The following is a 72,089-nucleotide window of genomic DNA, read 5'->3' as shown; positions in this document are numbered from 1 at the left end:
GGGTTACTGTTATCTCTGTCGATGTCCTATTGGAGGAAACGCGTCAGCAAGGAGGCGTGCCGTCACTACGTCACCCGCGGTCTGTGCTGCAGCCGGACGTGAGTACCATAATCACATTTCCATGCTTTAGACCGATTTTATGCCTGCAAACTGCTTTATACATGTAAGTGCAATCTTTCTTTTAATAAATCCTGGTAAAGGTTAATGCACTATCAGTCCCCATTTGTTTTTATGTTCGAGCGGAGGATAATACCATCTTTGCTGGAATAATTGAGGGAGCCGTGCACCTTGTACAGATTAAGAGGGAATAGCGCCATCTACATAGTACCACAAGCGTAAAAGGTTTTTTCTATGGTAAGAGGACATTACCTTTACACAGTGATGTTATCACTATACTGAAGGTGGATTACATAATATAAGCGATTGGAAAAATTGGATACACCTAAGGCTCCTACCTTTTTTCCGCCGGGTAAGGAGGAAATTCACCTGGTGGAGGGACTTCACAATCTCTGTTCTTTTGTTTAGATTCCTTCACTTCTCTATCACAAATCATCACTTTGAAAGAAGATTTATGAAATTGGACTTTTATATTTTTATTTTTATTTATATCTAATTTGTGTTTAAATCTTGTTTTCACATAGTGTTCACCACTTGATATTGTTTAATATTGGAACATCATCTTTAATAATTTAATAATTTTATTTATTAATAATCACATTAGAAAAAATACTTATACTTAGGTTACTTTGGAGATATTATACTCGGCATATAAGACGACCCCCCATTTTTGGGGGATTTTTTTGAGGTTCAAAAGTAGTCTTATACGCCAGAAAATACAGTAATTGGATTTCAGTTCTTTCAATCATGGAGGCTCAGCATCACAACTGTGGGCATTACCTAGGACGGATCTGCATGCAAACATGGTGCTGCTTCCTATAGTGCTTGGGTGGTTTTCATACTTTAAAACAGATTTTCTTAAATGTATTAACATGGAGGATCTCATAAAATACATTTTCAGTGTCAGAGCACATCTGCTAATACCTACTTTTATCTACTGCTTATGGTACATTAGTGTAATGGTCAGTGGGAGATTACATTTGTGGTCAGTTGGAAGAATCCCCCACCCCACCCCTTACGGATACAGATCATTGGTGTCAGTGGTTACTTATCCATGATGCTGAAATTGCCCACTGCTCAAGGAACCCCTAGAAACCTCAGGAGAAAACTTATTTGAGAAAGACTACTTTAAACAGATGAAGATTATCTAAAGATAACAAATAAATGGCAGTAGTTAGTAGGCAAAATAAGAAGCTCACCACTCAGGCAGCTCTTGTGTCCTACCACCCCACTTTGTTCTAGTGATGCAGTCTTTATAAGCCTCATTTAGGTTTTCCTTGGAGTGTTAAAGGTCTTTGCACGCCACCCACTGTGATTCTATCCCTTGACTCCTACATCACTGCTGAGCTCTGTAATGATATATAGATCAGAGGAAGAAACCATGGTGAGGGACACAGCCATCCAATACTCATGGGAGTGTGAAACGCTGAGGAGGATTATAGATACATAAATAATAATAATTGGGGGATGGGGTGGTAGGACACAGAGGCCACCTGATGTGAGTTTACTTTTTCTGATTTTGCAGGGTAATGCTAGTTTTATATTATTAGGGACCTAACAGGGTCTCTCTAATTCCTGGATGATATGCTTTTAGCTACATCCCTGGTGTCATATTATTGACCAATAGAATATGCCAATCAAAACACAGCAGTATAATCACTTACACATCTGTCGTGATTAAATAAAAATAACAAGTAGAAATGCAGAATACAGTACAGATTATAAGAAATTTTTCACTATAGTAAACAAATTCTAATGAAGAGAAATCAAAACTGGGTCCCAAAATTATCCCAAAAGATGACTGTTACAAGTAATACGAAGTTGCATCCTAGTGCTTTCTTGACTTGTAAAGCGCTGATTATTAAAGCGGAGTTCTGGCCACATACACATTTTTTACCTAAAAATACCCCCTAATCCTAAACTAACCCCAATTACACTAACACTAACCCCACATTACAGTAGTGTACAGTAAATTAATATAGATAAAATCTTACCTTTAAAACTGATTGAAGAGCGCGGCCATCTCCGGTGTGGGCGTCTGAAGCCGCTGTGTCCCCCGCTGTGTCTTTCTTCCTGGTTTCAGCTACCCAGAATGCCGATCGCAATCTCGCGCAATCAGAGTAGTGGCCGGCCATTTGCAATGCATCCTGGGTTTGATGACGCTCATCTCCCAGGACGCAATGCAAAGGAGGAAGTGATTTGGGGGGTGGTGGCCGCACAAGTCGGAAAAGGAAGGAAGGTAAGTTAATTTTCATTAAAGACAAGGTAAGTGGAAAAAAATATATATTAACTATCCAATTCTTTTTCAGGTTTGTTTACTCCACCTGTTGCTGCAAAGGTTTTTTTTATGTGGAACTCCGCTTTAATCGGCTATACATAACTTACGAAATAACAAGGAGAGAGATCATATTTAAAATAATAGAATATTGTTCAATGGAATATGCCTTCAGATAGCAGCAATCTGAGCACATAGGTTTAATATTGATCGTGCCAATCCTAAAGTTTGCTCAATAGAAGATTATGGAAGATTGGGAAGGAAGGATTTTCCAGACACATAAAGTACTTAAAAACAATTTTATTCAAATTCCATAACATATAACATTGGGGAAGGGAAAACATATGATCACAAGACAAAAATTGAAAACATGTGTATAATAAAATTGACTAGGGCCACAAATGGCTGACCAGTCAACTGAGTAACATACAGCAGTTCTACTTGATATAGTCGTGCATAATTACAATACCATTAGTCATCAAATACGACTATAAATACGTAGCGGAGATGCTGTCAGAGGTCAATCCAATGGCAGGCACTATCCCATATACAATCAAATAATGGTGACAAAGAGTAGTGGTTCAATTGCTCAACATGTTTCGCCTCATATAGAGGCTTCGTCTGGAGCCTACTTGTGAATAGAATGGATAATTCTGTATATTTATTATGCAGGACAAACGTCACCGCAGAAAATTGATAATAAATAACGAAGGGACATTCATGGATGGGGAACCGCCTGATGGTGGCGGTTCCCCATCCGGAGCGGGCATCATGGATGCATAGGACAGAGCTGATATAAGGCTACCGATACACCATTACCTGCTGGTACATTTTGCTGGCTTCTCCCACTGAATGCATGGAGATATGCTTCCATAGTTTTAGTGTTTGGTGCCACCCAGGCTTTACTAACCCTGGGTCAGTCCTTCCTTTGTTATGATACCGAGCTCTGCACCTATCCATGAATGTCCCTTCGTTATTAATTATCAATTTTCTGCGGTGACGTTTGTCCTGCATAATAAATATACAGAATTATCCATTCTATTCACAAGTAGGCTCCAGACGAAGCCTCTATATGAGGCGAAACATGTTGAGCAATTGAGCCACTACTCTTTGTCACCATTATTTGATTGCATATGGGATAGTGCCTGCCATTGGATTGACCTCTGACAGCATCTCCGCTACGTATTTATAGTCGTATTTGATGACTAATGGTATTGTAATTATGCACGACTATATCAAGTAGAACTGCTGTATGTTACTCAGTTGACTGGTCAGCCATTTTTGGCCCTAGTCAATTTTATTATACACATGTTTTCAATTTTTGTCTTGTGGTCATCTGTTTTCCCTTCCCCAATGTTATATGTTATGGAATTTGAATAAAATTGTTTTTAAGTACTTTATGTGCCTGGAAAATCCTTCCTTCCCAATCATAATCTTCTAAAATAATAGAATATTCTCAACAAACAGATATGTTTTAGAACGCTTGTCACTATATCAACTCTAAAAGTGCTAATAGCCATAAGGGGATGGTTGGCCATAGAGACATGATTAAACCTCTTAGGAGGTAACAAAAGCAAATGGAAGATTTCTATAACTAGTGTTTCTCAACCAGGGTTTCATGGAAGCTTAGGGTTCCTCCAGGGGTTGTTAGAGGTTTCTTGAGCAATGAGCAATTTCTGTCTCTCAGATAAGTTTCCACTGACACCATTGACCTTTTGAGCAGTCTGTAAGAAGGTTATTATTCCCAAGGACCACAAGTATAAGGAGCATTCTTCCCACAGACTATCACACTAATGTATCATGAGGTGTAGATAAAAGTAATTTGCAATCCTGCAGCAGCTGCTCCTGGCCACCACTGGAGGGAGTTGAAGAGAAGACAAGTGATAGATTTTCTAAGGGACGAGTGAGCAATACATTGTTATTTCTGCTTTCCATGGTAGTGGATTGGAACAGCTGTTGCGGGAAATACTGTATACACTGCTGAAAAAAATTAAAGGAACACTTTTTAATCAGAGTACAGCATCAAATTAATTAAACTCCTGGGATATTGATCTGGTCAGTTAAGTAGCAGAGGGGGTTGTTAATCGGTTTCAGCTGCTTTGGTGTTAATGAAATTAGCAACAGGTGCAGTAGATGAGCAAAAATGAGACAACCCCCTAAACAGGAATGGAAGGCCACTGATATTTTTTTCCCCACACATGTTTTCTGACTGTTTTTACTAGTTTTGCATTTGGCTAGGGTCAGTGTCACTACTGGTAGCATGAGGCGATACCTGGACCCTATAGAGGTTACACAGGCAGTCTAAATCCTCCAGGATGGCACATCAATATGTGCCATTGCCAGGAGGTTTGCTGTGTCTCCCAGAACAGTCTCAAGAGCATGGAGATTCCAGAAGACAGGCAGTTACTCTAGGAGAGCTAAACGGGGCCGTAGAAATTCCTTAACCCATCAGCAGAACTGGTATCTGTTCCTTTATGCATGGAGGAGCAGGATGAGCACTGCCAGAACCCTACAAAATGACTTCCAGCAGGCCACTGGTGTGAATGTCTCTGAACAAACAATCAGAAAAAGTCTTCATGAGGGTGGCCTGAGGACCCAATGTTCTCTAGTGGACCCTGTGCTCACTGCCTGGTACCGTGGAGCTCAATTGGCATTCGCCATAAAACACCAGAATTGGCAGGCAGAACCGGTGCCCTGTGCTTTCCGCAGATGAGAGCAGGTTCACCCTGAGAACGTGACAGATGTGAAAGGGTCTGGAGAAGCAACAGAGAACGTTATGCTGCCTGTAACATCGTTCAGCACAACTGGTTTGGTGGTGAGTCAAAGATGATCTGGGGAGGCATATCCATGGAGGGACACACAGACCGCTACACGCTAGACAATGGCACCCTGACTGCCATTAGAAATCGGAATGAAATCCTTGGACCCATTGTCAAACCCTACACTGGTGCAGTGGGTCCTGGGTTACTCCTGGTGCACTACAAAGCCCGGCCTTATGTGGCAAGAGGATGCAGCCAGTTCCTGGAGAATGAAGGAATTGATACCATTGAATGGCCCCCACGCTTGCCTGACTTAAACCCAATAGAACACCTCTTGGACATTATGTTTCGGTCAATACGACGCCGCCAGGTTGCACCTCAATCCGTTCAGGAGCTCAGTGATGCCTTGGTCCAGATCTAAGAGAAAATACCCAAGGACACCATCCATCATCTCATTAGGAGCATACCCGACGTTGTCAGGCATTAATACAAGTATGTGGGGGCCATACAAACTATTAAGTACCCTTTTGAGCTGATGCAATGAAGTTTCAGCAAAATGGACTAACCTGCTGCATCATTTTTTCACTTTGATTTATGGGGTGTCTTTGAGTTCAGCCCTCTGTAGGTTGATAATTTTCATTTCCATCAAACGATGTGGCATCCTTTCATTCCTAACACATTACCCAGTCCATATCAGTATAGAAATTCAGCATGAGCTATTTCCCCATTGAGATCTGATGTGTTTTCAAAGTGTTTCTTTAATTCTTTTGAGCAGTGTATTATATATACTGTGTGTATATATACAGCGGGTAAAATAAGTATTGAACACATCACCGTTTTTATAGGTAAATATATTTTTAAAGGTGCTATTGACATGAAATGTCGGTAACAACCCCTGCAATCCATACATACAAAGAAACCAAAACAAATAAGTTCAGAAATTAAGTTATGTTTAATAAAATGGAATGACACAGGGAAAGGTATTGAACACGCTAACTGAAATGTATTTAATACTTCATACAAAATCCTTTGTTGATAATGACAGCTTCAAGATGCCTCCTGTATGGAGAAACTAGTCGCATGCATTGCTCAGGTGCAGTGCTGGGCATATAACTAAAAAGTAATTAGTTATAGTTACTAGTTACTTCTCTCAAAAAGTAACTGAGTTACATTAATAAAAAAGTAACTAATTACCGGGGAAAGTAACTATTGCGTTACTTTAAGGCTCCATTCACACTACCGCGACTTGTCAGGCGACTTGTCAGCCTGACAAGTCGCGGTCCCTAGCGGTCCATTGACAGGTACAGGACCCGTTCTAATAGGAGCAACACAAGTTGCTCCGAATTAGAAAAAGGGTCCTGTACTACTTCGGGGCGACCTGGAGGCGACTTGCATTGACTTCCATTATGTGAAGTCCGTGCAAGTCGCGCCAAAGTCGCAGTGCACGGGACTTCACAGGTCGCCCCCGAAGTTTCTAAAGAAAGAATCAAATATGTCAAATATCTTGTATGCCTCTTGTATGCGTGGTATTTGCTGAGTGGCACTGGTGGTACCTGAGTGGTATTTAAACAATAAAACAAATAGCAGCACCAATAATAAATAAATAGAGTCCCCAAACAGAGTCTCTGGAAAAAGTGAGATGGGAAAGGTCCTCCAATCACCAGTGTGTAGATATAAATTACTTCATTAATTACCACGTGACCAATCTGCTTACCAAAAGGACTGACCCTCCTTTTACAGAGCGGTCAAAGACAGCAGGATCAAATCTGATGCAAACAGCTGATGAAGATGTAAACGTGGGGCCTTCTCACAATTATAACACCTAAGAACAGAAAAAACTCAATGGTGCAGTATGCTGCTCACACTAAATTAATTTTATTTAAAGAATTGCACTTACATGGAAAGATGATAAAGGAGCATTTATGCAGAGTAAAAAATGTCAAATCCCGTGGTAAAAAGTAGTGAGCTGATCGTCCGACCGTCCGACAGATAGGTCCACCTTACGCGTATCGTCACAAAATGACATCGTCAGACGCCTTAGGGTTAGTGGTAAGTGTTAGGGTTGGAATGCTAACCCTAATAATTACCGCTAACCCTAACTCTAACATGCGACTTTGGACACTTAAAGGTTTCTGCACTAATTTGATAAGAGTTTGATGCTACTTAAGTGGCACAGAGTGTAAAGTTGCATCAAAGTCATATCACAGTTGAACTCCATGAACTGTCATACTTGCCTAGCATAAAAATGAAAAAAACAAAGCCGCTTATTAGGCCTCTTTCACACTTGAAAAAAACAACAGGTTTTTGCATGTTGAGCGTTTTTGAGCTTCGAGCTACAAACACTCTATAAGTGTGAACGGGGCCTAATACCTGTTTTTTTTTTTTTTAACAATGGGACTTATCCACTGCTACCTCAAGCCACACAATGGTGGCTTTGTGACACCTGCCAACTAGGCTGTATTGCAAGATTTAGGTGAGTGGTCAGAAAGGTGGTAAAACCACTGCTCAAATGCCTGTTTTTACCACTCCCAGCTGCCTGTGTGAAAAAGGCCATAGTGAAGCACACTATATGAAGCCAGTAAACTTTATAAATGAGTTGGCCTTGCGACTTCTGCATAGTCAGTAAGAATAAACGTGCTTGTGCAGTGTAGAACTAGTGGCTCTGATGTGATAGAGCAGGGATCTTCAAACTATGGACCTCCAGTTGTTCAAGAACTACAATTCCCATCATGCCTAGTCATGTCTGTGAATGTCAGGGTTTTGCAATGCCTCATGGGATGTGTAACAGCTGGAGGGCCGTAGTTTGAGGATCCCTGTGATAGAATGTAAACTGTAAACTTAAGCCAGCCAATCTTGGTTCAAACCATGTATGGGCAGGCTTATTGTACCCAAGTCGATCTATTGATTGACTTGGGTACAACCAGCATGTAAAATTTTTAGGATGTGATTATTGCCAGCAGCTATAGCCCTTAGCAATAATCACTGCCTTCTCCCAGCAGGGACTGCCCCCCCCCGACTGTGTTGATGGAGAAATCGGGCGATTGCAGTGTTTGCAGGAAAGAAAATCATATAATCTATGGCCTGCTTTACAGGTATAAAGGTTTTACCAACATTTCATTCAGGACAAGCCTCAAGAGATTCGCTTTCTTCAAACTGCATGGACACAGAGAGGTTGAACAGAATGCAAAAACAAAATTCTCCAAGATAACAGCATTTCCAAGTTGGGGAGGAGTGGAAGAACCCACAAGGTCACAGAAATGAGCCAGATAAGTAAAGAGTGATTTGAGGAATGAGCAGGATCATGCCACAGAGGTGGGAATAGATGTAAAAGCATCTAACAATTACTTATCCATACACTGCAATTATGATTGCCAACAAGCTCAAAACAGCTGTATGCAGTTTGGAATAAATAGCTCTATATTAGGCTGTATCTGCACTATAGAGCAGCAGATCAGGATGTAGCGTTCACCAGAGGGGTATAAAGAAATGAATGGCATTCGTTAAATGAGGAATACGGGGGGGGGGTACACAGGCTGCGTCTTCTCCCTCCACTCAGGTCTCAGATTATACTCAGCTCTGTGCTGTCTAATGTGTAACATCAGATCGCCTCCCACTGCCTCCAGGAGCTAAGAAATGCTAACTGGTGTACTTTAAACGGCTGTAGAAGAGAGATGGCTGCAGATAAACAATTACAACTTATGTAAGAGACTTTGTTTCATCTCTATGTATCACCTGAGGCCAGTCACTTCACTGGGTATAAGTGACTTATACCCAGTGAAGTGACTGGGGCCCCATAAAGCCTAGCTGACAGAGCCCCCTTTCACCAGATGAAAGTGACTGAGGACATAGATATATCAGTCCCTTTCTCTGCAGCCTCAGCTGCACAGATGAATGAATAGGAAATACTCTGAGGATTCCTGCTCATTCACAAACTGAAGCATAGCAAACACAGTTATGAATGAACACAGTGAGCGATTGGTACTGATCGCTCACGGTGTTCATTCAGGAGACGTGGTGGCCAGTAAATGACATATTTACTGGCCCCTTACCTCATTCTCTATCCTGAAACATCCCCCTGTGTGCCCACAGCAGCTGCCAGCGGGAGAGGAGGGAAGCCAGCAGCGCTGTGGGGGAAAGGGACACATGGGGGGGGGGGGGCGGACAGCAGACGGAAGGGGGTGCATATGCTAGGACCAATTCCCTTGCAGGGCAGCCAGAGGAAGGAAGAGGAGAAGTTGGAAGTGCTGCAGGGCAGGCAGAAGAGAATCGGTGTCTGCAATAAGACAGTACAGCCGGACCTCCTGCTTAACAGGTGCCTGGGCCCCCCTATTGAACAGTGGGGGCCCGAACCAAGTACAGGAAGGCTGGCTGTACTGCCTTATCAGCAGCCCTGGGTATATGTAAGGGTTTTCAACCACTATACAGTGTTATTACATTTTTGAAAGCACTTTCAGAAGTTGATTTACTCATATACCTTGTATGCAGCTTCTTTATCTGTTAATCCTTGCATGTTTCAGTTTAGGCTGCTGCCATAACCATTGCCCCAGGTTTTCTGTGTTAGGGTGGCTCCTTTCTTTTGTACTATTATATTGAATCACCCTTCCATGTTCAGATTAGAGATGTGTCTTTCTACACTGTGTGCATCAACAGAAACACACAGCCCCATAGCCTGATGGCAGGGCACTTCCCTGCTTCTCCCTCCTTCTTCTAGCCTCCCTTTCTCCAAGCCAACAGACTGACTGGAGACTGCACTGTCCACTGTTAACTCTTTCCTGTGAGGACCGAAAGTTTAAGAAAGCAGCACTGAGAGAGCAGGAGACAGAAGTATTAAAAGTTGTTCTGGGGTAAGAATTTAACAGTTTATTGAGAATGTTTATTTTATTGTGTTCAATGTGTCAACTAAAAAAATAAACCTTTGCTTGGTTTGTAAGAAATCATTATTATTTAGATAATGATGTTTACGTTTCGACGCGTTCTGCTGTCCTTCCATTATTTATTTGAAAACTCTTAGTCAAACTTTTATGGAACAAAACAAATGCCTCCATCCTTACCCAGTCTTCCTTCCAGGTTCATGCTCTCTGGCTGTGATGATGTCACTCCCGGGCATGCGCACTGGAATCATGGTTGTGGCACAGCCCTCGAATGGACGGCATACTCAAGTGTGCCATCCATTCGGACACATGCGCTGGTCACGCCGCCAGCCGCTACAAGTGTGCATATCTCCTAAACGGTGGACATTTTAGGAGATATTCACTGTACCTACCTGGAGCCTTATTACAGGCTTACCTGTGGGTACAAGACATAATGTGGACTTTACTGCCGCTTTTCAACTGAAGTACCTTTTTATCCCTTCTACTTGTGGGTTTGTAACAGGTTCTAATGATATAACCAGGGCCTCCCAGAAAGAAGGCTATACCCACTTTTAGAAAGGAGCATGCACAAGATCTGCCATGCATGCGCTGTATAAGTTCTGGCTCAGTTTCCTATTGAGCATAACAAACTGCACAAGATCTTGTGTGGTGTATACACAAGATCAGGAAAAGATGTCACCAGTGCACCATCACAAAATAAGGCATTGCTCTCAGTGTAGGAGTGAGATCTAATACAATATATAACCCGATTTTTTTGTAATATATGAACTAGGTCTGAACGGCTCTGCGGCCGTAGGCGATATTCATATCGCCGAGGTCACGATATTTTGCATAGCAAGGGGAAGGGACTCGGAGGAGGACTCACAGACTTCCGTTAGGCAGGGACTCGGAGGAGAACTCACACATCCATCCCACTGCAGGCTGCAGCCCGCCCCACACGTTCAGTGAGTCTCACTCTCCGCCCTAGTTTTCTCAATGGCACATTCAGGGAATCAATCACGCCGTGAGCAGCTGCACAGCTAACCAATCACGCGTGCCTGCACACCTGATTGGTTCACAGCTACTCACAGCGTGATTGGTTCCCTGAATGTGCCATTGAAAAAACTAGGGCGGAGAGTGAGACTCACTGAACGTGTGGGGCGGGCTGCAGTGCACGAGTGAGTAAGTGTATGCGGCTGTGCTGTGATCCTTTCCCGGCTCCTAGTCCACCGCTCCAGCCTCCTACCACCACTGTGAGAAAGACTGAATAATCCGATCAATTCCACACTGTCACTGAGACTGAGTAATTGATTTGAGAGTGCCATTATTAACCCTGACCTGCCCAGTGCCCTGTATCTGCAATGAAAAAATTTAGAAGGCTGCCTGCATGCTTCATGATTTCCATTCCCAGCATCCTTCCCAATCCCTTGTTGACTTTAGCCTGGATTGACGGGTCCCTCAATATCGCAATATATATAGTTGAAAAAAAAATATTGCAATATATTTTTTTCCCAATATCGTGCAGGCCTAATATGAACAATGATGTTATGCCGACTGAATAGATACCTAACATGTCATGAGTTAAAATTGCACACGCTTATGAAATGGTGCCAAACTTCGGGACTTTAAAAATGTTTACAGATTACCAAGTTTAGAGTTACAGAGGGGGTCCAGTGGTAGAATTATTGCTCTCGCTCTGTTTGGGGCAATACCTCACATGTGTAGTGCGAACACTGGGCGTGATCTTTTAGGCGTTCACCACTGCGCACGAACAAGTGGGGATGGGGGTGCTTTAAAACATTTATTATTACTATCACTTTTTTTTTTTTATCACAGTCCATTGAAAAAAATAATGTTTGATCACTTTTATTTCTATCAAAGAAATGTCAACATTACTTGTAATAGAAATCTGGCATGACAGGTCCTCTTTATGGAGAGATCTGGGGTTAATAAGACCCCACATCTCTCCTCTATGGAGGAAAGCATTAGATAAAAAAAAAAAAAAACAACCAATTGACCTAATGCTTTAAAAAAAAAATGGCCTTGTTTACATCGGATGTGAACCAGCAGTGACGTCATGTCGCTCAGGTCCTCCTGGACCATAGAGATAAGCGGAGGCCATGTTTCCTCTGTTCATCTTTGTGGCCAGCTGCCGACAGCGCTAGATCGGTTCTCAGGCTTCCGGATGAGCCAGGTAAGCCGGAGAACGACTAGTAAGTGGCAGGGACAGGGGAGGGGGGATGTCGAAAGTGACACGTCCCGCTGCTTCTAAAGGTGATCCAGTGGCTAACTAGACGCTCAGAACCCTTTTAGCAGAAAGAGTGGTGCCTGAGGAAAATTTTAATACCGGGGTTGTGGCATCTAGCTGCAGCTATAACCCCACTATTAAACGTCAAACTAATTACATATGTTCCCAGTTCGGCGGTTGGCAAGTGGATAAAAAAGCATGCCACCAGTGATATTTTTTTATGTAATGCCAGCATAGGTTTTACACTGGGGGAAAACAAACTATGAAGACAGCGGGAAATAGAAGACATAAATACAAGTAAATATTACAGTTTGTACGATTGTAAAATGAACATTGAAGGGTTGCGGTCACTTTTAACAAGGGAGCAGGTGGTAGGAGGAGGCCTACTTTAGGTAAGTAGTAATTTTATGGTGGTAATTTAGAAAACAATATACAGTATCTCACAAAAGTAAGTACATCCCTCACATTTTTGGAAATATTTTATTATATCTTTTCATGTGACAACACTGAAGAAATTACACTTTGGTACAATGTAAAGTAGTGAGTGTACAGCTTGTATAACAGCGTAAATTTGCTGTCCCCTCAAAAAAAACTCAACACACAGCATTAATCTCTAAACCGCTGGCAACAAAAATGAGTACACCCCTAAGTGAAAATGTCCAAATTGGGCCCAAAGTGTCAATATTTTGTATGGCCACCATTATTTTCCAGAACTGCACTAACCCTCTTGGACATGTAATTACCAGAGCGTCACAGGTTATCAATGTAGTCCTCTTCCACTCCTCCATGACGAGATCACGGAGCTGGTGGATGTTAGAGACCTTGCGCTCCTCCACCTTCCATTTTGAGGATGCTCCAAAGGGTTTAGGTCTGGAGACATGCTTGGCCAGTCCATCACCTTTACCCTCAGCTTCTTTAGCAAGGCAGTGGTCAGCTTGGAGGTGTGTTAGGGGTGGTTATCATGTTGGAATTCCCGCCCTTCGGCCCAGTCTCCGAAGGGAGGGGATCATGCTCTGCTTGAGTATGTCACAGTATATGTTGGCATTCATGGTTCCCTCAATGAACTGTAGCTCCCCAGTGCCAGCAGCACTCATGCAACCCCACACCATGACACTCCCACCACCATGCTTGACTGTAAGCAAGACACACTTGTCTTTGTACTCCTCACCTGGTTGCCGCCACACACCCTTGACACTATCTGAACCAAATACGTTTATTTTGGTCTCATAAGACCACAGGACATGGTTCCAGTAATCCATGTCCTTATTCTGCTTGTCTTCAGCAAACTGTTTGCGAGCTTTCTTGTGCATCATCTTTAGAAGAGGCTTCCTTCTGGGATGGCAGCCATGCAGACCAATTTGATGCAATGCGTGGGGTATGATCTGAGCACTGGCAGGCTGACCCCCCCGCCCCTTCAACCTCTGCAGCATTGCTGGCAGCACTCATATTTCCCAAAGACAACCTCTAGATATGACGCTGAGTACATGCATTCAACTTATTTGGTCGACCATGGGGAGGCCTGTTCTGAGTGGAACCTGTCCTGTTAAAGCACTGTATTGTCTTAGCCACCTTGCTGCAGCTCGGTTTCTGGGTCTTCTTATAGCCTAGGCCAGTGATGGCGAACCTTGGCACCCCAGATGTTTTGAAATTACATTTCCCATAATGCGCAACTACACTGCTGAGCGCATTAACATTATGGGAAATGTAGTTCCAAAACAGCTGGGGTGCCAAGGTTCACCATCACTGGCCTAGACCATCTTTTTGTAGAGCAACAATTCTTTTATTCAGATCCTTAGAGAGTTCTTTGCCATGAGGTGCCAATGTTGATCTTCCAGTGACCAGTATGAGAGAGTGAGAGCGATAACACCAAATTTAACACACCTGCTCCCCATTCACACCTGAGACCTTGTAACACTAACGAGTCACATGACACCAGGAGGGAAAATGGATAATTGGGGCCCATTTGGACATGTTCACTTAGGGGTGTACTCACTTTTGTTGCCAGCGGTTTAGACATTAATGGCTGTGTGTTTAATTATTTTGAGGGGACAGCAAATGTACACTGTTATACAAGCTGTACACTCACTACTTTACATTGTAGCAAAGTGTCATTTCTTCAGTGTTGTCACATGAAAAGATATAAAATATTTCACAAAAATGTGAGGGGTGTACTCACTTTTGTGAGATACTGTATATCTTTCTTTCATGTCATATAAATCTTATTTTCACAAATAAGACATTCAGGTCCTCTACAAGGTCATCTTTAAAAACATGATGTCCACATGACGCACTTCTTGTATCGTGTTGTACTTTATCGTTGAAGATTTATTCTTATTTGGTCATTTCTGTCCTTTCTCAGCAATGTATTGTTCAGCTTGACAGTTTCATTATTTGCAAAAACAAAAACTCCCACTACCTCAAACACCTAGCAGTGTTATCATTTACAACCTTGAGTAATGCTAGAATATACAAAATGCACTGCTGCCTGGGTTGGCCACCACTAACTTGTCAATACAAACAACTATTTTATATGGACTTTGATTATGTATGTTTTTATATTAGTCATAATAAAGAAAAAAAAGGGAACATGGTATGTATGTATATATATATATATACACACACACACAATCTCACAAAAGTGAGTACACCCCTCACATTTTTGTAAATATTTTATTATATCTTTTCATGTGACAACACTGAAGAAATTACACTTTGCTACAATGTAAAGTAGTGAGTGTACAGCTTGTATAACAGTGTAAATTTGCTGTCCCCTCAAAATAGCTCAGCACACAGCCATTAATGTCTAAACCGCTGGCAACAAAAGTGAGTACATCCCTAAGTGAAAATGTCCAAATTGGGCCCAAAGTGTCAATATTTTGTATGGCCACCATTATTTTCCAGAATTGCACTAACCCTCTTGGACATGTAATTACCAGAGCGTCACAGGTTATCAATGTAGTCCTCTTCCACTCCTCCATGACGAGATCACGGAGATGGTGGATGTTAGAGACCTTGCGCTCCTCCACCTTCCATTTTGAGGATGCTCCAAAGGGTTTAGGTCTGGAGACATGCTTGGCCAGTCCATCACCTTTACCCTCAGCTTCTTTAGCAAGGCAGTGGTCAGCTTGGAGGTGTGTTAGGGGTGGTTATCATGTTGGAATACCGCCCTTCGGCCCAGTCTCCGAAGGGAGGGGATCATGCTCTGCTTGAGTATGTCACAGTACATGTTGGCATTCATGGTTCCCTCAATGAACTGTAGCTCCCCAGTGCCAGCAGCACTCATGCAACCCCACACCATGACACTCCCACCACCATGCTTGACTGTAGGCAAGACACACTTGTCTTTGTAGTGAAAATGTCTAAATTGGGCCCAATTAGCCGTTTTCCCTCTCAGGTGACATGTGACTTGTTAATGTTACAAGGTCTCAGGTGTGAATGGGGAGCAGTTGTGTTAAATTTGGTGTTATCGTTCTCACCCTCTCATACTGGTCACTGGAAGTTCAAAATGGCACTTCCTGGCAAAGAATTCTCTGAGGATCTGAAAAAAGAATTGTTGCTCTACATAAAGATGGCCTAGGCCAGTGATTTCCCTGATTCATGAGGTAATTTAACCATCCAAGGAGGATTTGGCTATCTGCTGAGTACATCCTATTTGAGGAGTGGAGGGTTTTAGAAGGCTGCATTTTTTCCTTATGGAGATTCTGATCGCAATGGATTTTAGCGGCCCCATAACCGCTTGTCGCTGCACCCCCGCCATCCTTTGGTAAGAGTCAGTGTGTGTTGGCTGGGATTTCACTTCTGCTGTGTGCTGATTCACTTTGTGGTGACTACAGGCTGAACATTACATCAAACTTCCTGTATCATAATCGAGGCTGACGATTCAATTGCATTTTTTGTGATATGATTATGGACTTTTTGTCATCTTATGCCTGCATGATGTTTGGCTTTTTGTACAATTAGCGCTGCTCCATGTATTTTAACTGCCTTGCTAAAGAAGCTGAGGGTAAAGGTGATGGACTGGCCGAGCATGACTCCAGACTATTCCCTTATGAGCATCTGTGGGCCATCCTCAAAACGAAAGATGGAGGAGCGCAAGGTCTCAAACATCCACCAGCTCTGTGATATTGTCATAGAGGAGTAGAAGAGGAATCCAGTGGCAACCTGTAAAGCTCTGGCGAACTCCATGCCCAAGAGGGAAAATAATGGTGGCCACACAAAATGTTGACACTTTGGGCCCAATTAGGACATTTTCATTTAGGGGTGTACTCACTTTTGTTTCCAGCGGTTTAGACATTAATAGCTGTGACTTATTTTGATGGGACAGCAAATTTACACTGTAAGGCTCAATTCACACTTATGCGATGCGGGAAGGCTGCGAATTTGCAGCCTGTTCCCGCATCACAAACGCACCCCCGGCAGTTCACACTGCCATATGCGATACGCTGGGGGGGTCAATGTAATTTTAACGACACCCCCAGTTTGATCGCATATCGCAGTGCGATCTTGCAGTTCGCACAGGATCAGATCGCACAAGTGTGAACCGCTGTGCGATCCGATCCTGATGCGGCTGCAAAAAAGGGTCCTGTGCGTCTTTGCTGCGGGTGCGGTGCGAATTTAGCCATACAAAGTGTATGGCTAAACTCACACCGCACAGCCGATCGCATGTAATGAAGGAGCAGTGCGCTCCGACATTACATGCGATCGCCGCAGCCGCATCAGTGTGAACCGGCACTTGGGCCCCTTTCACATATACGGTCTGTTGGTCCATTTTCCATCCATTCGTTGACGGATGAAAAACGGACATCAATGCATCTCTATGTAAAAACGGATGACAAAGGTTGATCATCCGTTAACATCCGTTTTCATCCGCTTCCGTCAATGTCCGTTTTTTGGAACGGATGAAAGCCCCAATTTTCATCCGTCAAAAAAATGGATTGGATGAAAAACGGATGTAAACGGTCAAACGGTCCCTTTTTCATCCGTTTTTACATAGAGATCCATTGATGTCCGTTTTTCATCCGTCAACGAATGGCATTGGTAGTGGATGTAGAAAAAAATGGATGAAAAAAACGGATACATTTTGACGTGACTGAACTGAACGGGCCGTATGTGTGAAAGGGCCTTATACAAGCTGTACACTCACTACTTTACATTGTAGCAAAGTGTTATTCCTTCAGTGTCGTCATATAATAAAATATTTATAAAAAATGTGAGGGGTGTACTCACTTTTGTGAGATACTGTATGCAGCTGTCCCTGCAACCTAAAGTGGTTGTAAAGCCTTACATGGACACATTGAAGTGACTGGCCTGAGGTGATACACAGAGATGAAACAAATCCTCCTATGTAAGTTGTACCTGCTTATCTGCAGCCATCTCTTTCTACATCCCTTCAAAGTGCTGAATTTATAAAGCTTGTCTGAGAGTTCAGGGAAAAAAAGGGAGGTGAAGCTGAAGCTTCAAGAAAGCCCGAAAAAGACCAACCAAAAAGATGGCCGAGCTCAGTGAGGAGAGCTCTAAGAGCTGATAGGAGGGAAGGGCCACACCCCCCTTCACAGAGCACACAAGTCGCATCAACAATGTCAATCAGCTGGACTACCCTGTCACCATTTTTGAAAACTGCAGGAGGAATTAGATACCTGCCGCTACAATTCGCACCGATCCCAATTGCTGGTGTGAATGTAGCCTAAAGCCTCGTACACACGCAACGAATTTCCGCCGATCGGTCGTCCGTCTTTTGTCCATAGTGGTGTCTGTTGGTTGGAATGTGCTCTAGACTGTGCACGACAGAATTCTACTTCAGAAGTGATGTCATGTGTTGGATTGCTTTCTTTGTGTTCTTTCATCTCTGAGCATGCCCAGACTTGCTCATCAGATTTTTTTCCCCATCGAAATCTGTACTAATGAGACGAAAATCGGACAGGTTTTGACGGTCGACAAAAATTATATAACCTGCACACCAGGATTTTTTCTGCCGAAAAGTCGGAGTCGGTTGTCAGAAGCATCATACTAACAAGCCGAAAATCGGCAGATCGGTCTTCGTATGAAATTTCCCGGCCGAATTTCTACTCGTGTGTACAGGGCTTTAGGCTGGTCATACATTGTACAATTTTCCTTTTGATTTGCCAAAACTATATAATATGAAGTCAAACCTAACTCTTTCAATTTGTATGCAATCGGTCAGGCCCTTGCACTAGATAGTTGAAGGCAAATCGAAAAAGAAACCTGTATAATTTATGGCCAGCCTAATATTTCGATTTTATTCCCAAGCAGTAATAGAAGATGGGTGGTTGAGAACCCTATTATGGGTTGCCTAAAAATATTTACCAACCCTATCAAATTAAATGTACATCTATTATTGCTGACAACATAACATCAGAACACTTTGGCTTTCCATATCACACCATGGGACAAAGCAGTAGTCATTGTCTGAGGACGAGGGTTCCCCCTAGTGGTAAGGCTGCATACAGCTTTATAAAGACAGAAAAGCCTTAGTAATTCCCCAGCTATATTTGGCATAGCATTACCTGGTCTTTATAAAAGGATAATTAATCCAAGAAAGGCAATGTTTTTTTTGTTTCTGTCTCACAATCTCATTTTCAATCCCACATTCCTACCAATCCACTGAGTGTGATATTCCTACACAAATCTGGAAGTATTGCCTACAGACATGTTAAATCAGCATTCTGATGACTTAAGCCATTCATGCATGTAATGAAATAACTGGCTAACCTGACTCAGAATCAGTGTCTGGATCTTCAAAAGATTTATCCATACAATTGGATAGCCTAATCTTGAGGATCCAGACACTGGCACTCTATCCAAACTTTGTGTGGGGGAGATGTGACCAAAGGCAGATGGTATGCAGATCTACATGCAGATGTGGTCATTAAAGGGACAATGCAGTGTATTTTCAGTGACTGCATATTATAGCAGCATATATTTTAAATCATTTTTAGTGTCTTGCACATTTCTACATGCCTGCTCATCCTTCTTCTTTAGTACTGCACAGAATACATAGATTTGTAACTTAGAAGCAACTTCACTGTATGCACTCTGTTTCACTGCTTGACAAATGTAGACATAAAATATCAGGCACATTTGTGCCTAAGGAGATAGTCCCATAGGTCCCTATAGAGATCGACGGCATTGGAGTAGCCAGATTTCAGCTGCAGGATGTCAATATTGCAGGAGGCCACAGCTTTGCAACTGGAGTATATGTAAGCCCAATCAAAATTTCATACAAGCTTTACCATGTAAACGTAATTTTACCCATTTCAGCCCCGGAAGATTTTACCCCCTTCCTGACCCGGCCCTATTTTGCGATTCGGCACTGCATTATTTTAACGGACAATTGCGCGGTCGTGCAATGCTGTACCCAAACAAAATTTACGTCCTTTTTTTCCCCACATTTTGAAAAAAAAATAAAAATATTTTTCACATTCTGCTATATAACATTCCCAAAAAAAAAAAAAATTTGAAAATCAAAAAATGTTTTTAACATTTTAGGCCAATTTGTTTTCTGCTACATATTTTTGGTAAAAAAAAAAAAAAAAAAATCCCAATAAGCGTATTTTGATTGGTTTGCTTAAAAGTTATTGCGTCTACTAACTACGAGAAAGATTTGTCTTTTTTTTTTTTTACTAGAAATGGCGGCAATCTGATTTTTTGCGGGACTGTGAAATTGCGGCGGACAGATCGGACTTTTTGGGGGTACCAGTGACATTACTACAGTAATCAGTGCTAAAAATATGCACGGTTACTGTAATAATGCCATTGGCAGGGAAGGGGTTAACCCTGTGGGTGATCAAGGGGTTAAATGTGAGCCTAGGGGAGTGATTCTAACTCTGGGGGGGCGTGGCTTCTGAGATGACCAGAGAGACATGTGTTCCTATATAGCAGGATCACATGAGCTCCGTGATCATCCCAGGGAGAAGGATGGTCGGCTGTGTTTACAACAGCCGAACGATCTCTCTCAGCGAAGAACGATCGCGGGTGTCAGGCGGCAATCAGTGCCGCCTGACACATGCATCGGCTTTCCCGCTGAGGAGTGGGAGAGTGAGCGCTGTACATGTACGGCGATTTGCCTGGGAACGGCTGTCTGCCGCAGTACATCTGCAGCGGGCGATCGGAAAAAAGTTAAAACATAATTTTCTATTATTTTTAAATCTGCAGCTTTCAATAAAACAATATCTGGTAAATGGTCATAATTGTCCTTACACAAGCACAGTTATAGGGTGACAACACTAGCTCTAGGTTTCCTTGCTGTCCTCCTGTGTTGTCACCCGGTAATAGTACTTAAGTGTTGCATTCACAACTGCTGCTGGGGTTTCTGTTGCCCAATCTGGATTTGGGCACAAAATAAATGCCTAATTAAAACAAAGCTGCATTAATATGTGGCCTTAATAACTTCCTAGAGTTTACCTTTAAAGAGACCCTGCCACTGAAACATGTCCGGTAAAAAAGGAAAAACTGAATTTTTGTAAAATCTTACCGTAAAATTCCTTTCTCTGAGTCCTCCGACAGTCGCCGCCACTTCATAATCTTCACTAATGGGGTATTGACCTTTGCTCCGTAGGAGTAGCTAGGCAACAAGATTTGTTAATATAAAAGCTTTTAGCATATCAGGGGGCGGTCCCCTCAGTCAATACCTCCCTGCTTCCTGCATTCTCAACTCAGTTTCAGTAGCATAGCAGTAGAGTACATAAACAAACCCCAAAAGAGGGGCGGGGGCGGCGACTGACTCAGAGAAAGGAATTTTACGGTAAGATTTTACAAAAATTCCGTTTTCTCTTACGTCCGACAGTCGCCGCCACTTCATAATCTTCACTAATGGGGACGTCCCAGAGCAGTGTAGACATGAGGGGTGGGAAAAACGCAGCCGCGCCTAAAGCAACGCAGTACCCACAGTACCAACCTGCGAAGGAGTCTGGACAGCAGCTGAATCGGTGGAAAGGCATACATCAGGCGATACTGATGCCAGGGCGCCACTAACGCGTCTGAGGAGTCTGCCCGAAGATCGCGCGTCCTTGCTACAAACCTTTCCACCTTGTTGTTTAGACGAGACGCGAACAGGTCCACATCTGGGGAACCCCACTTCGCGCACAACATCTGAAAAACATCCGGGTGAAGGGACCATTCTCCCTGGTCCAGGGTCTGGCGACTCAGATAATCCGCCTGCCAGTTCTCCACTCCCGGAATGTGAACTGCAGATATCGCCGGGGACGTGCGTCTCGGCCCAAGACAGAATGTCTGCTACTTCTCGAGCCGCTCGGGCACTCCTGGTGCCCCCTTGGTGGTTGATGTAGGCCACCGCTGTGGCATTGTCCGTCTGCACCCGAACCGGACGGCCCTGAAGCCTGTCCGTCCAACGCAGAAGGCAGAGATTTATCGCTCGCAATTCCAAAATGTTGATCGGAAGGGAGGATTCCTCCCCCAACCAAGTTCCCTGGGCGGATAGAACGCCCAGAACACCACCCCAGCCCGACAGGCTGGCATCCGTGGTGATCACCGTCCACGACAAAGGACGAAAGGACTTGCCCCCCGACACCGCTGGGGACTGGAGCCACCATAAAAGACCCCTTCGGGTGAGGCGGCTCAACGAAATCCGCAGATCCAGAGATTGCGGACGCCCGTCCCACTTGGCCAGGATCTCCGCCTGAAGATCCCGTGTGTGAAACTGGGCGAAGGGAATCGCCTCGAAAGCCGAGACCATCAATCCCAGACACCTCATACATGCCCGGATGGACGAGCACTGAGTGTCCCTGAGGGACCTGACTTCGTCCTGAAGTGTCCGGAGCTTGTCTTCCGGCAGGAAGACCTTCGCTTGAACAGAGTCCAGGATCATCCCCAGGTAGGGAAGACGAACCGACGGACACAGCGTCGACTTTGGAAAATTTATCGTCCAACCGAACTCCTGTAGAGTCTGCATCGTGACGGACAGGTCGTTCACCAGGCCCTGACTGTTCGCAGACCGAATCAAAATAGTAATGATCCTCCGCAATGGCGAATCGAAGGTACCTCTGGTGACCCTCGAAAATGGGGATGTGAAGGTACGCATCCTTTAAGTCGATGGGAGGCCATGAATTCCCCCGGAACCAGGGCAGCCACCACCGAGCGCAGGGATTCCATGCGGAACTTGCGAACCCGCACAAAGCGGTTCAGAGCTTTCAAGTCCAGAATCGGACGTACCTTGCCCTCCTTTCTGGGCACAGTGAACAGATTGGAGTAGAACCCCCGAAATCTGTCCCGATGAGGCACCTTCAGATCCTGCAAGCGCTCCGGAGACAGTTGAAGATTTGAGGGAAAAAATCTGCTCGCCGGCCGAGAGAGAAACTCGATCTTGTAACCAGATCGAACGATTTCCTGAACCCATCTGTCCCGAATGCGGGCCAGCCAGGGTTGAAGAAAACCGAGCAAACGTCCCCCCACCCCAGAACCGGGTGAGGGTGCCCCTTCAGGCCGAATTGGTATGGGCAGCGGACCCGGACTGGCCGGACTTCTGCTTACCTGCCCACGGCTTCTTCTGGGAGCCTTGGCCCTTGAAGGGCTTGCCCTTGTATTGCGACCTAAAGGCACGAAAGGACCCCTGAGAGGGCCTAAACGAGGTATTCTTCTTACCGCGAACAAACTTATTCTTGTGAGATTGGGGCAAGAGAGTGCTCTTACCCCCAGAAATTCCCTTTATCAGCGTATCCAAAGACTCGCCAAAAAGGCGTGAACCCGCGTAGGGCAAATTAGCTAAAGTCTTGCGAGATGATTGGTCAACCGACCAACATTTCAGCCATATCAGGCGACGGTTCAATACCGCCAAACTTGAGAGGCGTGCAGCCAAAGGGACTAAATCCAAGTCCGCATCACACAAATACATGACACCCTGATGAATTTGATCCACCATAGCCAATGTTGTCGGCGGAGCAGAGTCAGCCACCAGGGTGTGCCTGAGCACCTGCGTCCAATCCGCAATAGCCTGGGCTGCCAAAATGGAAGCAAAAATAGGCTTCAGCATAGAACCGGCAACCGTATAAGCATGACGGGCAAGAGACTCCAATCTCCTGTCCGTAGGGTCCCGGAAAACCGGGGTATCTTCAGCAGGGATCGCAGTAGATTTATTCAACACCGCCACCGCGTGATCCACCTGAGGCACACACCAACGCTCATCAGTGGTGGGTGTAAATGGATAACGCAGCTTGAACTTACTTGGCACAGTAAAAGGCTTCTTTAAATTGCGCCATTGCCCATCAACAGCACGCTGAAATTCCGTAGGGCAGGGAAAAACCTGCGCTGTTTTACGCTTCCTTTGCGTCCCATAAGAGGACATCAAAGCAGGAGGACATGGTTCATCCTGCAAATGCAGTGTTTCTTTGATAGAAGCAACCAACTCATCCATGAGTGCAAGCTCTTCAGGCGAGCCAGGGGGAGAATTATCAACCCCTTCTACCTCAGCCTCACCCTCAGACCCCCCAAGGTCCAGAGATGAACGAGACCCTGAGAAGGGCACTCCAGCCATAGCAGCCCCATCGCCCTCTGAATCAGAGGAAATAGACAATCTGGGCCGTTTTGCGGATCGATCAGCCATTAGCATCTGCACCTGAGAAGCCAAGTTCGCCACAATAGCAGCCAGATCAGCCCCCTCGGGAGATGCAGTAGCCCCTTGGCCACCCACCAGGGTGGGAGGAAACTTGCAATCCTGAGAATCCATGCCCCAGCAATAATAGGAAAAAGGAGTACTGCCCCTTTAAGACCGCGGCGAGCGTAGCCCACCGCACACTACAATATGTACCGACCCCCACAGGGATAAGAACACTGAGCAGGGAAATACAGGATAAGGAAAGGTAAAAACCTGGAGAGACCACACAGGCTGCTGCCACCGATCGCTGTCCCAGAGCAAAAGGAAGTGATGAAATGACTGACTGCCCTATATAGCCTATGAAGGCTTCACAAACATGGCCGCTCGGCTGAGGCATTTTCGGGCAATGAGAAAATGGCGCCGACATGTGGCTGTACGATCGATCGCCGCCAAAATGGCGGCGTTTGGCGCCAAAACACCACGCCCTACCACACAGGGCCGGTTACCACAATTTTGCCGCAAAAAAATGGCGGACCGCAATAGCGGCCGCCGCACAGCATGTCTAAGCCCAGTCTGCCCACACAGTACACATAGCAGAGCGGGAGAGCCCCCCCCCCGCAGCCCACAGAAAGGCAGCTATTCCACACAGGACTCTGACAGGGAGTTCAGCACATACACAGACATGCAGGGTCACACAGTCACAGACTGACACCCAAAACAGACAGGTCCCCACATAGAATTGCACTTACCAGTCCGGATGGCGTGGGGAGCCTTCTCCAGCGACCAAACCGCTGTACTGAGGACAGGGAGTGTCACAGCCAGGACGCAGTGGAACTGCGGTGCGAAACCGCAAATGGCGTCCGGTGAGGTAGCCACCTCACAGGCAGCATCCCTGCAGCGAACAGGGATGGGTCGTTCAATATGCCAGGGAAACCTGACTGAACGCTCGATGGCAGGCTGGGGAACCCCTGGCCCTAAGCCCTGGGATCCAGGGGGGCCAGTCCGAGACCCAGCTCCGCATGATCATCTTCATCCGAAGAAACTAAACTAATGCTGAGAAAAAGAACAGCTAGTAAAAGAAAGAGAAAAATACTCAAAATAAAATCAAAAAGAGGATAGAAGGCTGAGACTGAGAGCCCCAGCACAGGATCAGCCAGCTACTCCTAAGCTAGGCATTAGAAACTGAGTTGAGAATGCAGGAAGCAGGGAGGTATTGACTGAGGGGACCGCCCCCTAGGGGTGTGATATGCTAAAAGCTTTTATATTAACAAATCTTGTTGCCTAGCTACTCCTACGGAGAAAAGGTCAATACCCCATTAGTGAAGATTATGAAGTGGCGGCAACTGTCAGAGGACGTAAGAGAAATCAAGTTTGTTTTTTTTTTTTTAACATTTAATTGCAGCATTTTTTCTGAACTTTCTAGGGAATAGACACTCCCTGCTTTTAAGTCACAATCCTCTCTTATACTGGGAGTAGAATTACTGTCTTTTTTAGCAGGTAAATAGCATGCCTAAAATTAGGGTTGCCCCAATACGAAGCATTTCCATGAGTACTTGTACTAATGTTCCAATACCTAAAACAAATACCTTTTCGTGCAGTGTGCTTTCAGCCCATACAAAATGAACAGGCTCAAATCGCACAGCAAAGAATCGTATACGAGTTTTGAACAGGAATGCAGTGCGATTCCTTTTTGATTCACATGTGGTTTCCTGCAGCACTCCTGTGTGAATCGAGGCTCGTCATAGGGACTTCAGCCTGGGTTTACAAAGGAGTGGGGCAGGAAACTGCATGCGTTTCAGACAGGAATGGCACTGCAATCCTGTTCAAATCACATGCAAATTCTTTGAAGTGCTATTTGAGGCCCATTCATTTTTTTATGGGCTTTAATTGCTCTGCACAATAAAAAGGTCTTAGTGAGTACCTGATAAAAAGTATTGGTGCTCATTCTTAATTAAAAAAAAAAGCTGCTATCGGTGCAACCCTACCTAAAATTCATTAAATACACATATAATCTTACTGTTGAAATAAATGATCTGGTGACGGAGCCGCCTGCATTTTGTTCTTATAGATGAGAACGGATTAGTTAAACGTAAATAATTTAATGAAAATGTGCTTATTATGTTTAAAAAAAAAATCTTGCTTTATATGTAGTTCTTAGTTCATATTTGTGCATGTGGGGCAGCCATATTTATTCATTACACCGCAGGATCTGCTACCTGCTTTTCATCTTTTCTTACTTATTGGGTCTGTGTTTGTGCCTAGAGACCATACCATCTTTGTTCATGCTGTGACATTAAAGTGGTTCTAAAGACAAACCATTTTTCTACCTCAACGCAATCCCTGTGTTAAAGGTAAAAAAAAAAAAAAAAAGCCCCACTACTTGTTTCCCCCTACCCCCCTCCCTAAACACTTACCTGAGTCTATTCATGATTCAGAGCTGTATCCCTCTGCAGCAGCAACTATCTTTCTGCTTTCAAAAGACAGACTTAGAGCAGCAGGAGCCATTGGTTTTTGTAGGGTCAATCAAATCCTGTGAGGAAGCATGGGGCATGGCAGGAGGGGCACTTTGCATTTTTTTTTTTTATTTAAAAAAGAAAAATCTTTAACACTGTGCCTTTATTGCTATTACAAGGGATGAACATAATCCACTTTGATACTGTATGCCAGTGATGGCGAACCTTGGTACCCCAGATGTTTTGGAACTACATTTCCCATGATACTCATGCACGCTGTAGTGTAGTTAAGCATCATGAGAAATGTAGTTCCAAAACATCTGGGGTGCCAAGGTTCGCCATCACTGCTGTAGGCTATGACAGGGCCTCTAAAGCATCTGATCAAAACTGACAAACTAAGATCAGTTTGATCAGATGCTTTACAAGTTGATATTGGCCTGTGGACAAACTGAAACTGGAAGTGACAAAATCCTTGTCACTTTAGGTTTCTGACATCACAGAGGTAAAGGCACAATGAAAGTTTCTCTTACTCTGTGTACAGCTTCAGATCCGACCACTCACATCATTAACAGACCCCTTGATGGGACTTGGAGCACCTGGTAAATTCGGCAGGAGGGAGGACCCACTTCTGCCATCTGTAAAAGTAAACAAGCGGTTGTAGTTACTTGGATCATTTTTACTTTGTAGGAAGTCGCTGGCCCTAAAAAATTCTCTCTCGATCACTGCTTCAGCGACAACAGAGATATCACCCATCCCGTCCGAGGATGTATACATGTACCAGACATGGGAGTAATGCCCCATACACACGTACGGATCGTCGTCATACAAACGTTCGTCTTTTCTCCCCGGGATGTCGGTGTCTGTTGAAAAGTGCAAAGACAGCACAAGAATTTTGTCCGCAGACTTCAGCTGACTGCAGAAGTGATGTCATGTAATGGTTAACTTTCCCTGTGTTTTTTATTTTCTGAGCATGCCCAGTCTTGCAAATCTGCGGTCTGTCGGCTGATTTCTATACTGACAGGCGAACAATCGTCCGTTCTGGTGTCCGCAGACAAAAATTTTCATGTTTGCAAGAAAGACTCTTGTCCGCGGATTGTGCGCAGACAGCTGTCGGAGGCACCATACTAACACGCGTACAATCGGCAGATCTTTCGTCCGCCGACGTTTGTATGACGACGATCCGTACGTGTGTACGGGGCTTTAGTCACACATGTCTTAACCTTCAAGTCTCAAGCAAGTCCCAAGTTACTGTGGCGAAAAGCAAGCAAGTCAAGTCAAGTCCCTGCTAGAAGTCAAGCAAGTCAAATCATTTATTTTGGTCAAGTCACAAATCAAGTCAAAATACTGATCTACCCCAATTTTCACCTTTAAATCAGTAAAAAGTCAGTGGTCAGGAAAGTTTTTGTTTCATTTTCAACATTAACAAAACTGCTTAGTGCTTTTTTCTTGGCATATTAACCGCTTGCCGACTGCGCACAGTATATTTACTGCGGCAGTCAGCCCCGGCCAGGCAGAGTGACATAGGTCTACGTCGCTAGCCTGTCACCGGGTTTTGAGCCAATAGCGGGCGAGCGAGCGCCCGCTGAGGCGCGCGCCCGCCTCGGCTCGTTCACAGTGGAGTCCGGGCGTGTGACCGGCGGACCCGATGTCCGCCGGTCACACTACGATTGTCGGTAGAGCGGGAGAAAGGCGGGCGGCTTATGTAAACAAGCCGCCTGTCAATCTCCCCTGTGTAAAAATGGAGATCAGACGGTTCTACTATGTAGAACCGTTGATCTCTGTTTTTACAATAGGAGACATGTCCCATCACAGTTAGAAACACGCCCCTAGGACACACTTAACCCCTCCCTCTCCAATACAGTTAACCCCTTCCCTGCCAGTGTCATTTTTACAGTAACAGTGCATATGTATAGCACTGATTACTGCAGTAATGTCACTGGTACCCCCAAAAGTGTCAAAAATGTCAGTCAAGGGTCCGATCTGTCCGCCGCAATGTCGCAGTACCGCAAAAAAAAAAAAAAAAAAAAACGCAGATCGCCACCATTACTCGTTAAAAAAAAAAAAAACACCAAAAATGACAGAAATCTTTCCCTTTGTTAGTAAACGCGATAACTTTTGCGCAAACCAATCAAAATACGCTTTTTGCAATTTTTTTTTACCAAACATATGTAGCATAAAACAAATAGGCCGAAAATGTTAAATTTATTTTTTTGGGGGGGAATTTCATATTAAAAAAAAAGTGAAAAATATTATTTGCAAAATTTACGCTCTTTTTTTGTTTATAGCGCATGATCAAAAAAATCGCACAGGTGATCAAATACCACCAAAAGAAAGCTCTGTTTGTGGGAAAAAAAGGACGTGAAATTCGTTTAGGTACAGAGTCGCACGACCGCGCAATTGTCCGTTAAAGTTACGCAGTAAAAAAAAAAAATGCAAAAAACCCCCTGGTCAGGAAGGGGGTAAAATCTTCCGGGGCTTAAGTGGTTAAAGAACCACTTTGAATGCCCAAACAGCTCAAAATCCTTCGTCTGGTCATGTTTTAACACCACAGTCACTAAAACCATGTTAAGTATTTCCATTGTTAAACAGCCAGTGTCCTAAAAATAGAACACACTGAGGTGTTTTAGGTGACTGTGGTGTCAGAAACATAACAGGCACATTAATTTTGCTTTAACACATGTTGAGAAAATGCAAATATTTAATAACTTAAAAAAGTAAAGTCATTTCGAGTCATATGTCTCAGGTCAAAGTCAAGTCTCAAGTCATGAATACCAAGTCAAAGTCAAGTCGAGTATTTTATTAATTTTAGTCAAGCAAGTCTCAAGTCCTCAAACTGGTGACTTAAGTCTAGTCATGTGACTCAAGTCCCCCACCTCTGATATGTACTGCGGATGAGAAACAGATAAAGACTCAGGATGCATGTGCTTCCCTTTATAATGGTAGGGGGGAAAAAAGTCAAGCTTTTATTGATATGCACTGGCCACTAGGCCCCTCGTTGAGTCCTATTTCAGTATTGATAATGACGGCGAGGATATAGAAATGACCAATCCCAATTTTACAAAGAAAAAAAAAAAACACACACGGTTTATTTATAGGAAAATTCACCGCAAAGCTCATTTTCAGCTCTAAAAATTCTTTGAAAAAAATAAATATTACGGTCTTTGAAAGAAGTTTGATTGAGGATCTTCCTTGTAGGTTCTCCAAAGGAAATAAAGAGCGTGATACTTTGACCTTCAGACCTAGAAATCCCATTCTGTGCAGAAGAGAGAGAATCCAATACTGAAGTGGCTACAAAAGGAATGTATTACAACCCAAACCAGTCATTAAGTCCTCCTCTGCGTGGATCCTTACGCTGGCGCTGTTTCTCATTCTCCAGGAATTCTAATTGGATTTCGTCAAATGAACCTGACTCAACAGTGTCTTTCTTCTCTGGAAAAAGATCTGGGAACTGGAAGGTCTGTCCTTGGCTCTGCAGAAATGGGAAAACGTGTCAGGTTCAGAGGTGTTCAAAATAGCCAAGATGTTCTCAACAAACTAATAATGCAATGTAATGGTATTACAACACAGCTTATGTCAGAAATTAAAACATGCCACTGACAATGGGTGCCAAGCGGCTGAGAACATGAAAACGACCAGAGTCACAGTAGTAATCCAGCCACACTGATGTCATGGTCTCACAGTATAGGCACCAAAAGGAAAAACAAAAGCAGCAGCACAGGCTGAGATGGTTAACATATCAGGATCACAGGCAGATCATAGGAAATATTAAAGCTCTGAATCAGACATTTCTAACTCAATCCAGGAAGAATGTCTGTAATAAACACACACACTGCATTACAATACAACCCTCGTTTTCAAAGCTCAGAACATTTGAGTCACCAAACATGTGTTGTTGACTCTTGGGAACAGATATGCAGCCTTTGGAGAGCTAACATCACAAAAATCATCACCAGACTCTGGAGAACAAGTAATAAAAAGAGGATAGCCCATGGCCAACCACCTCCTGGAATGACCATGGTCATGAAGTACGAAGAGCAGTTTAATGATCAATCAAGGCCTAAGGGCTCTTTCACACGGCCGCTCCGCTTGTCTGCAAATCATCCTATTTTTTTGCGGATGATTTGCGGACATAATGCAAGTCTATGGCATTGCGGATGTCAGCGGAATACCATCCGCTGACATCCGATTTTCTTCCTTTCAGTTCTGTTCCGTTTTTTGGAACGGAACAGAACCCTATTTTTGTTCCGTTCAAAAAACGGAAAGGAAGCAAAATCGGATGTCAGCGGTGTCATCCGCTGACATCCACAATCCCCATAGACTTACATTATGTCCGTATATCATCCGAAAACAGATGGGATGATATGCGGGCATACGGAGCGGATGACACAAATGTCATCCGCTCCGTGAAAAAAAAAAAAAAAAGTCCCACAGCGGACAAGAACAGCGGAGCGGCCATCTGAAAGAGCCCTAAAACGAAGGGGTTGATTTACTAAAACTGGAGAGTGCAAAATCTGGTGCAGCTGTGCATGGCAGCCAAATCAGCTTCTAACGTCAGCTTGTTCAATTAAGTTTTTTCAACAAAAAAAAAAAAACCTACAATACTAGAAGCTGATTGGTTTCTTTTCAGAGATGTACCTGACCTCAGTTTCTTAATTCTGTCCCCTAAGGAATTCCTCCTCCGAAGCAGGAAATGTTTTGCTTCCTGCTAGTTAGCCCTGCAGTGTTCTATCAGCTATAGCAGTGGTCCTCAACTCCGGTCCTCAGGGCCCACTAACAGGCCAGATTTTAAGAATTATCTTGGGGAGATGCAGACTAGAGTACTGCAATCACTGAGCAGCAAATTATATCACCTGGTATGTATTTCAGTTATCTTGCAAACCTGGCCTGTTAGTGGGCCCTGAGGGCCAGGGTTGATGACCACTGAGCTATAGGATATAGGTGACAACTGCTCTTCCCAATGATTTGTCTCTGGCGATTATTGACAGGCAATAAGGCCCCTTTCACACAAGAAGCAGCAACTGTAAACGGACATGTGTTCGTTTACACCCACCTACATCCAATCTGATCCACAAAAAAGACGGATCCTTCTGTCCAGCAGATGGGATCAGATGGCAGTTGGATGTAAACAGACAAGCAGTCCATTTACCTTGGGCCACCCTGCGTGAGCAGAGAAGGACCCGTCATTCACCTGCTCAGCGGGGGATCAGTGGAGAGATTCCCTGCTGAGCAAGCGGATTTTAGCGGCAGTCAGTCCCATGTGAAAGAGGCCTACAGCTTTGAGTAAGGTCCACCCTAACCGATACCCCAGACATTGATGAAGACTAAAGATGGTTTAGTTAAAAACTTTAAGATGAGGTTTCAACAGCTCTGAGGCAAACCCTTGATAACTATACTGAACCTAGCTTGCCTAGGTATCTATTAATCTAGTCGCAAGTATTGCAGTTCAGATCTAAGAAAATCTATACTGAGAGAATTATTTAAGCTGTTAATGTGGACCTCTCCTGCCTGGTTATTATGGTAATTCTCTGGCTTCAGTACTTGGAAGAGCTAACCAAATACCTTTGCTGCCGATTAAAAATCAGGTACCCATTGGCCTATAGGAGTCCAGTGCGGTCTTCCTACAGCTGATTTCTCTAACTGCTGTGGGTCCTTGGCACTGCAGATTTGGAAGCTGGCTGTGACTTCGAGGAATTACAGACCGCTCCCCATCACGCAGTGCGAGTAGTCCTAGCACCTCCTGGGAAATGTAACGTGTTCTAGGAAGCTGAAGATGGGGAGGGGAGGGGAGTGGAACAAGCAACATCATTCTCACCTAGGCAAGAACTGAAAAATTGAGATCCGGTACCAGTCAAAGAAAAAAAAAAAAAAAACACACACCTCAAAATTGTTAGGGGCTGGATGGCGAGAAGGATAAGCGACACTTCCACTCTTGAGTGAAGGTCTGTTTTAAGTCTGAATCCCAATAATGGCATTTCCATATGATATCAAACCCAAGTTACAGGGGTCTCAAGGTACTTGATATCCCATTAAAAGGAACGTGCAAGTTTTTTTTACAGTTGCAGATTTAAAAACCATTTGGCTACGGAAAGTTTCACGTTATAGGATATACTCTAACAGTATCTGTAAACTCCAACAAGAATCGTCACTTATTTGCTCCCTTCTGGGCTGGCAAATATGCCAGTGGAGGCATTTTGTTGCATCTGTTTTATAGGTGCAAAAAAAAAAAAAATACTTATTCTTGTCAGAAATCTAGTTTTCTGGGATCGGTCTGCATTTTATTAAAAATACTATATAGCCCTCTATGTTCTTATCTTGGACTACAATTCAATTAGTCCCTATGCTTAGGAGAAGACAGTGGCTGACATTGATTAGGGCTGATGACACTCAATCCATACAAATGCTGCGCCCACAACAGAAAATTAAGCGCTGAATGACTTTCTGGCAGACCAACTGGGTATTTTACTGTAGTTGCAAGCGTGCATGTATTTTAGAGATGTACTACATATGTGGTCTTTTTTTTTTTGCCTTGACAATAGCTTAAAAACGGGCATGGGATGTGAGAAGAGCAGGGAACTCAGGTGCAAAGATTCCTGATATATGAAGCTCCCTAGTAGTGATTGTAAAGTCTAATTTTTTTGTTTTTTTTAAAACAAACATGTTATACTTACCTGCTCTGTGCAGTTGGTTTTGCACAGAGTGGCCTGGATTCTCCTCTTCTCTGCTTCCTCTTCTGTGTTCCTGGCCCCTCCTTCCTATTGAGTGCCCCCACAGCAAGCAGCTTGCTACGGGGGCACCCGAGCAGAGTCACATCTCCGTGTCCATTCAGAGTCACAGCTCCGTGTGTCCATGGAGCTGCAATCCGACTCTGCCCCCTCTCTCTCCTGATTGGCTGACTGACAGCAGTGGGATCCAACCGCATTGCGCTACGGTCTCAGCCAATGAGGGGAATCCGGGGACAATCCTGCAACATTGCTGGATGAAGATGGGCTCAGGTAAGTATTAGGGGGGGCTGCTGCACACAGGTTTTTTTTTAATCTTAATGCTATAGGATAAAAAAAACCTTCTGCCTTTACAATTCCTTTAATCTCCAAGTTGCTATTCAAAACCAAAATGAAAAGTAATGGCTGGGTAAAAGTTTACACTAGAAATGCAGAAAGGTTTACACGGATGATGCGCGTGGTGTGAAATGGCTGTAGAGCTTGACATATGCCAGGGTTGTTTAGGACCAATCACCTGTGGGTTAACTTGAAAAGTTAATTTGGCCAGCTCCTCCTCTGGCCCTCCGTCCTGAGCTGTGCTGCCTCCCACTCTCTGCGGTTTACTGATGACAGCAGCAAAGAAGGCTGGGGGAGGGGTTGGGGAGTGAAGGACTGGCACCTAGAAGGTGGGGGGTTGCCAGCGCAGGGATTTGTTCTCAGTCTACCTGTCACATGCCCACAGTCAACCAGTTGCCAACCCCCAAACATGGCCAGACACCATAGTAGGTGTGCAGCAGGCATTAAGAATGGAAAATGCACCTCATTTCGAAGCGCGTGTCTAAAGAGCACAAGGCAGCCTTATTAAACTTCGTTTATTGAGTGGAAGCACCTCTTTAGTACGCAAACAAAAAACCGAGACATATTGGTAAAAAAAATAAAAATAAAGGACAGAACTTACCAGCTGAACATAGGCCACCTTGTAATCTGGCCGCTTCACTCGTTGATTCAGATGATTTCTTTTTCGGTTGCTGCCTAAAATTCCGGGCTTGCATTAGTTACTAAATAATAACTTAGTCTAATTTACATTTAGTCTGGCACGTCACTTACCAAACTGGATGCGAGTACGCACACTTGACACTGGTACATTGTATATACTCTGCAGATAGTTTTGGACATCAAACTTTGTCATTCTGTAGAGAGCAAATAACATGTTATGGTAGTAATACACTGTCATATTTCCTCAAAAACACAAAAGTACCACATTTAGGATTTTATAAGGAAGCAGGGGCTGAAATGATAACTATTTCCAGAGCAAGTCCAGGCAAGTGTTATTAATCTTGTGACACAATCCAGGGAAAACTGCAACAATTAAAGTCAGTTTAGAGTGCACATACCCGTCTCCCAAAATTCTGATTGCAGATGCCAAGCATGTGGCTACTGCCATGGCATTAGTCATGTGACCTCTGCCAATGAGTGACTTCAATCCTCCCCTTCAGAGATTACACAACCCATGCCACCGAATAAAGTTTCGCTTTAACAGCAGTTGAGGAGAGATTGCAAGATGAATTCCTTGGTTCTGTACATCTTTCCACTGTATGACGGTTTTTGCCTACATCCTGGTGAAAGATGTAGCCCACAGCAAGCTAGCTACCAAAAACTGAGCGATCGCAGAAGGCAACAACTCCAAGTCTACATCCCTTGAGCTCTCACTATAGAAAAGTGTGTACTTCTCTTTACCTGAAGTCAGGAAACGTTGCACCATTAGGGTAACAGAAAAAACAGACTTAATTCAAAACACAAGCCATCAACTCATTGCTGAAAGGCGCATGGCTAAAAGCCTGTGGCTGAAAGCTTGACACTGGACTCTGCTGGAGAGCCAAAGACAGATTTTGTTATGCATTTTTGTGGTTTTTATGTAAAAGAACGATCCTGTAAAAGAATTTGTTTTCTTGGTGTCTCTCAAAACAGAAATCCTAACAGTCTCCCTGAAGAAACCATTTCCTTGTGTATACAGTGACTAAAGAGATACAGGGTGGTACTCCATCTGGTGAGATATATATTGATATATATACCCAAGCGGATCACATTGAGTGTACTTGACATAAGCAGAGGTACTTCCATGTAGTAAAGTGGTTACAGCACATCGATGTACAGTATATGCATCTTTAAAAAAAAGCCCCATTCCTGAGGTGCTTAGTCAGTAAGGTCATGAGGAAAATACGGACACGTGTGAAATTAATAAAAATGGGGAGGTATGGCAGAGGAGAAGAAAGGGGTGTTTACTGGATGTTTCTGTGACTCTGGCAAGCTAACCATTATTTGCCAATGCGATCTAGAAGCCTGTAGACAAATTTAGCTTCGACGGACAGTTAACCACTTAAGCCCCGGAAGATTTTACCCCCATTCCGACCAGGGGGTTTTTTGCGATTCGGCACTGCGTGACTTTAACGGACAATTGCGCAGTCGTGCGACGCTGTACCTAAACTAATTTGACGTCCTTTTTTTCCCACAAACAGAGCTTTCTTTTGGTGGTATTTGATCACCTGTGCGATTTTTACTTTTTGCGCTATAAACAAAAAAAAAAAAAAAAAAAAAGTAAATTTTGCAAAAATAATATTTTTCAATTTTTTTTTATATGAAATTCCCCAAAAAAAAAAAATGTAAAAATCAAAATTTAACATTTTAGGCCAATTTGTTTTATGCTACATATGTTTGGTAAAAATCGCAAAAAGCGTATTTTGATTGGTTTGCTCAAAAGTTATTGCATTTACTAACTAAGGGAAAGATTTCTGTCATTTTTGGTGGGTTTTTTTTTTACCGCGTAATGGCGGCGATCTGCGATTTTTTTGCGGTACTGCAACATTGCGGCGGACAGATCGGACCCTTGACTGACATTTTTGACACTTTTGGGGCTACCAGTGACATTACTACAGTAATCAGTGCTATATATATGCACTGTTACTGCAAAATGACACTGGCAGGGAAGGAGGGGTTAAGTGTGTCCCTAGGGGTGTGATTCTTACTGTGATTGGACATGGCTACTGTTGTAGGAACAATGATCAACGGTCCTACATAGTAGAACCGTATGATCACTATTCCTACACAGGGGGCTTGTTTACATTATCCGCCTGCCTTTCTCCCTTCACGGCGGACGATCGCGAGTGACCGGCGGACATCGGGTCCGCCGGTCACACGCACGGACTTCCCCGCGAACGAATCACATGCAAATGACAGGCGAGTGACGTACCCATACGTCACTTTGCCTGGCCGGGGCTGACCGCCGCAGTATATGTACTTGCGGCGGTCGGCAAGTGGAAGTAAACCCTCCTATCAGTTTCGGCCAAGGAAGCTGCCATCTTGGCCTATGTTTATTATCCAACTGCCATGATGCTGCACGTGTGAACAGTTATCACACCAGCCATTGCATGGTTTGACAGTTTGGTTGAGAATACAAACAAATGTGACAGTTAGCAATCCCGGCACGCCGGAAATGAAACAGTTTTCTGAAACCATTAAATAAATGGACTTACTTCTGCTTTAAAGTGAAACTTTAGGCAAAAAATAAAGTACTGCTAGAGGACTTCAGGCTGGCCCATTTTGCAGGTATAGCTATGTAAAACATTAAAAATAAGTGCGGTATATTGTGTAAAATCCATCAATACGCTGTCTCACCCTGCTCTGCACATGCTTCGTTGCTTTCCATTTTAGGCATTTGTAGGCACTGCTGAGTTTGTAGAGACCGATCTGCTGACAGCCTTAAAACAGACTTAATCCCTCTTCTTCTTTACAGCCAAGACGCTGCTTCTGTTTAAACTGCAACTGCCATGGTGATGCCCATATGATCAGTTATGACACCAGCCATTTTGATGGTTTGACAGTTTGGTTTAGGACATAAGCAATTGTGACAGTAAGCAATTGTGACAGTTAGCAATTCCGGCATTCCAGGAATGTAACTGTTTTTTATGTGTTTAGTTCTGCTTTATGATTTACTGCTGTTCGGGGGCTCTGGGCTTCAGCAAAATGGCAGCCTCCAGCAAGAAGCAAATTGTTATGGGTAAAGTTCCGCTTTAAAGTGGTTCTAAAGTCCAAACTTTTTTTACCTTAAAGCGGTTGTAAACCCTATTAAAAAAAAAAAAAAAAAAAAACCTGCAAGACAAAGGCATAATGAGCTAGTATGCATCGCATACTAGCCCATTATGTTTAACTTACCTTAAAACGAAGCCCCGACACGGACCCCCGGACATTGATGCGGGCGCTGCCATGATCCCTCGTCGTCTCTTCCGGGTTCGGCGGCTCCGGCGCGCTGATTGGCCGAAAGAGACGGCTCCAGCGCGCTGATTGGCCGGAGCCGCGATGACGTAACTCCCGCGCATGCGCGCGGGAGTGATTTTTCCGGCAAGCTCCCGGCAAGTTAATTGAAGGTCCCCCCGGACCTTCAGAGCGCATGCGCCGCTCGCGCGAGCGGCTGCATGCACTGTAAATATCTCCTAAACCGTGCCGGTTTAGGAGATATTATTTGTACCTACAGGTAAGCCTTATTATAGGCTTACCTGTAGGTAAAAGTGTCAAAAAGAGGGATACAACCGCTTTAAGGCCCCTTTCACACCTGGCGGCCTAAAGCAGAACAAAAACCATCAATTTAACAGTTTCAAAAACCAGTTACATTCCTGGCATGCCGGAAATGCTAACAGTCACATTTCTTTGAACTCTCAACCAAACTGAGAAACCATGAAATGACTGGTGTCATAACTGATCACACGTGCAGCACCATGGCAGTTGCAGATCAAACAGAGGCTAAGATGGCAGCTTCCATGGCTGAAAAGGATAGGAGGGTTTAGTTCCAATTTAAAGTGGTTCTAAAGGCAGAACATTTTTACTCTAATGCATTCCCTGCATTAAGGTAAAAAATGTCTTTGTAATTGTATTGCCCCTCACCTAATTACTGTGAAATAAAAAAGACTTAGTACCAAAGAATAGGGAATGCAAAATAAAAAACAAAAAAAACTTAATGACACTAGCTGCAGTGCAACGTACGCTCATTGCAATACAACCAATAGTATAAAGAAATTCACCACGCTTGGTGTTATACACTATACCATAATCAAAACTAGCGATCGACCAATATTGTTTTTTTAATGCCGATATCTATATTTTGGTCATTGGATATTGGTATCGGCTGATATTTTCTGACATGTAAAAAAAAAATTTTTTTTTTCCACAGGTACTCCTTGTGGGGGGAAATTTGGCTGTTTTGAATGCTGTCAATTTTTTTAATTTGGCGCCGAGCACCTGGAAGTGATGTCATGACATCACTTCCTGGTTTTTTACATGGAGTCCCGATCAGAGCCGAATGCGTCACCTCAGCCGCACCGGTTGTCATTACGAGACAGCTGACCGCCGGCTATGGGCGCCAGTACCGGGGTGATGCTTCTAGCTGCAGGCACCACTCTGGTACAAGCACTTTCCCGAAATATCGGTAACCTCAGGGGCCAATTCCGATATATCGGGGAAAGTGCATATCAGCCACCGATATATCAGTGGTGCCGATAATCGGTTGATCCCTAATTAAAACAGTGCATTTAAGTCCACTACATAATCAACTTAATATCAATTCATACAAGTCCCACTGTGCTCTTCCTATTAAAGTGCTCGTGCTTTTATAGGCAAGAAAAAACAGTGCTCCGCTGCATTTGTGCTCAGGTGCCCCACATGGATGTACACTCAAGTTTGATCATCTATTTCTAGCGTGGTCTGTTGCGCTTTCAGGGGGAAAAAACCCTGGGTGAGGTCACTACTTGTGGGCACTGTGGTCTTTATTTCTCAGTTGTTAGTTGAAGGGAAGAATGAGAGAAGGAAGACTCATACCGAAAATATAATTTGTTGTAGATAAACAGTAAAAATTTTCCACTCACATGCCTTGGTGCCTATTTCCTGACACCCGGAGTGTACAGCATGTATTTTTGGGTTCCTGGCCAGTGTACACTAGATTCCACGAGCTGCGGTTCGGTGCCCGAGAATGACATAGGCGGAAGTTGTGTCGCAATGACAATGACACTTTTTTCCCCCTAAAAGCACAATAGACCACGCTAGAAACAGGTGGTCAAACTTAGTGGGGAGTGTACATCCATGTGGGGCACCCCGAGCACAAATGAAGTGGATGGGGCAGCAACTAATGATTATTTTCATAATCGATTAGTTGACCGATTATTGTTTCGATTAATCTGATAATAACCTTAAAAAAAAAAGGGTGGTGTATAATTTAGTTACCATATTTACTCGAGTACAAGCCGACCCAAATATAAGCCGAGACCCCTAATTTTACCACAAAAAAGAGGGAAAACTTATTGACTCGAGTATAAGCCTAGGGTGGGAAATGCAGCAGCTACTGGACCCAACTAGACCACTACAAGACCCAAAACAGGGGCTGCGGGCATGGTACAGGAGATGGCGCAGGTCATAGTATAGGCATTGCACAGGTCATGGTAAGGGCATGGCACAGGTGATGGTATAGGCATGGCACAGGTGATGGTATAGGCATGGTACAGGTGATGGTACAGGCATGGCACAGGTGATGGTACAGGCATGGCACAGTATGTACAGGCATGGCACAGTATGTACAGGCATGGCACAGTATGTACAGGCATGGCACAGTATGTACAGGCATGGCACAGTAGATGCAGTGCTGCAGGCATGGTACAGGAGAATGTCCTGTACCATGCCCCCAGCACTGCATGAGGAAAGGCAGGGGCTGCGGAGGAGTCTCACTTACCTGTTGGTGAGCCGCTTTCAATTTAAAAATCGCGCCGCCCGGCGCCGATACTACGTCACCGCAAATGCGCCGCCGATGCTCGGGAAAACCCAAACACGTTCGGCTATTCCCGGGCATGCCGCACATGCACAGTGACACATCGGTGCCATTTTTAAAACACAGTGAAGCCAGTGACTCGAGTATAAGCCGAGGGAGGCACTTTCAGCATGAAAAAACATGCTGAAAAACTCGGCTTATACTCGAGTATATACGGTAAAAGTTTTTGTTTTTTTTGTTTTTTTAAAAAGGAAATTTATTCTTAAATATATATATGCAGTGGTTAATATACCGCATTTATCGGCTTACAACACACACTTATTCCCCCTCAAAATCGGGTGCAAATAGTGTGTGTGTGTGTTATATGATAATATGTGCATAGGAAGTGAAATTATATTTGGCTGCTTCGGAGGTAAAGGGAGGGGGGGGGGCGAGCGCCATCAGATTACATAGAGCGAGGATCTCCTCTTTACTCGGCGGCCTCTGTAACTCGAAGTTCCGTCTCCTGGACCGGCATTGGACCAGTGTTCTGCCTATCATAGGAGGTGGGACTTCGTATTAAAGAGGCCACCGAGTAAACGGGAGATCCCCGCTCTGTGTAATCTGACGTGAGGCTGCAGATGGGCACTGATCAGGCTGCAACAATGAAGAGGCTGCAGATGGGCACTGATAAGACTGCATTAATGGGCACTGACCCTACATGTCCAATGAGGCATTGCTTCTTACACATTCACATGTTCTTACAGCTCAGTACACCAGCCATGTCAGTTGACAACTATTTTCATAATCGATTAATCAATTAGTTGTTTTGGCCCTAGAAGTGGAGCACTGTTTTTTCTTGCCTATAAAAACACAAGCAGTTATTAAGAAAAGCTTGAGTGGATTATGTAATGGACTTTAATGCACGTTTTTGACTATGGTACAGTGTATAACACCAAGCGCGGTGGATTCCTTTCTTTCCTCCGAATTACTTACCAGAGTCCTGAATCAACCCAGCATAAAGTCAATGATTACATGGCGCTCTCTGATGTTAGTGGGTGGCATACCATGAGGTAAAGAGGTAAAAATATAGAAAGTAAAAAATAGGTAGAAAAATATAAAAAAAGGATGAGGTGGAAGGGGGGAGGGGGCCCACGAGAAGCAGCTGCCAGCTGGAGCAAGGAGAGGCTCTGAGGAGAACAGAAAGAAAGCAGCACCAGCTTAGTGAAGCATAAGGTTTATTAATACAAAAAACACGTAGTAATTTACTCTTAGGTAAGTAAAGGCCGGTACGGTAGGTGAATAGGATCATCCATCTTCTTGTCCTGGATACCGTTGCAGAAAGGAGGGGTGCGGGTGACAGGCTGCCAGACAACAGCCTCCACGCACCACCGGCACCCCGCACCCCTCCTTTCTGCAACGGTATCCAGGACAAGAAGATGGATGATCCCATTCACCTACCATACCGGCCTTGACTTACCTAAGAGTAAATTACTACGTGTTTTTTGTATTAATAAACCTTATGCTTCACTTAGCTGGCACTGCTTTCTTTCTGCTGAATCAACCCAGCACTGTGCCCGTCTCCCAGGGCTTCTCTCGCATCTCTCTGCGTTTAGTACACTACGTAGAGGGCAGCAGGAGTCAGTGGGGTGGGGGGGGGGGGGGGGGGGTTGGGGCAAGCCACACTGTGTGTGTCTAAGAACACACACAGCCTGGCTTGGGAACGAGCCCGCACGTCTACCCCCACAGCAAGTGGCTTGCTATGGGGGGTAGAAACAGAAGAGGAGGAGCCAAGATCGCTGGCAGAGGAGGTTCAGGGCCGTTTCCGCAAAGCAGGTAAGTAGAACGTGTATTATTTTAGGTGAATAAATTAGCTATACAACCACTTTAATGCATTTCCTGCATTAATGTAAACACCACTCTACTATCTGCCCTACCCAGCCCCCCTCACCACTCCAGCTCTATCTCAGCTGCAGCACCACATGTTTCGCTTCCTGATCTCATAGGAGACACTAAGGGCAGCGGGAGCCATATAGCAGCCATAGGCATTAAGGGCAGCTGTTAGTTAAGCTCCTTTAGGGAGGGAGCAGGGGCATGACTTACTGGTGCTGTGTGTGTGTCTATAGATGCAGGAGCGCGCAAACATGGGTGCCTCCATAGCATCCAGCCTGCTAAGGAGGTAACCATGGAAGGGAGGAAGGGACAGCCCTGGCAGAAGACTGTCAGAGGAGAAAGGGGGCTGCCCTGCGCAATTTTGTTGCACAAAATAGCTAAGTATAAGCTCTATTTATTTTAACCCCCCAAAGACGTATCACTTTAAAGTAGTAAAAGTATGAGCTTTGTGTACTTTGCCTTATGTACATTTAATACAGCCTACACAAAGTGTATGTCAAGCCAAAACTGTTTTCCTGTTTTTGGATAGAGTGTGAAAGGGTTAAAATCCCCCATCAGGCTTGCTCTCCTGTTGACAACATTTTACCTTAAAGGAAGTGAGAGGAATTCACTATCTGCAACTGAGACAGAAATTAAAACGGGGGGGGGGGGATAGAAAACCAAGATTATATTGCACGGTCTGCAGCAGATTTTCCCTTACTGCCTGTCTATTGTCAGATGGACACAAATGTGAGGCAAAATTTCTCCTTGTCCCCACATCAAGTCTGTGGCCTGGTCACTTATCTTCTAAGCATGGGATTTTCCAAAGCATAGATATAAGAAGCTCACCATATTATTTGCTTAGTTTACTGCTATGCTTCTCATGTGCCACATCCATTGGAGGTCCATGCCCTCCTTGTCCTTTTGACAGAATAAAAACACTAACTTTTTTTGGAGGGATCTGGGGTCTGTAAGACCCCAAACCCCTCCTCTGCACTTAAAAGCATTCAAAATGCCAAGTTTGGCTGTATTTAATACTGTAATTTTTTAAAAATCTGGCGCCTTTAAGGCTCCAGTAACCGAAAGTGATGTCATGACATCGCTTCTGGGTTACTACATCGAAGACCCAACCAAAGCCGATTCAGACTTTTTTCGGCAAGCCAGGGACGTCCCCTCCCGCTGCTTGTAATAACAACCGAGCGGCTACTTAGCTGCATCGGTTGTTATTACAAGAAAGCCGACAATCTGCTCTAAAAAACGGTACCGGGGTGATGTCTAAGCTGCAGGCATCACTCCGGTACAACTACTTGAAGCAATATCGGCAAGTTTGTGGCCGATACTTAAAAAAAAAAGTGAATATCAGCCTCCGATAATCGGCCCCAACGATAAGAGCTTAGGCACTATGGTGTTATGATGTGTAATTTTTGACATGAAAATGTAATGTTTTATTGTGCCAGGAAACAACTGGCTGGCTTGACATGGTGATCTAATTTTGGAGCATACTGATATGAGGAAAGAGCAGACAGAGAGAGAGAAGCTCATCAGGGTGCTGCTTCTCTTTTCATGTTTCAGTCACAGCATGGGGAGGAGACCTGTAGGAGAAACAGCAATAGAGAAAGATCCGGTCCCTTTCCCTGCAAGACAGGACTGTGCTATGTGCCAGAGCTATGCAAATCACAGGAATAGATGGAAAGAAATGCAAATCCTTCGGGAAGATAAAATAGCCCTTGTGCATTACATCTGAATTTCTAGTCGTTTGCCTGTAATTTAGTTATATTATATGGCAGCATGTTTCCTAAACACCCCCTCATTTCCTAGACTGCAATCAAAGGCTTCATAATTCTATCAGATCCTCTCCACTGCAGATGGAGTCATATGGAACATCATCAGAGTAGATGTATATGCTTACTCAATAGGAATACGGAATTGCACGGTGTCTGGGGGCTGCTCTTTGCCAGGTCTGACCAGGGTCATGAAGAAGTTTGTTCGGAACACGCGTAGCTGTGGATTTCCAAGCTGATGAAGGGGATATCTAGAATGGCAGAAGAATAGATGCATTAAAGTTAGATAAACAAGCGGGTAAGTACATATACACAATTTAAAAACAACACCAAGTTCTTTGCAAGAAAAAAAAAAAGAAGAAAAAAAAAAAATCTGTTGACCCATTCATTTTAGTCATTATATACGTCACATACCTTTAGTTTATCTACTCTCTGCAGAAGTTGGTCCAGGCATCGCATCATCACGACAATGGAAGTTGGAATCCGCCAGTTGCCTGGACCGACACCTGGCTCAGTGAGCCACTGAGAGCCTGAGCCAGCCGCTCCCCGCCCCTCCACAGCCCAGCGCTCCAGTGAGCGAGGAGGCGGCAGAGCTGACAGTCAACAGCTCTCTACTTGGGGAGCTGTCAGAACAGAGAAATTGGCGGTGTTTGATCGCTTGGTTCTCAGTGTTAGAGGCGCCGGGGGACCGATGCTGCATCCACCTCAGTATGTATATGTAAATATAAAATAGCCATACATCTCTGTTAAAAAGCCTGTAACATTTTCCTCCTTTTGATATCCAAGTCAGATAGAAATGAAACTTGCAGTTCCATTTGTGCAGAGAAAGAAAACACCTGTCCTTATTTCTAATTCTCCAACCTTGGTTTTCTAACCATTGAAAGGGGTAGAAACTGGCTTTAAAAGTACGTTGCAAAATAAAGAGTGATGAAGAATCCCAGTGGCTTGTAAGTACATCCAGTCAGCTTTGAGGGATGCTTTGTAGCAGGAGACTATGGGGGAGATTTACTAAAACTGGAGAACTCAGAATCTGGTGTAGCTGTGCATGGTAGCCAATCAGCTTCTGACTTCAGTTTGTTTATTTAAGCTTTAACAATAAAACGTGGAAGCCGATTGGTTCATGAGCTGAACCAGATTTTGCTTGCTTCAATTTTAGTAAATCTCCCCCTAAGGCACCATCCCCCTTGGTGGGCTTGACCACGGCTAAATCCCAAAACACCCACAAATACCTGTGTGTAAAAGCCGGTTCACACTGCCATGACTTGTCAGGCGACTTGGTCGCCTGATAAGTAGCTCCAAATGCTGTGCAATGGAACAGTTCTAATCAAAGCGACTCAAGCCGCTTCGACTTAGAAAAAGGTTCCTGCACTATTTTTTGGCAAAGTCGGAGCGACTTGCATTGACTTCTATTATGAGAAGTCGTTTGCAAGCCGCGATGAAGTCGCTCTGCAAGGGCGACTTCAAAATCGCCCGAAGTCTGGCCGACTTTGAGTCGGATTAGTGTGAACCGGCTCTTAAAAAGCAGTTCTGATGGTACAGGAATGGGAGGAGGGGTGGGGTCAGGATTAAAAGTAACATACATACAAATATACACACACGTACAGACACTTGCGCACACACACACACACACAAAAACATGCACACACACACTAGAGCTGCACGATTAATCGTTAAAAAAAAAAGAAGAAGAAGAAGAAGAAGAAGAAGAAAGCTATCTCGATTCAACCCCCTCATGATCTTAATCCAGCATTTCCACAATTCATGTAACAAGTGCAGAGCCGTTCTCTGATCACACTTGTTAAAAAAAACAGCCATTGCTTAGTGTTGAGGGATAAATAGAAACATTGTATCATTTGGTTCTTTTAGAGATCAAAGAGGTGAACTTCGGTAATGCGGTGAAAGAAGCCCCCGATCCTTGCTTGTGAGCTGGTCCACACCAGGAATCGCACAGAAACACACTCTGCGTTCCTGTGCAGTTCAGTGTAATGTTATTTCTAGCCCATACATTCTAATAGTGAATGCATTACTTATAAAAAAGAAGAAAAAAAAACGCACTACAACTGAATCTGCAGCACCATGCAATCTGCTCCAGCAAACATTCTGCATTTGGAAGTGGCATTAAGCATCTATTACCACCCACAGCAGATCGCTCATCCAGTGTGTTTGGAACGCGGTGTGGGAAATGTGCACAGAATGCAGAATGTCTTCTGGTGTGAACGGGAACTAAAAAACAACCTTTGTACATGTGAAGAATCGCTGTTTTCTGATGTTTGGGGTGCCATTAAAGTGGTTGTAAACCCTTACATATACTCAGAGAAGTGACTGGCCCAGATAATACACAGAGATAAAAACAAATCCGTCTACATAAGTTGGACCTGTTTATCTGCAATCTTCTCTACATCCATTCAAAGTTCAGAATTTATAAGCCTGTCTGAGAGATCAGAAATAAGGTTGTGGAGAGCTGAGAACTGCTTAAATGAAAGGGACACACAGCGCACAGGAACAGAGCTGAGGCTGTCTCTCTGCTGGAGGTCCCTCCACTGTCACCATTTTTCTCTTGGTGTCAGGAAAACTTGTCAGAAGTGATTCATGCTGATAGAAAAAGGAGGCAGCAGACCAAAACGACACTTTATTCTCTGGATTGAGACAAGTACACACTATAGAGCAGGGGTCTTCAAACTATGGCCCTCCAGTTGTTCAGGAACTCCAATTCCCATCATGCCTAGTCATGTCTGTGCATGTCAGAGGCTTACAATGTCTCATGGGATGTATAGTTCCGCAACGATGCCCACACCGCAATCCAATACACTACCCTTGTGATCTGCACGTGGGTGTAATGTTAGGGGAACCCCAAACACAGGTCACCAATGCAGTGCATTGCTGGCAGCTAATTGGAGGTCTGAAATTTGATGCGTTACTATTTCTGCCTTTCTGCAGTTTGTCATTAAAATGAATGGGATGCAAAATCACACCCCATGAAAATGGCACTGGAATCTGTGATCCTGGTGTGAATCGCCCAATGGCAACCCTGCGTGTCTGATAAAGAGCGGCTTTTTTAGTCCCCAGGTTGGAATGTGTGCACATGTGAACCCCGTCCATTGGATACATGTCATGTAGGAGGGTCATGGAGTCCTATGGGGCTGACTAGTGTGAAAGACAAAGTAGAAGCCCCCGCGTGCAATCATACACACAGTCTGACACCCCCCCCCCCCCCCCAAAAAAAAAAATCACACAGCCTGACACCCCCCCCCCCTCCAATCACACAGCATGACATCCCCTCCCCCCAATCACACAGCCTGACACCCTCCCCCCCCCCCAATCACACAGCATGACACCTTCTCCCCCCCCCCCCCAATCACACAGCATGACACCTTTCCCCCCCCCCAATCACACAGCATGACACCTTTCCCCCCCCCCCCAATCACACAGCCTGACACCCTCCCCCCCCCCAATCACACAGCCTGACACCCTCCCCCCCCCCAATCACACAGCCTGACACCCTCCCCCCCCCCAATCACACAGCCTGACACCCTCCCCCCCCCCCAATCACACAGCCTGACACCCCCCCCCCCAATCACACAGCATGACATCCCCTCCCCCCAATCACACAGCATGACACCCCCCCCCAATCACACAGCATGACACCCCCCCCCCCCAATCACACAGCATGACATCCCCTCCCCCCAATCACACAGCATGACACCTTCCCCCCCCCAATCACACAGCATGACACCCCCCCCACCCCACCCCAATCACACAGCATGACACCCTCCTCCCCCGCAATCACACAGCATGACACCCCCCCCCACATCAATCACACAGCATGTCACCCCTCCCCCCAATCACACAGCATGACACCCTCCCCCCGCAATCACACAGCATGACACCCTCCTCCTCCCCCCCCAATCACACAGCATGACACCCTCCCCCCCGCAATCACACAGCATGACACCCTCCTCCTCCCCCCCCCAATCACACAGCATGACACCCCCCCCCCCACATCAATCACACAGCATGTCACCCCTCCCCCCAATCACACAGCATGACACCCTCCCCCCGCAATCACACAGCATGTCACCCCCCCCCCCCAAATCACACAGCATGACACCCTCCCCCCCGCAATCACACAGCATGACACCCTCCTCCTCCCCCCCCCAATCACACAGCATGACACCCCCCCCCAATCACACAGCATGACACCCCCCCCCCCACATCAATCACACAGCATGTCACCCCTCCCCCCAATCACACAGCATGACACCCTCCCCCCGCAATCACACAGCATGACACCCTCCTCCTCCCCCCCAATCACACAGCATGTCACCCCCCCCCCCAAATCACACAGCATGACACCCTCCCCCCCGCAATCACACAGCATGACACCCTCCTCCTCCCCCCCCAATCACACAGCATGACACCCCCCCCCAATCACACAGCATGACACCCCCCCCCCCACATCAATCACACAGCATGACACCCTCCCCCCCGCAATCACACAGCATGACACCCTCCTCCTCCCCCCCCAATCACACAGCATGACACCCCCCCCAATCACACAGCATGACACCCCCCCCCCCACATCAATCACACAGCATGTCACCCCTCCCCCCAATCACACAGCATGACACCCCCCCCCCCACATCAATCACACAGCATGTCACCCCTCCCCCCAATCACACAGCATGACACCCTCCCCCCGCAATCACACAGCATGTCACCCCCCCCAAATCACACAGCATGACACCCTCCCCCCCGCAATCACACAGCATGACACCCTCCTCCTCCCCCCCAATCACACAGCATGTCACCCCCCCCCCAATCACACAGCATGACACCCCCTCCCCCCCCGCAATCACACAGCATGACACCCTCCCCCCCCCCAATCACACAGCCTGACACCCCCCCCCCCCAATCACACAGCATGACATCCCCTCCCCCCAATCACACAGCATGACACCCCCCCCCCCCAATCACACAGCATGACATCCCCTCCCCCCAATCACACAGCCTGACACCCCACCAATCACACAGCCTGACACCCTCCCCCCCAATCACATAGCATGACACCTTCCCCCCCCCAATCACACAGCATGACACCCCCCCCACCCCACCCCAATCACACAGCATGACACCCTCCTCCCCCGCAATCACACAGCATGACACCCCCCCCCACATCAATCACACAGCATGTCACCCCTCCCCCCAATCACACAGCATGACACCCTCCCCCCGCAATCACACAGCATGACACCCTCCTCCTCCCCCCCAATCACACAGCATGTCACCCCCCCCCCCCAAATCACACAGCATGACACCCTCCCCCCCGCAATCACACAGCATGACACCCTCCTCCTCCCCCCCCAATCACACAGCATGACACCCCCCCCCAATCACACAGCATGACACCCCCCCCCCCACATCAATCACACAGCATGACACCCTCCCCCCCGCAATCACACAGCATGACACCCTCCTCCTCCCCCCCCAATCACACAGCATGACACCCCCCCCCAATCACACAGCATGACACCCCCCCCCACATCAATCACACAGCATGTCACCCCTCCCCCCAATCACACAGCATGACACCCCCCCCCCACATCAATCACACAGCATGTCACCCCTCCCCCCAATCACACAGCATGACACCCTCCCCCCGCAATCACACAGCATGTCACCCCCCCCCAATCACACAGCATGACACCCCCTCCCCCCCCGCAATCACACAGCATGACACCCTCCTCCTCCCCCCCCAATCACACAGCATGACACCCCCCCATCACACAGCATGACACCCCCCCCCCCCATCACACAGCATGACACCCCCCCCCCCCCCAATCACACAGCATGACACCCCCCCAAATCACACAGCATGACATCCCCCCCCGCAATCACACAGCATGACACCCTCCTCCTCCCCCCCCAATCACACAGCATGACACCCCCCCCCCAATCACACAGCATGACACCCCCCCCCCCACATCAATCACACAGCATGACACCCTCCCCCCCGCAATCACACAGCATGACACCCTCCTCCTCCCCCCCCAATCACACAGCATGACACCCCCCCCCAATCACACAGCATGACACCCCCCCCCCCCACATCAATCACACAGCATGTCACCCCTCCCCCCAATCACACAGCATGACACCCCCCCCCACATCAATCACACAGCATGTCACCCCTCCCCCCAATCACACAGCATGACACCCTCCCCCCGCAATCACACAGCATGTCACCCCCCCCAAATCACACAGCATGACACCCTCCCCCCCGCAATCACACAGCATGACACCCTCCTCCTCCCCCCCAATCACACAGCATGTCACCCCCCCCCAATCACACAGCATGACACCCCCTCCCCCCCCGCAATCACACAGCATGACACCCTCCTCCTCCCCCCCCAATCACACAGCATGACACCCTCCCATCACACAGCATGACACCCCCCCCCCCAATCACACAGCATGACACCCCCCCAAATCACACAGCATGACATCCCCCCCCCTAATCACACAGCATGACATCCCCCCCCTAATCACACAGCATGACACCCTCCCCCCCCCCCCAATCACACAGCATGACACCCCCCCCCCAAATCACACAGCATGACATCCCCCCCTAATCACACAGCATGACACCCTCCCCCCCCAAAATCACACAGCATGACACAAGCACACGTGCGGACTGGTAGTAGATGTGTGTGGCTCTCCTCTCTGATGGAAGGTCACCCCGAGCTACACAAGGCTCCTCTCCTCTCCCCAGCCCGGCCATGACACCGCTCACAGGAATACAGGGCGCTCAGATCACTCACATTATTCTACTGGCCATCTTCTCCCTGTGACCCCGCTCTCCTCCGCCGCTCACATCACTCTCCTCCACTTCCTGATACCGGCGCATACAGCGCCACCTACAGTTACGGAGGTCCTAACAGGTACAGACATTGTGTTCTGTCAGCTGCGCATGCGTTCCACTGTTACCAGATTTGCTACTCTGATAAAACACAGCAGTCAGAAGAAGACAGCGGACATCTTACTACACCCAGGAGGACCGAGCTCTATGACCAGCAACATATGATTTCAGCGCCACCTGGCGGCTGGGAGGAGCGGAGACCCTTTGCAGCCGGAGGATTCCCCCAACACTTCCTGTGCAGTGTTCGGGGTCAGGGGGCCGAAGTTCCGGTGCTCGGGAAACCGTTTCTATGGAATCCTCCGTAGGAGAGCCCGCTAAGGTAAGTCTCCCCCGATAAAGGGCACTTCTATCTCTTACATTGCAGAGAACTACAGGTCCCAGCATGCCCTGCGGTGTGCATGCCTCATGCTGGAATATGGGCAGCCTTTGTAGAGCTATGTGTGGGGTGACCCCTCTTTATACAGACATATCTCCTTACCGGGGTGACCCCCCTATGTACAGACATATCTCCTTACCGGGGTGACCCCCCCTATATACAGACATATCCCCTTACCGGGGTGACCCCCCTATGTACAGACATATCTCCTTACCGGGGTGACCCCCCTATGTACAGACATATCTCCTTACCGGGGTGACCCCCCTATGTACAGACATATCTCCTTACCGGGGTGACCCCCCTATATACAGACCTATCTCCTTACCGGGGTGACCCCCTATATACAGACATATCTCCTTACCGGGGTGACCCCCCTATATACAGACATATCTCCTTACCGGGGTGACCCCTCTATATACAGACATATCCCCTTACCGGGGTGACCCCCCTATGTACAGACATATCTCCTTACCGGGGTGACCCCCCCTATATACAGACATATCCCCTTACCGGGGTGACCCCCCCTATATACAGACATATCCCCTTACCGGGGTGACCCCCCCTATATACAGACATATCCCCTTACCGGGGTGACCCCCCTATGTACAGACATATCTCTTTACCGGGGTGACCCCCCTATGTACAGACATATCTCCTTACCGGGGTGACCCCCCTATATACAGACCTATCTCCTTACCGGGGTGACCCCCCTATATACAGACCTATCTCCTTACCGGGGTGACCCCCTATATACAGACATATCTCCTTACCGGGGTGACCCCCTATATACAGACATATCTCCTTACCGGGGTGACCCCCTATATACAGACATATCTCCTTACCGGGGTGACCCCCTATATACAGACATATCCCCCTTACCGGGGTGACCCCCCCTATATACAGACATATCCCCTTACCGGGGTGACCCCCCTATGTACAGACATAACCCCCTTACCGGGGTGACCCCTCTATATACAGACATATCCCCCTTACCGGGGTGACCCCCCCATATACAGACATATCCCCTTACCGGGGTGACCCCCCCATATACAGACATATCTCCTTACCGGGGTGACCCCCCTATGTACAGACATATCTCCTTACCGGGGTGACCCCTCTATATACAGACATATCCCCTTACCGGGGTGACCCCCCTATGTACAGACATATCTCCTTACCGGGGTGACCCCCCCTATATACAGACATATCCCCTTACCGGGGTGACCCCCCCTATATACAGACATATCCCCTTACCGGGGTGACCCCCCCTATATACAGACATATCCCCTTACCGGGGTGACCCCCCTATGTACAGACATATCTCCTTACCGGGGTGACCCCCCTATGTACAGACATATCTCCTTACCGGGGTGACCCCCCTATATACAGACCTATCTCCTTACCGGGGTGACCCCCTATATACAGACATATCTCCTTACCGGGGTGACCCCCTATATACAGACATATCTCCTTACCGGGGTGACCCCCTATATACAGACATATCCCCCTTACCGGGGTGACCCCCCCTATATACAGACATATCCCCTTACCGGGGTGACCCCCCTATGTACAGACATAACCCCCTTACCGGGGTGACCCCTCTATATACAGACATATCCCCCTTACCGGGGTGACCCCCCCATATACAGACATATCCCCTTACCGGGGTGACCCCCCTATATACAGACATATCCCCTTACCGGGATGACCCCCCCATATACAGACATATCCCCTTACCGGGGTGACCCCCCTATATACAGACATATCCCCCTTACCGGGGTGACCCCCCCTATATACAGACATATCCCCCTTACCGGGGTGACCCCCCCTATATACAGACATATCCCCTTACCGGGGTGACCCCCCTATATACAGACATATCCCCTTACCGGGGTGACCCCCCTATATACAGACATATCCCCTTACCGGGGTGACCCCCCCCTATATACAGACATATCCCCTTACCGGGGTGACCCCTCTATATACAGACATATCCCCTTACCGGGGTGACCCCTCTATATACAGACATATCCCCCTTACCGGGGTGACCCCCCTATATACAGACATATCTCCTTACCGGGGTGACCCCCCTATATACAGACATATCCCCCTTACCGGGGTGACCCCCTATATACAGACATATCCCCCTTACCGGGGTGACCCCCTATATACAGACATATCCCCCTTACCGGGGTGACCCCTCTATATACAAATTTATCCCCTTACCGGGGTGACCCCCCTATATACAGACATATCCCCTTACCGGGGTGACCCCCTACATACAGACATATCCCCTTACCGGGGTGACCCCTCTATATACAGACATATCCCCCTTACCGGGGTGACCCCCCTATATACAGACATATCCCCCTTACCGGGGTGACCCCCTATCAGACTTGTATAAAGTATTCAAAATTTCTACTTGAGTAAAAGTACAAGTGCTCGATCAAAAAGTGACTTGAGTAGAAGTGGAAGTGCTCGCAGAAAAAGTTACTTAAGTAGAAGTACTAAAGTATTCAACATTTTTTTTACTTAAGTATTGCAAGTAGTTTTTTCAAAAAAATTGCTACTTAAGTACTAAAAGTAAAAAGTACCAGTAGTTTTGAAAAAAAATTTCTACTCAAGTACTGAAAGTAGAAGTACAAGTACTGTGGTATGTAGTTATTAAAGAAAGAAGTCAAAAGTTTGAACATCATATTGTTTTTTATTATTTCAAATGATTAACCTAAAGGACAATCACAATTCCTAAGGCTGTAACTTTTTGTAAACAAAAAACAGATAAAGTATGTCCCTCCCTTCCCCTTTTAAAGCATCCACCTTTTAAAGCCAGGGGTGGTCTCCTTCCTGAGCTTCCTCACTCTCACAGCCAGGCAGATCACTTGAAGTTGAAGGGCCAGGGGTGGAAGGTGGTGTTTTTGGTTCGTCCATCTTTTCAGCTGATCAAAAGGCAGAACAGGAGCATGCGCAGTCTTCTTAATCGCGGTTTGATTTGATTTGCTCAATTGATGATGATGTGCCAGGCCAGCTTCATCAAACCTACAACGCTTAAAGTGAAAAATGCATCAAAAACTACTAACAAAGTGGCTGTGCTAAAAATGCTAATAAAGTGCCTGCAATTATATATATTCTTTTTGTATTCAAAATCATCGCCCACAGTATCAAAAATAAAGTGACATGTCTGTGCTAAATGCAGTTCAAATTATTCCCACAATGTAAATGTAATTCATATAAAATATATATGACGATACCACAATAAAATAAGTTGTGATTGTGAATAAGTTACGTGCAAGTTTAAGTGTGTAAACTAAACTTTATAACGAAAAGTCCATAACTGAATTTCAGTGTGCAATCTAAGAAGTGCTGTCACTTGCTGTCAGATGCTTCCACCTTTCTTCTGTGATCTGCTCAAGTAAAGTGGTGGACTGGATAGCCTCTCTCTCTGCCTCTCACCTTAGTAGCACTGGCACTGCACTGGTTCAAAAAGCTGTCTATATTATTTTCATTATAAGAACTTGTCAGAACATGCTTCCACCACCTGTCCTTCACACTAGTAGTGCTCATTTGCTTTGCTCAAGTCAAGTGCCACTGCCAGTGGCCACTGCAGTGCAGGCACAGCCGCAGAGGCAGGCCGCAGGAAGCACAGGCACCACCACAACACAACACTTATGCTCCATGGACCATGGATGGTCGGATAATCATCATAGCCGTCAGTCTCACTCTTCTTGGTTCAAAAAAGCCACCCATGACCCGTGTGTATATAATATATTAATATTTTATATTGATTATTTGATTCTCAAATGGCACATTTGCCATGGCATGGATTAGGCCCTCTCCACGGTCCACCTCACTCACCTCATAGAGAAGAAGATGAGATAACGAAGAAAATGCTCCGAGTCCTGCCGCCCGTGTCACTACTCCTCTCAGTAAGGGCTCTAAGGGGTGGAGTCTCAATAAGGGCCCTAAGGGGAGTGACACACAACACGTTTAGAGGCGGAGACCTCGAGCGGGAAGACGGCAGCACGGCTCCTCCAGTGCGGTCTCTTAACTTGATGATCATGACAGTGATTCCGCGGGCCGCGGCGCGAGCGAGGCTGTGGGATTGATTGAATTGAGTTGTGCTGCCTACTGCTACACACTACCTACTACTAAATTGTGAGTCAGTATATTTTATTTCATTTTTATATATAAAAGCGCTATTGTTGAGAACTACTAGCCACTAGATCTCCTGGCTGTCACTTTGTCACATGTTGGGGAATCACAGCGGCTCGGCTCCAGAAGTGGCTGGTGTCCCCGTCATCCTGCCAGGGCCGCCAAGAAGTTCATCACCTAATCTTAAGTTATTAATATCTTATGAGGAGAGGACCTATGGGATTGAGAATTGAAATAATTAAATATATATGGCTTTTTGAACCAGTGCAGTCAGTGCCACAGTGCCACCCAGACGCTATCCACCAGTGCCACCACCATTAAGTGTGTTGGTCGGTCACTCGAGCACTGAAGGAGTTGGAAGCATCTGACAAGTGAAGTGACACTTTAGATTTGCACACTGGAATTCATTTATGGTTTTTCGTTATAGATAGGTTTACACACTTCAACTTGTTGCACGCACCTGACCTAACTTATTTCATAACTTATTTTATTGTGATTTATTGTCATATTTTATATGAATTGAATTTACTGTTACATTGTGGGAATAATTATTTTCACTGCATTTAGGCTTTAGCACATTCATGTCACTTTATTTTTGATACTGTGTGGAGTGTGGGCAGGGCACTGGGGGCAACGATGATATTATATCGATTGCACAGGCACTTTATTCGCACAGCCAAGTTGTGTTTGTTAGTAGTTTCTTGATGCACTTTAAGCACTGTAGCACCATTTATTTGTTTGTTTCATATTTTCTTTTTATTGGAAAGATTTGGTATAGCAGCTTTTATTATACACAGCCTTTATTTTCGTATGCGCTGATTTACAAATGACATTATACACATTTTTTTGAGCTTTATGTAACCTGCCATCTACTGTTCTGGCAGTGGTAATTTTTTTTAAAGTAACGAGTAACTATGCAGCACAAAAAAAAAATACTTGAGTAGAAGTATCGAAATCATTGAAAAAATGTAGTGAAGTAAAAGTAGAAGTAGGAGAAAAAAATTCTACTCTAGGAAAGTACAGATACCGCATTTCGGTACTTAAGTACAGTACTTAAGTAGTTCTACTTCGTTACTATACATCTCTGCCCCCTATATACAGACATATCCCCCTTACCGGGGTGACCCCTCTATATACAAATTTATCCCCTTACCGGGGTGACCCAGCTATATACAGACATATCCCCTTACCGGGGTGACCCCCTACATACAGACATATCCCCCTTACCGGGGTGACCCCCCTACATACAGACATATCCCCCTTACCGGGGTGACCCCCCTACATACAGACATATCCCCTTACCGGGGTGACCCCTCTATATACAGACATATCCCCCTTACCGGGGTGACCCCCCTATATACAGACATATCCCCCTTACCGGGGTGACCCCCTATATACAGACATATCCCCCTTACCGGGGTGACCCCCTATATACAGACATATCCCCCTTACCGGGGTGACCCCTCTATATACAGACATATCCCCTTACCGGGGTGACCCCCCTATATACAGACATATCCCCTTACCGGGGTGACCCCCTACATACAGACATATCCCCCTTACCGGGGTGACCCCCCTACATACAGACATATCCCCCTTACCGGGGTGACCCCCCTACATACAGACATATCCCCTTACCGGGGTGACCCCTCTATATACAGACATATCCCCCTTACCGGGGTGACCCCTCCATATACAGACATATCCCCCTTACCGGGGTGACCCCTCCATATACAGACATATCCCCCTCACCGGGGTGACCCCCTATATACAGACATATCCCCTTACCGGGGTGACCCCCTATATACAGACTTATCCCCCTTACCGGGGTGACCCCTCTATATACAGACATATCCCCTTACCGGGGTGACCCCCCCTATATACAGACATATCCCCTTTATCGGGGTGACCCCCCCATATACAGACCTATCCCCTTACCGGGGTGACCCCCTATATACAGACATATCCCCCTTACCGGGGTGACTCCCTATATACAGACATATCCCCCTTACCGGGGTGACCCCCCCCATATACAGACATATCCCTTTACCGGGGTGACTCCCTATATACAGACATATCACCTTACCGGGGTGACTCCCTATATACAGACATATCACCTTACCGGGGTGACTCTCTATATACAGACATATCCCCTTACCGGGGTGACTCCCTATATACAGACATATCCCCTTACCGGGGTGACTCCCTATATACAGACATATCCCCTTACTGGAGTGACCCCCCCATATACAGACATATCCCCCTTACCGGGGTGACTCCCTATATACAGACATATCCCCTTACCGGGGTGACTCCCTATATACAGACATATCACCTTACCGGGGTGACTCCCTATATACAGACATATCCCCCTTACCGGGGTGACCCCTCTATATACAGACATATCACCTTACCGGGGTGACTCCCTATATACAGACATATCCCCTTACCGGGGTGACCCCCTATATACAGACATATCCCCTTACCGGAGTGACCCCCAACAGTGCCCACCAGTGCTGCCAATGTGTCTCCCTATCAGTGACCATAGGGGGGGGCGACCTCTCCCGCCGTTTCTAAAAGTGATCCAGCAGCTAATCAGCCACTCGGAGCACGTTTTACACGAAAACAATCTTAACACCTCCTCCCAAAGTTCCAAATTTTTTGGATGCAGAGGACCCACAGAATAAAACCTCAGTGGTTGCAGTTTATGATATTGAATAACTGTTACCCCCCGCCACATGCTTTTGGTTCCTCCTTTCTGCTCTTGCATCCTGTAGTGTCATACCAGCCAGCAGAAGAAACCACAGCATGCAGCGGGGGAGCAGTTATTCTCCACACCCAGACGTATGGAATACATGCATTAGAGTAGACAAGCAACAAGTAGAGAGTCAGGAAGCCTCCACAGCTGCAGGCACCGTGGAGAAATCTATCTTTAAATTTTATGATAAAAAAGTGCTTTCAGTTTATTTCAGCAGTTCAGTTCACCCTGCTTCTGATCCCAGCAGTGACTTAGAAGTATTTCAGCTATCTTGTTTGTTTTATAAACGCAGGGCAGACGCAGAGAAAAAGTGGAGCCAATACCGGACTTAAATGACTTCAGTGCTTCTGATTTGAACTTGAAGATGAATTGCTCCAAGGTGCCTGCAGTTACAGAGGTAAGTGAAAAGTTGTTTTAAAAAGTTAATTTACTGAATGGTAAGTAAATATTTATCCAAAGCCTGACAAAATATCTGTATGCAGTTTGGGATAATTAGTTCTATAACAATGGTGGTCTCCAAATTGTCGTTGCCGTTATCTGGCCCTTGCGGCACTATTCTTTCCACTGACACCAACAATGGGACAATATTCCTCCCACTTACACTGACAACAGGGCACCGTTCCTCCCACTCACACCAACAATGGGACACCATCGACTGGGCACTATTCACCCCACTGACCCCATCACTGACACCATCGACGGGGCACCATTCACCCCACTGACACCATCGACGGGGCACCATTCACCCCACTGACACCATCGACGGGGCACCATTCCCCCCCCCAATGACAGGGCTCCATTCCCACCAATGACGGGGCACCACTCCAGAAAATAAAGGATGTTATGAAGAAAAATATAATAAAAATATAAACTTGGCCTACCTTAAAAGGGGCAGCGCACAGAGGTCAGTAGGATGTAGGAGCAGTGTACAGAGGTCAGTAGGCTGTAGGGGAGGTGTAAAGAGGTCAGTAGGATGTAGAGGCAGTGTACAGAGGTCAGTAGGATGTAGGGGCGGTGTACAGAGGTCAGTAGGATGTAGGGGCGGTGTACAGAGGTCAGTAGGATGTAGGGGCGGTGTACAGAGGTCAGTAGGATGTAGGGGCGGTGTAAAGAGGTCAGTAGGATGTAGGGGCAGTGTACAGAGGTCAGTAGGATGTAGGGGTAGTGTACAGAGGTCAGTAGGATGTAGGGGTAGTGTACAGAGGTCAGTAGGATGTAGGGGCGATGTGCAGAGGTCAGTAGGATGTAGGGGCGATGTGCAGAGGTCAGTAGGATGTAGGGGCGGTGTGCAGAGGTCAGCAGGATGTAGGGGCGGTGTCCAGAGGTCAGTAGGCTGTAGGGGAGGTGTAAAGAGGTCAGTAGGATGTAGAGGCAGTGTACAGAGGTCAGTAGGATGTAGGGGCGGTGTACAGAGGTCAGTAGGATGTAGGGGCGGTGTACAGAGGTCAGTAGGATGTAGGGGCGGTGTACAGAGGTCAGTAGGATGTGGGGGCGGTGTACAGAGGTCAGTAGGATGTAGGAGCAGTGTACAGAGGTCAGTAGGCTGTAGGGGTGGTGTAAAGAGGTCAGTAGGATGTAGGGGCAGTGTACAGAGGTCAGTAGGATGTAGGGGTAGTGTACAGAGGTCAGTAGGATGTAGGGGTAGTGTACAGAGGTCAGTAGGATGTAGGGGTAGTGTACAGAGGTCAGTAGGATGTAGGGGTAGTGTACAGAGGTCAGTAGGATGTAGGGGCGATGTGCAGAGGTCAGTAGGATGTAGGGGCGATGTGCAGAGGTCAGTAGGATGTAGGGGCGGTGTGCAGAGGTCAGCAGGATGTAGGGGCGGTGTCCAGAGGTCAGTAGGCTGTAGGGGAGGTGTAAAGAGGTCAGTAGGATGTAGAGGCAGTGTACAGAGGTCAGTAGGATGTAGGGGCGGTGTACAGAGGTCAGTATAGGGGCGGTGTCCAGAGGTCAGTAGGATGTAGGGGCGGTGTCCAGAGGTCAGTAGGATGTAGGGGCGGTGTACAGAGGTCAGTAGGATTTAGAGGCAGTGTACAGAGGTCAGTAGGATTTAGAGGCAGTGTAAAGTGGTCAGTAGGATTTAGAGGCAGTGTAAAGTGGTCAGTAGGATGTAGAGGCAGTGTAAAGTGGTCAGTAGGATGTAGAGGCAGTGTAAAGTGGTCAGTAGGATGTAGGAGCGGTGTACAGAGGTCAGTAGCATGTAGGGGCGGTGTACATAGGTCAGTAGCATGTAGGGGCGGTGTACATAGGTCAGTAGCATGTAGGGGCGGTGTACATAGGTCAGTAGGATGGAGGGGCAGTGTACAGAGGTCAGTAGGATGGAGGGACAGTGTACAGAGGTCAGTAGGATGGAGGGGCAGTGTACAGAGGTTAGTAAGATGGAGGGGCAGTGTACAGAGGTCAGTAGGATGTAGGGGCAGTTTACAGTCCAAACCCACCCAAGCTATCCCGCCTGAAAGTTGTCAAAGTTGGCAGAGTCCCAAACACAGGTCAGAGCTCATCGCTTCCCTGTGCCGATTTGCAGGCGGGAGAGGAGCACTTTAGGCTGAGGGTCGGCAAGGCAGGGACATGAACGTGATCTACCTGTCACCTGACTGCAATTAGTTGCTGACCACCACTGTACAGACTCCATGCAGGTGCACATAACTCGCCGAAGAGCATGCGTGTTCACATTCAGTGGCTGCAACCCAACTAAAGGAGATCATCGACACTGAGGTGCAATGAACAATAAAAAAAGGTGCAAAGTGAAAGCAGTTAAAGGCTACCTTAACACCTTAACAAGCTTTGTAAAGCCCAACTGAATCCTCTTGTAAATTATAGTAATGCAAGCAGGCTTGTGTACATTTTATGGTAGGAAATATGCCTTTTTTTATATTTGGTATAGTAAAAAATCCTGTGCTGTCAGCTCTAGGAGGACTATCGCTCTCACACACTAGCAGCAGGGGCTCTGTGATCTTTTTCTCTTCTTTCTCAGCAGGGAACGATCGCGGGTGTCAGGCGGCAATTGGAGCCGTCTGCCCCGTGCATTGGCTTCCCCGCTGACAAGCGGGAGCAGGAGCACGTGGCGCCGACGGCACGCGCTCGCCCTCTAGCTGTCTGCGCGCGACCGACGTATACCTACGGCGGTTCAAGCAGGAACAGCTGCCTGCCGCAGTATAACTGCGGCGGGCGGTCGTAAAGTGGTTAATCCTTCTGTGTAGCCATTTATTCCCATTTGAAGGTTCTAGCTGAGTGGATCTGACTAAAGAAACAAATCAGTTCCTATCATGCAGTTGTAGCTTCCATGATTTAGCTCTATGTAAGCCATACTGTCATTTTGCACAATGCAATACAGGGGTAGATGCTTATATACATTTCTTGTTTGATAATTGATATCTACATTATGTTCTAGGTCTCTCCTGCTGGCCATGTGCCGAAGACTAGCACCCCTCGGCATCGAAAGGTAGATAGTGAAAATAGGGCTTTCAAGGAACGTTGGGAGATGGATTACTTGTTTGTGAAAACAAAGAATAAACCCCAGTGCTTGGTATGTTTCCAGATCCTGGCTGTCTGCAAGGAGTACAATGTAAAAAGACATTATGTGTCTCAGCACGAATTCCAATTCTCCAAGTATACCGGGGAACTAAGGCTTGCAGTCATAAATGACTTGAAAAGCAAACTGAACAGCCAAGCCCCTCTGCCTGAACCAGCCCTAAACACAGAAAAGGCTGCAATCAAGGCCTCCTTCCTGATCTGCGAGGAGATTGTGAAAAGGAAAAAAGCGTTTAGTGACGGCGCGTTTATCAAGGAATGCGCCATAAAAATGGCTCGCGCTTTTGGTAACGAAGAAATGGCTAAAAGTTTTGAGTCTGTTTCACTCTCCCATCAAACAGTGGCCCGGCGAATTTCCGTCATGGATCAGTACGTCACTCAGAAAGTCCACGAGGCCATCAAGAACTGCACTTACTTTTCCATTGCTGTCGATGAAAATGTGGACATAACAGGCACCAATCAGCTTATCATCTGTGTCCGCACAGTGGATGAGAACTTTAATACCTCGGAGGAATTGCTGCATCTGACTCCCCTGCAAGGAGTTGCAAAAGATGAAGACATTTATGAAGAAGTAAAGATTGCTCTGGGAGATTATGGCGGCTTGGAACGGTGCATAAGCATTATGACCGACGGTTGCAAATCAACAACTTTAAAAAACTCTGGCCTTGCTGCACTACTTAGGAGAGATGGTTTTGGTTGCTTGCTGTTACACTGCATTGTTCATGAGGAAGGTTTGGTGGGAGCTTTGTTAAAAATGGCAGATGTAATGGAAGTTGTTATAAAGGTAACAAATTTGATCAGAGACAAGAAATGCGGTGTGACTCGCAGGAGGTTTAAGGCACTGTTGGAAGAACTGGAAGCAGCAAGTTCTGATTTGCCACAAAATCGAAACCTTCGATGGTTGAGTGAAGGAAGCTACCTCTCAAAATTCTTCAGGTTTCGAAAGGAAATTTACTTGTTTCTGGTTGAGCTGAAATCGGATCCAGTCTTAGAGATGCGTCTCTGCGACACAGACTTCCTCTGCTCTCTGGCCTTCCTAACGGACATCACACAAAGTTTGAACACTCTGAATATGAGCTTGCAGGAGAGAGAGCAGAACATTAACCAGCTCTTCAAGCATATTTCTGCCTTCAGAAACAAGCTCATGCTCCTAAAACTGAACCTGTTAAGGAATGAGCTGATACATTTAAATTGCTGCAGTGAACTTTTCTATGAGATGAAAGACACAGGATCCATTTTAGACTTTAACAGGTTTATCCCAAAGATTGAGATTCTCATTGAGAACTTCAGTGCGAGGTTCCAGGAATTTAATGAGCTGAATTTCAGCTTCAGATTGTTCAGTAGTCCGCTCACTGTGGATATTGTTGCTGCAGATGCCCATTATCAAATGGAATTATGTGAAGTACAGGCAGATGTGTTCCTGGCTTCCCGGGCTGAGTTAGGGATACCATTCTTTAAAATTCTTCCTAAAGAAAGGTATCCACATTTACGGGACTTAGGACTGAAAATTGCCTCCATGTTTGGTAGTACCTATATTTGTGAAAAAGCGTTTTCTGATTTGAATCATATCAAGTCCAAATACAGGAATAATATTTCAAATCGCACACTCCTCCAAGCGCTGCGCCTTTCCACAACCAATCTTAAGGTAGACGTCGATGAATTATTGTCACAGCCAACTCATTAAAAGCCATTTGTTTCCATAACCCTGGAATAGACAGTTACTACACACCTATGGTTCTTTCCTTTCAACTTGACATGTTTTTACATCTTGTGATCAGTGTTAAACGATGGTAGGAGAAAACAAAATGTTAGGCTAGACAAAAAGGCAAACTACTTCACCATTTCATACATTTATTTATTGCATTGTTTATACTTTTTTAAATATGTTAGTGTATAGCTGATTAGTAAATAAAATATTACTTGTTGCTTTTTATTTTTGGTCCTAAGGAAAAGCTCTGCTTATAAAAACACTTTTACTAAGGGCAAGTGCTTTGCCAGAGATCTTCGTAAATAACTTTACTTGGAAAAGTATACCCAATCACATGCAAGGGAAATAAAAAGCAGAGCTTCTGCCTGTTTACTAAGCTCTGGAGCAACTGCACTTGCAAAGTGCACAGTCTATTTGCCTTTAGTAAATCAACCCCTTTGTGCCTGTGCACATCGTTTGGTAGACTTTTCTTAACAATAGAGCTTGCTTCTGTGTTCCCTTTATGTGTTGAGGGTGTGTCTGCCAATGCAAATCTTAGGCTGGCCATAGACCGTGCAAATTTCTTTTCTGCAACCACGGGTTGCAGGAAAGAAATTTTCATGATTTCCCCATTAACACAGACGATGCTGACAGCAATTATCAGCTCCCGGGGGGTGGACGAGGGAAGCCGTCTCTGCCGGGAGCAGACAGTGATTATTGCTAGTGGCTGTAGCAGCAGCTAGCGATAATCGCAAGTGAATCAGGCAGTTTGGTTGTACCTAATTTGATCGATTGGTCCATCAACTTGGTACATTCCGCCTGCTCACACGCATTTTCTAATCCGGTCGAGATTCAAACCATCTAAGATCTTAATCTCCTTTGTGCTGAACAAAATTTTCATACAATGCCAGTTGGTGCTGCAATGTATGTTATTTTGTCTGAGCAAGACTCCTTCAAGATCCGCAGCAGCCTAAAAGTGGTTGTAAATCTCTGACATGAAAGCATATCCCTCTATAGTGTGTACTTGTCTCAATCCAGAGAACAAAGTATAAGTTCTGTCTGCTGCTTCCCTCCTCTGCTATCAAAAATGAAAAAAAACGGGCTTCTAACTAGAATAAAGCAGCTAGCATCAATCATAAAATAACAACAAGAGATAATAAAAATGCAGCGCTAATGTTGAAATGAGAATTAAATAAAGTAAGATAAAAGTCCACAATGTAAGATCAGTCCATGTTTGTTGGCACCCTTGGTGTATGAAGCTGAAGAGTTAAGTGGGCAATTAAGATAGCCTATACCTCCACCGCATGCAGTAATACTCCTCTTACCAGATCCAATTGACCACTGCTCTCACAGTGATCAGAACAGCAATGTACAACTCCCAAAGGGCAGATCGCACTGGAGGACAATTGGCCGGTCTAAAAATCCTTCCTGAGGCAAAGGACCTTGATCCCTGTGAGTCTCCAAAGGCTCCGATGTCAAAGGAACTGGATCCTCCTTGCTCACTCCTGCAAGTCTGCTTCACTTTCTGTCAGTCTCCCTCCTAGACTCAGCTTCCTCCTCCGAGTGCTGTTCCAGCAGGAGCTCCACCTCTTCATACACACTCAGGGAGGAGAGAAAGGGGAAGGATATACAGTACATACACACACACACACACACACACAGCACAAGGCCATGTTTACACTACCAGACGTTTCTCAGGGCTGCAGTTCCTCTGATCTCCACCTTGTACAGGAGCTCCTGCTGGAACAGCGCTCGGAGGAGGAAGCCGAGTCTAGGAGGGATACACAAAAAAATAGTCCAGGCGCTGATCCTATAGAAATGTCCCTGGGTGATGATGGAACCAAACAATCCTAAACCTCCTTGAGTTGCTATGGGATACCAAGGGAGATGTAAATGCAGCAGATAATAGCCGGTGTTACCTGGGGATCGCCAGCAGATCCCCAGGTAACACCGGCTATTATCTGCTGCATTTACATCTCCCTTGGTATCCCATAGCAACCCAAGGAGGTTTAGGATTGTCGGGACTGTGGTGGTAAATATTTTAACCCTTTATCCATTCATGATTTCAATAAATACTATTGTTATTCAAAAGAGAGACTTTCCAGTCTTTTATCCATAGAGGACAGAAACTTATAGACACCAGTGTGCGCCACCCTTCTTTTCCAGTAGAGTCTAGGAGGGAGACTGACCGAAAGCGGCAGCAGACTTGAGTGAGCGAGGAGGATCCAGTTCCTTTGCCATCGGAGCCTTTGGAGACCCACAGGGATCAAGGTCCTTTGCCTCAGGAAGGATTTTTAGACCGGCCAATTGCCCTCCAGTGGGATCTGCCCTTTGGGAGTTGAACATTGCTATTTTGATCACTGTGAGAGCAGTGGTCAATTGGATCTGGTAAGAGGCGTATTACTGCATGCGGTGGAGGTATAGGCTATCTTAATTGCCCACTTAACCCTTCAGCTTCATACACCAAGGGTGCCAACAAACATGGACTGATCTTACATTGTGGACTTTTATCTTACTTTATTTAATTCTCATTTCAACATTAGCGCTGCATTTTTATTATCTCTGCTATCAGCATGAATCACTTCTGACACGTTTTCCTGACCCCAAGAGAAAAAAGGTGACTGGGGAAGGGAACTCCAGCACACAGCCTGTGATTGACAACCTCAGCTCTCTCTTCTTATGTGCTACACGAAGGAGGATGCGTTCCTTCCCTCCAATCAGCTTTCAGCCTTCAGTTTTCTGGACGATCAGACAAGCTTTAGGAACGCCTGCACTTTGAATGGATGCAGAGAAGAGAAGATTACAGATAACCAGGTACACTGTATGTAGGAGGATTGGTTTCCTCTCTCTGTATCACCAGAGGCCAGTCACTTCACTGGGTATATGGAAGGTTTATAACCACTTTACCTGTTCTGCACCTTACCCTTCATTTACTGTTGACTGGTTGTCTTCCTGTAAGCATTGAAACATAAACTCGCATGCTAAATTTACAATGTCAAGCTTCAATGCTACAGCATGCTTAGACACGTTTTTTTTTAAATCAAATCTAATTGTGTGCTTGATTTTAAAGAGAAACTGAACTCTGGAAGCTGTGCCCAAAATAAGGCAGAGGGTATAGTACTTGTCACAAGTCTTGCCTGTTGGCTCCCTGCAGCTGATCTTTTCCCTAATACTACATGACCATGTATTGTTTTGGACGGTTTCTGGAGTCAGCCATCTTGATAAAGGCAGGGTTTTGCATCCTCATGTCAGAGCCTCTAGCAAAGGGAGGAGCACAGCACTGATGTCAAGAAATCTCCTGAGATTAGCACTCCATGGCAGCAGTTCTTTAGATTTCACACCAAAGATATTAAACTATAAGGCTATAGGCACAGGAGAGCCTAGGCATCCTTGCATACCAGGTTGTGCACTACTAATTTTCCAGGAGGAATTCAGATACATTTTTCAGGCACTGTATAGGCACAATTAACATTTATATATGTTCCCCATAACATAATATGTCTTTATTTTCTCTGATCAGTTCCACTAATCATGTTGGCTAACATACAAAATTTGCAGGAAAAAAGGATAACGGTGGATAAAAATGTTGTAATATTGTGGGAGAACACTCTTAAAGTACAACTAAAGGGAAAGCTTGGCTACCTGGGCAACCTTCTCTTGCGAGCGAAGTCCTCTACTGCTCTAATGGACAATGTGGAGATCACTATACAGACTCTGAGGGAGTTCGGTTGGCTTCTGAATTTTCAGAAGTCTGCTCTGGTTCTTTCCACAAAGCTGGACTATCTGGGTCTGACTCTGGACTGTGCTCTAGCCAAAGTGTCCTTCTTCTGGACAAACTCCAGAAACTGCAAGCTGCAATTCATCTTCTGCTGTCCAGTAGATGGTCATCCCTCCGGACTTGCATGCGGGTGCTGGGCCTGATGGTTTCTACCTTCGAGGCGTTTCTGTTTGCACAGTTACATACGAGGCCCCTGCAAAGGGAGATTCTAGCCAAATGGGACAAGTGTCAGAAGTCTCTAGACAATCAGATCTGGCTGAGCTGGGAAACAAAAGGGTCCCTGATCTGGTGGCTTTGTTCTCCGGCGCTTCAACAGGGTAAATCCTTTCTCCCCTTGTATTAGACGGTGGTCACCATGAATGACAGCCTGTCTGGGAGGCTTCCTAGGCTGTAGCTCTGCTCAGGGGGTCTAGACACTGGAAGAGTCCAGACTACCGATCAATGTCCTGGAACTCCGAGCGATCAGTCTGTGCTTGGATCATTGGATCGTTTTCAGGGGTGTCCAGTGCGAATTCAATCAATCAACACCACGGCCGTAGCTTATGTCAATCACCAGGGGGGCACAAGAAGTGTTTTGGCGGCTCTGGAGGTAGCCGGCATTCTACGGTGGGCAGAACATTTTGTTCCAGCCCTCTCTGCCGTACACGCTCCAGGGTGGAAAACTGACAGGCGGATTACTTCAGTCGGCAGGCGTTGGATCAAGGGGAGTGGCCCTTTCATCCAGAGGTGTTTCATCACTTATGTTTCCAGTGGGACACTCCCGAGGTGGATCTGTTGTCGTCTCGGCTCAACAGAAAGGTGCAGAGGTTTGTGGCATGGTTACGGGATCCTCTGGTGGACGCTACAGGCATGCTGGTAGCCCCGTTAGGCCAGTATCCTGACCTTCCTTCAATGGAGGGGTTGAGCAGAAATTGGCTTGGAGTACCATCAAGGGCGAGGTGTCATCCTTGGTGGTCTTCTTTCAACAACCTTTGGCCATTTACTCCCTGGCGTGTACCTTTCTTCAGGGAGTTCGACACATGGCTCCTCCAGTGCGGTCTGGATTACCACCCTGGGACCTCCACTTGGTGCTCTCAGTTCTCCAGAAGCCTCTTTGGTGGCAATCACCTCAGTGCGCAGGGTGTCGGAATTGGCAGCGTTATCTTGTCGTTCACCTTACTTGACTTGGTGGTTCCAGGTAATCCCTGGATGTGCAGATACATGCTTACAGCAGCAGAGAGCAGTGACTCCTGTCAGCCTGTCGCATAGCACATAAGAACAGATGACATTTTTCCTGCGTTTTTACCTTGTAAGAAAATGTTTCCCTTTAACCACTTCGCATCCAGGCCATTTCTGGCACTTCGCTCCTACATGTAAAAATCAACTTTTATTTTTTTTTTTTTTTGTTTCTAGAATTTTTTTTATCCTAAAGAATAAAATGATGGGTGTTGCAATTTTTTATGTCATACGATATTTGTGCAGCGGTTTTTCAAACGCAATTTTTTGGGGGAAAAAGAACACGGAAGTTAGTCCAATTTTTTTGGATAATGTAAAAGATAATGTTATACTGAGTAAATAGGTACCTAACATCTCACGCTTTAAAATTGCGTCTCCCTGTGGAATGGCAGTAAACTACGGTGCTTAAAATTCTCCATAGGCGATGCTTTAACTGCCTTTTACAGATTATCAGTTTAGAGTTACACATGAGGTCTGCTAGCATTATTGCTCTCTCTCTGACGTTTGCCACAATACCTCACATGTGGCGCAATCTCCGTTTGCATATGGGTGCGGGAGTAACATATGCATTCGCATTTACACCTAAGCACAGTGGGACAGGGCGCTTTTGAGTTTTTCTCTTTTCTTTTTTTTTAGTAACTTTATTGCTACCACAAGGGATGAACAACATCCCTTGTGACAGTATGAGCCAAAACAGGTCCTCTTTATGGTGAGATTTGGGATCTCTTCTAGCCTCTTTTAGCCTCCCATGCAGCCGATCAAACACAGGTCGGTCTGATCGGCTGCTTTCCTGGCTGATGGTGGCCAGGTAAGCAAAGGGGCAGAACCGGAATTGACAAACTATTTGTCGCTCCCAGTCTTCGGGGTTACAGAGAGAGGGGAATGACGTCAGTACCTCTATCTTTGTACAGGGCAGCCATCACCGCCTGCTGCATAGCTCTTGGGCTCCACAGTGGGACAGAAGAACCCAGGAAAGGCAGCAGAAGTGATCGAGTGGCTAAATAACCACTTGGATCACTTCTGCATTAGGGCTCTTTCACACGGCCGCTCCGTGTGAAAGCTCCGCTGCGGTCCTTTTTTTTTTTTTTTTTTTCCACGGAGCGGATGACATTTGTGTCATCCACTCCGTATGCCCGCATATCATCCCATCCGTTTGCGGATGATATGCAGACATAATCCAACCATTCTCAGTAACATCCAAGAATAAAACACAATCCTATATTCAAATCTTTATAGTACAGTACAGTCCTACTTTACATGTATTACCGTGTCGGAGCTGCTTCTTCACATCACCCGCGTATTGCTTAGACACTCTGGGTGCTTTCCCAGAGGCCGCCATCTTTCCTGCAGTGTTTACATAGCAACCAATCCACGCTCGCACGAGAGTTGTCACTAAGGGGTGGGGCTAAAGAGGAAAGGCTGTCCAATAACCGCCGAAGAACCTGGAAAACCTTTTGCGCGACTAGTGCGCATGCGCCGGCTCAGATTTGACAGCAGGTCCATTGGGCGGAGTTTGTGATCGGTGCTCGGAGTGATAATGATGCGTATAGGGAGCAGTGTGATTTCCACATGATGACATGACCAGTGCGGTGACTGATCACCTGCCATGGGGATTGCGGATGTCAGCGGATGACACCGCTGACATCCGATTTTCCTTCCTTTCCGTTTTTTGAATGGAACAAAAATAGGGTTCTGTTCCGTTCCAAAAAACGGAACAGAACTGACAGGAAGAAAATCGGATGTCAGCGGATGGTATTCCGCTGACATCCGCAATGCCATAGACTTACATTATGTCCGCAAATAATCCGCAAAAAAATAGGATGATTTGCGGACATACGGAGCGCCCGTGTGAAAGGGCCCTTACTGGGAATGGCCGGCTGAAAAAATTGATACCAGGATGATGGCTTTAGGGGCATGCATCATCCTGGTATAACCACTGAAACCCAAGGACGTCCATGGGCATCCTACAGGCGGCAAGTGGTTAAATGCTATGGGCTTTTTCACATGTTTTGGAAAGTCCTGCATGCTGCATCTTTGGTGCGGTTTTGAAAACCGCACCAAAAATGTAGCTTGCATCTGAAATGAAAGAAAATTACGGTAAAAACGCACCACAAGTTGTTTTTGGTGCGTTTTTTGAGTCATGTCCATTTTTCACAGATGATGGCAACCAAAGAGTGCACCAGAATCTGAAACACAGCAAAATTGCTGTAAAAACACACATGTGGTTTTAAAGCGATTTTACAACAGAGCAGTGTGAAAGGGCCCTTAGGCTGCATTCACACAAGTGTTTAGCCACGGTGCAAAACCCAGCAGCAGGGATCTACTGATTCAACAACAGCCTGTCAATGCAGCATATAGGCTTGGTGGCCAAAACTATTCGGGTCTGTTCGCACAGCCATAGATACAAGATATACAGTGCCTTGCGAGAGTATTCAGCCCCCTTGAACTTTTCGACCTTTTGCCGCATTTCAGGCTTTAAACATAGAAATATAAAACTGTAATTTTTTTTGTGAAGAATCAACAACAAGTGGGACACAATCATGAAGTGGAACGAAATTTATTGGATATTTCAAACTTTGTTAACAAATAAAAAACTGAAAAATTGGGGCGTGCACAATTATTCAGCCCCTTTACTTTCAGTGCAGTAAACTTTCCAGAAGTTCAGTGAGGATCTCTGAATGATCCAATGTTGACCTAAATGACTAATGATGATAAATAGAATCCACCTGTGTGTAATCAAGTCTCCATATAAATGCACCTGCACTGTGATAGTCTCAGAGGTCCGTTTGAAGCGCAGAGAGCATCATGAAGAACAAGGAACACACCAGGCAGGTCCGAGATACTGTTGTGGAGAAGTTTAAAGCCGGATTTGGATACAAAAAGATTTCCCAAGCTTTAAACATCCCAAGGAGCACTGTGCAAACGATAATATTGAAATGGAAGGAGTATCGGACCACTGCAAATCTACGAAGACCTGGCCGTCCCTCTAAACTTTCAGCTCATACAAGGAGAAGACTGATCAGAGATGCAGCCAAGAGGCCCATGATCACTCTGGAGGAACTGCAGAGATCTACAGCTGAGGTGGGAGACTCTGTCCATAGGACAACAATCAGTCGTATACTGCACAAATCTGGCCTTTATGGAAGAGTGGCAAGAAGAAAGCCATTTCTTAAAGATATCCATAAAAAGTGTTGTTTAAAGTTTACCACAAGCCCCCTGGGAGACACACCAAACATGTGGAAGAAGGTGCTCTGGTCAGTTGAAACCAAAATCAAACTTTTTGGCAACAATGCAAAACGTTATGTTTGGCGTAAAAGCAACACAGCTCATCACCCTGAACACACCATCCCCACTGTCAAACATGGTGGTGGCCGCATCATGGTTTGGGCCTGCTTTTCTTCAGAAGGGACAGGGAAGATGGTTAAAATTGATGGGAAGATGGATGGAGCCAAATACAGGACCATTCTGGAAGAAAACCTGATGGAGTCTGCAAAAGACCTGAGACTGGGACGGAGATTTGTCTTCCAACAAGACAATGATCCAAAACATAAAGCAAAATCTACAATGGAATGGTTCACAAATAAACATATCCAGGTGTTAGAATGGCCAAGTCAAAGTCCAGACCTGAATCCAATCGAGAATCTGTGGAAAGAACTGAAAACTGCTGTTCACAAACGCTCTCCATCCAACCTCACTGAGCTCGAGCTATTTTGTAAGGAGTAATGGGCAAAAATTTCAGTCTCTCGATGTGCAAAACTGATAGAGACATACCCCAAGCGACTTACAGCTGTAATCGCAGCAAAAGGTGGCGCTACAAAGTATTAACTTAAGGGGGCTGAATAATTTTGCACGCCCAATTTTTCCATTTTTTATTTGTTAAAGTTTGAAATATCCAATAAATTTCGTTCCACTTCATGATTGTGTCCCACTTGTTGTTGATTCTTCACAAAAAAATTACAGTTTTATATCTTTATGTTTGAAGCCTTAAATGTGGCAAAAGGTCGAAAAGTTCAAGGGGGCCGAATACTTTCGCAAGGCACTGTACCTGTGCACTGATCCCAATAGCTTGTACATGCATATAATCTACCAGGTGCTAAAGGAATTTGACCACATATTTACACTAAAAATACTGGATGCACCCTCTGCATGCTGCTATATCCTCTCAAGCAAACCCTTCAATAAAAAAATAGGTATATTTAGTTCACACATATTGCAATACATGTTCGCACACCCAGAGATTACTTGTGATTGCGGCTGGACGCACAGCCTGTGCAGT

The 72,089-nt window shown here is 45.7% G+C and overlaps 2 protein-coding genes across 3 annotated transcripts; one reads left to right on the top strand and one right to left on the bottom strand.

Annotated features, from left to right (window-relative positions):
- Window positions 1-29,401: 29,401 nt before the first annotated feature.
- MRPL23 (mitochondrial ribosomal protein L23) lies at window positions 29,402-50,326 on the bottom strand. The gene is made up of 5 exons (XM_082271155.1): window positions 50,222-50,326; window positions 43,532-43,654; window positions 34,074-34,156; window positions 33,925-33,998; window positions 29,402-29,737 (listed from the first exon to the last, which is right to left on the bottom strand). Exons 1-5 carry the CDS (start codon window positions 50,305-50,307, stop codon window positions 29,573-29,575), a joined length of 531 nt encoding a protein of 176 aa, XP_082127281.1. The 5' UTR covers window positions 50,308-50,326; the 3' UTR covers window positions 29,402-29,572.
- A 229-nt stretch (window positions 50,327-50,555) lies between these two features.
- On the top strand, window positions 50,556-62,840 carry LOC309565689 (general transcription factor II-I repeat domain-containing protein 2B-like). 2 transcript variants are annotated; one of them, XM_082270660.1, is made up of 3 exons: window positions 50,556-50,638; window positions 57,895-57,999; window positions 60,994-62,840. In XM_082270660.1, exons 1-3 carry the CDS (start codon window positions 50,609-50,611, stop codon window positions 62,815-62,817), a joined length of 1,959 nt encoding a protein of 652 aa, XP_082126786.1. In that variant the 5' UTR covers window positions 50,556-50,608; the 3' UTR covers window positions 62,818-62,840. The 2 variants fall into 2 exon arrangements, with proteins under 2 accessions (XP_082126786.1, XP_082126787.1); XM_082270661.1 differs by lacking the exon at window positions 57,895-57,999 and having other exon boundaries at window positions 50,589-50,638.
- The last annotated feature ends 9,249 nt before the right edge of the window (window positions 62,841-72,089 follow it).

Source organism: Pelophylax lessonae (assembly GCF_965119305.1).
Source record: "Pelophylax lessonae genome assembly, chromosome: 10".
Lineage (NCBI taxonomy): Eukaryota > Metazoa > Chordata > Amphibia > Anura > Ranidae > Pelophylax > Pelophylax lessonae.
Note: the sequence above shows the minus strand (reverse complement) of the source record. Positions and strands in the feature narration are given on the sequence as shown.

Coding starts and splice junctions, on each gene's coding strand:
- LOC309565689 (XM_082270660.1), top strand. CDS start 50,609: ATGGAATCCTCCGTAGGAGAGCCCGCTAAG. Junction 50,639..57,894: donor CCGTAGGAGAGCCCGCTAAG/GTAAGTCTCCCC, acceptor TTATAAACGCAG/GGCAGACGCAGAGAAAAAGT. Junction 58,000..60,993: donor AGGTGCCTGCAGTTACAGAG/GTAAGTGAAAAG, acceptor ATTATGTTCTAG/GTCTCTCCTGCTGGCCATGT.
- MRPL23 (XM_082271155.1), bottom strand. CDS start 50,307: ATGCGCCGGTATCAGGAAGTGGAGGAGAGTGATGTGAGCGGCGGAGGA. Junction 43,655..50,221: donor AAGATGGCCAGTAGAATAAT/GTGAGTGATCTG, acceptor CTGCCATTCTAG/ATATCCCCTTCATCAGCTTG. Junction 33,999..34,073: donor GCGTACTCGCATCCAGTTTG/GTAAGTGACGTG, acceptor CCGGAATTTTAG/GCAGCAACCGAAAAAGAAAT.